This window comes from Macrotis lagotis, chromosome 6 (assembly GCF_037893015.1).
Source record: "Macrotis lagotis isolate mMagLag1 chromosome 6, bilby.v1.9.chrom.fasta, whole genome shotgun sequence".
Lineage (NCBI taxonomy): Eukaryota > Metazoa > Chordata > Mammalia > Peramelemorphia > Peramelidae > Macrotis > Macrotis lagotis.
The window spans coordinates 2843304-2912456 of NC_133663.1; the positions used below are offsets into that span (position 1 = coordinate 2843304).

The 69153-nt window shown below is 52.8% G+C and overlaps 2 protein-coding genes across 8 annotated transcripts; both read left to right on the plus strand.

Moving 5' to 3' along the window:
• The first annotated feature begins 17158 nt into the window (after window positions 1-17158).
• Window positions 17159-26126, plus strand: LSG1 (large 60S subunit nuclear export GTPase 1). Of its 2 annotated transcripts, XM_074190591.1 has the most exons (14): window positions 17159-17291; window positions 17524-17638; window positions 17733-17853; window positions 18229-18315; window positions 18608-18694; window positions 20349-20409; window positions 20808-20984; window positions 21289-21726; window positions 22437-22538; window positions 22618-22761; window positions 23151-23274; window positions 24109-24188; window positions 24744-24914; window positions 25223-26126. In XM_074190591.1, exons 1-14 carry the CDS (start codon window positions 17190-17192, stop codon window positions 25397-25399), a joined length of 1986 nt encoding a protein of 661 aa, XP_074046692.1. In that variant the 5' UTR covers window positions 17159-17189; the 3' UTR covers window positions 25400-26126. The 2 variants fall into 2 exon arrangements, with proteins under 2 accessions (XP_074046692.1, XP_074046691.1); XM_074190590.1 differs by lacking the exons at window positions 24744-24914; window positions 25223-26126 and having other exon boundaries at window positions 22618-22760; window positions 23028-23274.
• A 6528-nt stretch (window positions 26127-32654) lies between these two features.
• TMEM44 (transmembrane protein 44) lies at window positions 32655-57110 on the plus strand. 6 transcript variants are annotated; one of them, XM_074190594.1, is made up of 10 exons: window positions 32655-32739; window positions 36447-36540; window positions 39372-39535; window positions 40053-40139; window positions 43066-43236; window positions 44328-44477; window positions 46740-46844; window positions 48878-49054; window positions 52077-52109; window positions 54529-57109. In XM_074190594.1, exons 2-10 carry the CDS (start codon window positions 36492-36494, stop codon window positions 54640-54642), a joined length of 1050 nt encoding a protein of 349 aa, XP_074046695.1. In that variant the 5' UTR covers window positions 32655-32739; window positions 36447-36491; the 3' UTR covers window positions 54643-57109. The 6 variants fall into 6 exon arrangements, with proteins under 6 accessions (XP_074046695.1, XP_074046697.1, XP_074046696.1 ...); XM_074190596.1 differs by having other exon boundaries at window positions 48882-49054; window positions 54529-54615; XM_074190595.1 differs by lacking the exon at window positions 52077-52109 and having other exon boundaries at window positions 54529-57110.
• The last annotated feature ends 12043 nt before the right edge of the window (window positions 57111-69153 follow it).

The following is a 69153-nucleotide window of genomic DNA, read 5'->3' on the forward strand; positions in this document are numbered from 1 at the left end:
CACGGGCCTGGAGGCTCCAGCGTCCCGAAAGGATGCGGCATGGGGCCGCGGAGATGGGGCGGCCGCGGAGCAGACGCCCGGGGCCGGCCCCCTGCTGCATGGAAGTCTGCCCCTTGCCCAGGTGGCATCAGCTTCCGCTCCGTCCGGCCCCAGGAGAGCGCGGGACCCCCGAAGGGGAGGGGGGCCCCGAGGGGGAGGGGCCCGAGGGGGAGGGCCCCGAGGGGGAGGAGGGCCGCGAAGGGGAGGGGCCCCGAAGGGGAGCGGGCCCCGAGGGGGAGGGGGGCCCGAGGGGGAGGGGGCCCCGAGGGGGAGGGGGCCAGGGCTCCTCTTCGGCCTTCCCAAGGAAGCCCGCCTTCTCCCCTCTACTGCCAACCACCAGCGCCCTCCTAACCTGGTTGTTCCGGAGGGGCTTAGATTGCCCCCCCCAAAGGAAATTCCTCGAGGGCAGGGACCGATTCCTGTCTATCGCCAGGGCCCGGCACCCCAAGGGCCCCTTCGCCGGTGCTTCTGGATGGGTCACTCATTCAAAGGGAAGAGATCAAAACTGAGCTACGTCCGGAAAGCCCCCCGGACGGGGCCGCCGGCCGCGCCTCATGCGCCCCTCCCTCCCCTTGCCCATTTCATTTCTGGGGGGGCCGATTCTCAGCTGGGTCGTCACTGAGCCAAACTGGGGGTTGGACTCTCCCTAGAATTCCAAATCGCTGGTTCCCGTGGGCGCAGAGCCGGGGCCGCTCCTTCCCTGACACCCGAGTCTGCCCCAAACGAGAGACGGAGCAACGGCCCAGGCCTGGGGCAGCCTCTCTTGGCCTCCAGGCCCTCCCTGGGGCGACCTGGTTGCGCACAATGGGACCGAGTGTTTCCCGGGCGAAGGGATCCGGGCTGAGATAACAGCCTGGACTTTGGTAGCCTCCCTCCCCAAGCCAACCGCAGCCCGTTTGCTCTGGAAGGGGCCCATTCACTCTTGCGCACTGTTTACCGCAGGCTCAGCTCCTCGGAGCCTCCCCTGCCGGGCCTGCCCACCCCTCCACCCAGCACCCCGTCTGAGATACAGAACAGGAGGAAGGGGAGGTGGGGGGGGTCATCCTCGTGTCCAGAAAATGGGGTTCGGCCCACTCGAACTCTGGCGAGGCTGCCGGCGGTCCCTCCTCTCCCCACCCCACCTCCACTGTGCCACCTCCTGCTGGGTGCTGCTTTCCCCTCGCTTGTGGACATGACGGGGCGGCCAGGCCGTGAGAGACAAGGTCCCAAACCCAGTCGGTCCGGTGTGGGAGTCCGGAAAGCCTTGCTTTGAATCCCAGCTCTAAGCAGTGCCTGAGTTTCTCTCCACCTCTGTTTTCTGGTGCGAACAGTGGGTTGTCCACCAGAAGCTGTGGGACCTGAGGGGTTATTATCGTGGCCCCTCTTCTCCAGATGGGGCTTGGGCCACTGCCTACTCGGCCTGCAGCAAGTGTGAGAGGCACGGCAGGGCTCCGTGGCATTGCCCTGGGCAAGGTGATGACGCTTGTTCCTAGGGTTACCGAAGTGTGGACCTGGAATGTAAACTCGGTTCTCTTGGGGGGGGGGGGGCAGGTAGCATTGTCATCACTTGACAAATGAAGAAACTGAGACTCAGAACTGTTTGGATCACACAGCCCGGCTGGAGGCTCCGGCCATTCCGCCCTGGGGTCATGACCACACTTGACTAATTTCTTCCTGACTCAAGTTAGAGCGGGGTCACTCTCACTGCCCCCCCCCCGCCCCAGTGCTTTGCGTTCTGGAAAAGCAGGTGGGAGGGGCGGGGGGACAATCCTCATTCCCTGGACCCCAGAGATGAAGGATTTCCAGGGCTCCCTCCAGAAGCCTGGGGAGGGGGACTCGCAGCTGATTTCCAATGAGACTGAAAGTGAAAGTGTATCCCCCAGGGAAGGAATGTGTTTAGAAACTATTTTTTAAATGCAAGAGGCAAGGCACTACCCCTCTCTGCGCCTGTCTTCTCATCTATAAAATGGATCAGAAGAGATGACCTCTAAGGTCCTTCCTTACATTCTGTTCTGTACTAAACCGAGTCCGTCTAGGAGGCAGCCAGTGGAAACCCTGACACTGACTGGCTGAGAGACCTTGAACCAAACCCTAGCTTTTTTACGCAATTACACATTAATTGGAGGGGAACCCAGAGGAGAGGAGGGGACTGGAAGGAGCTGCCATCTTGGTTTCCCAAGGTAGCCGTGAAGAACGCCCTCTTGGCCTCGAGAGATGTACTCTGTGAGTTGAGCATCTAGCCTGGTGTTCCTGTACCCTCATGCTACTACCTGGGGAGCCCCACCCAATCTGTGGGTCACTGGTCTCCCAGCTCATTTTCAGCCTCCCATAGCGTCCAGGCCCATCTCAGAGGGTTCTGTGATGCCTCCTACCTTGCAAAGAAGGCTCCACCATGATTCTGTGATCCTAGCTTCAAGCAGGGAGACCGGGTTTGCCTTGGGTTGGAGATGGAGGGCCATCTCTGCCATTCGGTCCAGCAGAGATGAGGCTGAGGGACCCAAGGGGCACTGTGTTGAACTTGGAAACCCAGGACTCTGGTCTGCAAGGCCACCTCTCTGCAGCAAGGAACAGAGATCCAGGGAAGCAAAGGGGCCAGGCTAGCCTATGTCCCTGCACCATCTACTGGCTTTAACCTGAACTGCTGCCACTTGAACTGAGGCTTCCATCAGAAATGTGGGTGAGGAAGACTATTTCTGGGGGTTTTCCCACATGGCAACCTCCCATCCATGAAGATGGGCTTCCATCCCTTCCTCCATTCTTTCCATAGGGCACCAGGAGCAGATGTCCTAGTCGGAATGGGCCGTGGGAGGGAGCTGAAGCCCAGAGATGGAAAGTAATTTATCCAAAGTCCCACAGCTGATGAGGGAAAGCCCAGGAGCAGGCTGTAAACCTCCTCCTCTCCTGCTCCATTGCCCTCTCCTCCACCCCTGAGATTGAGAAACATGAAGGCCTAACTTCTTGTAGGCACATGTTTTCCCAAGGGTCTGAATGTTTCCTGAAGGAATGAGAAATGAATGAAAAAGTGGTTTATCAAGCAGCTGGACCGTATTGGTCTCTGGGCTCCTATGCCCCCACCAGACATGATGACATTTGCACAAAGTCAGTTATCTAAATTCTCTATTTTCAGAACCCTCCTGGTGTTTCACTTCTCCATAAATGTTCAACTACTTCCTGGTCAGCTGGGGATCCCAAAGGGTCCTTCCTCTTTCCTCAGAGCTCCTTCTGGGCAGACTCTTAAGAGGCCTATACAAGTTAAGGTCCCAGCCCACTGAAGGACTTTCCAGGGGTCTCTACTGGCACAGTGGCTCCATTATTTTGACCTTAAAGCCTAGGGGAGAGAAGTAAGGGTGGAAGGGAGAGGTTTCTGCCTGTTGGTCAGCAAACTCTCTAGGGTCAGCCCAGATGATGGTGGGGAATATGGGTCTCAGGGCTGAGACAAGGATCAAAGTCATAGCTGTCTGTGGCGGATATTGGGGAGTGGACAACTGAAGAGCTTCAAGAAGAATCCTGTCCAGAGAGGAAACAGACCAAACCAGGACTGATTAAGCTCTGGGGGCCAACTCATGTAAAGGAAGATGGGCCTGCTCTTCAGAAGTATGGCATTCAGGACAGGGAGATGATCAGTGTGGTGAAATCACCGTGGGGAAACAGTCTTCCTCAAGATGCCCCTGAAGAGGCAGTGAGGAGACTGGGCCCTGCCCGGCTCCTGGTGGCACTACTGCTATCTCCAAAGAGCCCCACAGTTACCCGTGGTTCCTTCCCGAGCAGCCAAGGAATCCGACAGACGACAGCCAAGCCCTGTCATATGTTGTGATTCTCGTTTGCCCTCCAGACAAAAGAAGACTCAAAGAGGATTGCCAGCCACAGTTGGCATTGACACCCAGCCTCCCGAGACAACGACTTTGGGAGAAGGCACACACCTGGATGTTAGTGTTCTAGCAGGGTTGGGAAAAGCAAGTAACACTGTCTTCAGATGAATGAGTTTAAGATAAGAGCTGGGGAGAGAAAGAGAGGCAAAGGGTGGCCTTGGGAGCTCCTGTGGGGGAGACAGCATGGAAACAACGATGTCTCCACCATATAGAAGTACATTAATTTTACCGATTGCATCAATTATAGTAATATAATAAGAAGTTACAGTATGGACACCTAAAGGGCACAGGGGCTAACTAGAGCAGCAGTCAAAGATGCCACTTCTTGAGTTCAGATCTTGGCACAGATACTGTGAGACCCTAGGCAAGTCATTCAATCCTGTTTGCCTCAGTTTCCCCAGTGGTAAAAGGATCTGGAGAAGGAAATTAAAACCACTTTCAAATGTTTTGCCAAAGAAAAGCCCAAATGGGGTTAGAGACATGACTGAAGAATGACTGAATAACTAGAATCCTATATCAATGTGAGGATTGATCTCAGAGGGAAGGCACCAGTGTGATAGGCTACCAGGAGAAGGGTTTTGTAGAAGTTAAGGACTTGAAGAAAGTCAAAAGGAGCAGGTTTAGACAAGAAAGCAGAGGATTCTAGGTATGGGGGTACAGCTAGGAAAAACGCACCAAGATGGAGGATCTCTTGTGAGAACTGTCAAGGTGAGCACCGCTAAACCACTGGGGAGGGTGGAAGGGAGGAAGGTGGAACAACAATAGAAAGGAGGGCACTCAGGTAGGAAGAGCTTCCGATGTCACTCTGGCTCCTTTGTGGGGACAGAATCCTGATTCTGGGGACCTGAGCTGCTCAAATCCTAGCCATGTGGTCTGGAGGAGTTTTTCCTAAGCCCAACCTCAACTCAACTAGTTAGGTTTTTTTCCCCTATCCTTAAAAGACATCAAAATTTCCTTAAGACCCAATTGGCCCAGACCACCAGAGCTCCAATCCCTGGCATGTTTCCTGGTGCTTCAGCAGCTCTTCCTTCACATTCTGACTGGCAGATCAAGATGGCCAACACCCAGGAGGGAATCGATGCTGTATCTTTGCTAACTATGCTTTCCCTGCTGTGGCACTGCTGGCATGATCTTGTTCACTTGTAGATGGTTTATGAGTGTTGACACCACTCTAGTTCCACCCCTGGAGCACTAACTGGGGCTGAATCAGGTCTGGCCACAGCCAGTCTTTGAATTTGAAAGTCCTAGGGATGAATCACACTTAGCAGCTGGGGGACTCCTTGGGGAGTTCGAGTTTCTCAAAGGGAGGATAATAATATGGTACCTATGGAGCAATGAATGTGCCTACTCTGGACACTGGCAAGGAGAAGCGGCCCAGAGAAATCACAGACACTCCGTTGTAGCCCAGAGACTACTGATGGCTCATTTACCTGGAGAAACCTCGATAAGTTATTCTCTCTGCCCAAGGAAGATACAGCCCCCAGAATTTATAATTCTGGGTAATTGTGTATTCTAGTTTTGAGGCCCCACCAGAAACACTACTCTAGTGAAATGCCAGCATTTTAAATCTCTTGTGTGCTCTCCAACATCCTCTCATGTGGTTCAAATGTACAAATTGTAAGTATTCTTGTTTAGCCATCCTGGGGGCTGTCAGATAAAGCAGAAGCGTAATAAATGTTCCAGAACCAGAGGAAGCCTCGGGAGGGGGAGGGCGACATCAGCTGCAGAGAAGGTGAACTTGTTCTCCTCAGCGAGAGAGGAGAAAAACAGAGCATCCTGAGCTTCTATCTAGAGCCCAAAGGGCTGTCAGCATCCACTAGTCACCTGGCTCCAGGAGCCGGGGCTAGGGATCTTAGCTTCAATTTCTGTGGTCTCTCTTCTCTGCTGCTTTTCCTACGTGTCTAAAAGATGGAAAGGGCTAGTTTATGAGCCCAAGACAACCTCCCTTATCCCAAGGTTAGGACAAAACTCTCCAGAAGTCAAAGAGAAGGAGGAGGAGGGGAAGATGGGGGACATTTTCCCCTGGAACTATCCATCTCCAGCTTCCTGATCTCCTTGGTGACCACTTCCTGGCCAAGATAGCATCACCTGCTTCTCAGGGACATTGTGAGCTTCCAATGAGATAATAAATAGAATTTAGCTTAGCAGTCCAAACAGCCTTGTCAGTGAGATTTCTCTAAAATTATTGAGTTAGGGGGCAGCTAGGTGGCGCAGTGGATAGAGCACTGGCCTTGGAGTCAGGAGTCCCTGAGTTCAAATCCGGTCTCAGACACTTAATAATTACCTAGCTGTGTGGCCTTGGGCAAGCCACTTAATCCCATTTGCCTTGCAAAAAAAAACCCTAAAAAAAATAAAATAAAATTATTGAGTTAGAACAAAATCTGACCATCAAAATCAGGTCTAGAATGAATGGAACTGAATAGAAAGAGTATGGCATTAGATCCAAGTCCCTTCCTCTCACTTAGGTTTCCTCTTCTTTTGACCTTCCCCCAAAGCATTACTACCTTTAATAAATCACACTTTGGCTGCCCATGTTGTGCTGTATGATAGTGATGGACTATTACTGTGCTATAAGAAATGATGCGCTCAGTGAGCTTAGAAAAAACATGGAAAGACTTGCACAAAATAATCAAGAGCGTAAAGAGCAGAACCAAGGGAACACAACACACAGCAAGGACAAGATTGTTTTAAAATGACTTTGAGCACAATTGTACATAGACAACTTAGATGTGATTACTTGCCGCCATGAGGGAGGGAGGAGGAAGGAGAGTAATAGAAAAATCTGAAACTCAAAAGTTTACAAAAAATATGAATGTTGAAAACTAGCTTTGCATGTAATTGGAAAAAAATCACAAAAAATAAGTAATGTTGACTATTACAAAACCCTAAATTAAGTATAAAGGCTATATGAAGAAAGGTGCTATCTGCATCCAGGGGAAGACCTGTAAATGTATAGAATAATTTATTTATTTAGTATTTTATTTGTATAGATTTATATAACATTTATTTATATTTATATAACATTTATATTTATGTATATTTATATAACATTTATTTATTTTTGTACAATGTATAGAATAATACACACACACACATACACACACACATTGTAAGGTTCCAATGAGATAATAAATAGACCCCTATTTGTGTATAAGGGTGGCCAGGGGAGGGGAGGGAAAAAAAGGGAACAAAAAGAAATTTATAGGATATCCTTATTCTATGTTTAAAAGGAAGATCATGTGTGAACATCTTTTTTATTATATTATGTTATAAAAATGCTTGTTTTTTCCATAAATAAAAATAAAATCAATTTTACAAAAGAAGTTCCTCCTCTGACATAATATATAATTCTCAAGTATCTGCAGCAAAAATGGAGATCAGGGACACGACCCAAGGACATCTCTATATTCTTACCCTGCCACCTTCTTTCCTCCTTTCTGTCTCCCTCAGAGCAGCACAGAAGGATACAGATTCCATTGAATCATTCCCCAGCAAAAGTCTGGACACACAGTTGAAGCTGTTACAAGAGGCTGGGGTCTGCAGAGGGAAGCAGCAGGCAATGGCAGCCTAGCCTAGGACAACTCATAATTGGGATGACCAAGCTCCTGGGTCAGTGAAAACTTGTCATAGAGGAGTCATTATGAATAATAATGTTAAGTCTGGAGTTGAAAATGTTACACCTGTGGTCATTAAAATGTGCTCTTCCCTTTTTCTGTCTCTGCTTTCCAACGCAAAATAATAGGAATTAGGGTTGAGAGTTATTTATATTCCAAATCTCTCATTTTAGAGATCAGAAAACTGAAGATCCAGGAGATGAAGGGCTCCTCACACTAGTGAGGAGCAGCACTGGAATTCCATCCTGTCTTCTGATCCCAAGGCCAAGACTTGGTTCTTGCACCTAGCCAGGCCTCATGCCATTGTACCTGGACAGTCTGGGCCTGTATTATAGTGAAGAAATCCTCTAAAATGACATGACATCCCTCAGTCAACGGTCACCAAATTTTCTGCTCATATTTGTATTCTAGGCTTAGGACAGAAGGCCCATGGGAAACAGCTAGTGAATGAATGCTGACTGCAGACTAAGAGTATTTCTGAAGGTTTATGACTTGAATCTTCCAAGGTGACCAAGAGAAGAAGCAAGGTGGATTGTGGGTAGAAGGATGTCCCAAAATATTGAACTCAAATCCTGCCTCATGCCCATACTGGTTGTGTGACTCTGGGGACAGTGAAGCACTGTGAACCTCAGTTTCCTTATCTGTACCTCCCTTAGAGGTTTATTGTGAGGACCAAATGAGAACCACGTAAATATATTGAGAAGGTCTTTCTATGTAAATGGCAGTTACTGTTGTTGTGGTTACCACATTATCATCACCACCCTACCATCCTCACCACTGCCACCAACACCACTACCACACCACTACCACTACTACTACTACAACTACTACCACCACCACTACACTACTACCACTGTTACTACTATTACTACTACTACCACCACCACCACCACCACTCTTCAGATTGTGACTGTGGTCATGGGAGGTCCCCAGCTCTTACTGTGTACATGTTCCAGTCACCCCTTGGGCTCATCAGGACCCTGGCATTTCTGTGCATTTCTGTGCTCACATTGCAGTTGCTCTCAGCTCAATGCCTACCTTGCTCCCAGTGCCGACTTATGAATGAGCAGACTGCTTCCATGTGAGGCTGCCTTGAATTCCCAGGGCTCGGGAAATTTGAGCGTTTGCATTATCTAGATTCTAGCAGATGCTGGCAATTTCCTTTTCCACAGGACTGAGCTGCTTGAGATCAGGAACTGGCCAAAGATTTTGCCTCTCACCACATCCTCAGTGCTTACCCCAGAGCCAGCACAAAGTAGGGGCCAAATAAATCCTGGCTGACTTACTTTGCTGCCGATGGTCACGAAGAAGGGTTAATATCATCACTGCAGAGTGGGTGGCAGATAAAAGCCAGGTAATAAAGAATGGAGGAAGAATTCCATCAGATTCTAATTGGAGAATGAGGATGAACATTGGCACCATCTGGGTAAACTTGCTCATTTTACAAATGAGAAGAAACGGAGGCTCAGGGATGTGACCTATCCAGCTTGCAGGGGCAAGATCCAGGCCTCTACACTGACTCCATAGCCATCACTTGTTTCTGATACATGACACGGCCATTTCAGTTCACAGTGTTGGGTGCTTGGAAACCTTCGTGTGAAATGAGTTCATTGTGTAGCTGATGTCTTTGGAAGGCCTGAACCATGTCAGGGAGCGCATGTGTGTAACTTTCCCATGAAAAGTTTCTACCCATTCTCTAGATGAACCAGTCAAAGACAACAGAAGATTAAAGTGAGACCAGTGAGGCCAGAGCCAAACCCTAGCAGAGGCTGCCAGGGTCCACTGACTTGACTCATTCCAGCAGCTAGAACCAAAAAGGAATCATGTAGTATCCACAATGAAGGCAGACTGGAGGAAAGGGCTTGAATCTAGTGCCCGACTTCAGGAAATATTTGTCCCAAGGCCCTCTGCCTCTTCCAGAAGCCAAAATCACTCTTTTAGCTTAGAACAGCATATTAGGTACTGACAAAGTCTGGCTAGGAGGGAAAAGTGAAGGATTCTATCTTGCCCTTTTCTTAGGAGATGCCAGGGATGAGACAGCTCAGGCTGGCACTCTCCCTGTGGTTTAAGTCTGGGTGTGGATTGCAGAGCTTGTAAGAACGTTTGTTTCTAAGTCAAGGCTTAATGAAGTAATTTGGAGGCAAAAGTGATAAACTCACCGAGGAAGGACATTCCTCAAAAGAATGTTCTGAGAGCTGGATGTTAGGTCTGGATGTTGCTGCGAGGATGGCTGCTACAGCCAGTGGTGATGCAGAAACAGAACCGCCCAGTCGTCATCCGGCAAGAGGGAGGATGATGCCTGTCAGGGCAGGGACAAAGGGATGAAGTGAGCTTAGCTGTTTAGGCTGGGGAAGTCCCAGCAGCAACTGCCACGAGGGAGATACCAGGGTTGCCAGCTCAGGTTGCAGATCAGCTCTGGTATCTCTTGGGAAGGGGTGGTCCCTCCATCCTATTTGGGTCTCTGCTGAACCAGGAGAACACACTGCCTGGCTCTCCTACTATCTCAGGCAAGGCCAGCCGAGGTTGTTCCTTGTGGGAAAGACCTCAAGAGATAAACAGTTGGTAGGCTAGTCAGGCTGCCGGCTCCTTGGCTGTCTGCCAGTTACAGCAGTTACCGTCGGCCTCCCACCTGGTTTCACAGAGTTCCCACTCAGCTAGCTTTGCCCCAGTTCTTCTTGCCCGCCTGCCTTCGGTGAAACTGTTAAGAAGACGTTAGGCCTCAGGGCCATCTACCAGCTTCCTGCCAGTGCCCTTCCTTTTCACCAGGACTCGGGGCTGTAGTCTCAGACTCTCCAACAAAGGAAGAATCAATCCAGGACTGATGGAGCTTTTCTTATGTGGCAGGCTCTACCCTTGAGGGACCAAGAACCAAAAAAAGCAAAAACCAAAAACCAAAAAACCCCACTCTTGAAGGGAGAGTCCTCTAGCTTAGTTCTAACAATTAGTACCAATTCCAGTGAAACCCAGGAAGGGCAAAATATCCCCAAGTCTTTACACTTCAAGCCTATTCCACTGAATGTGGCTACATTCGAATAATCAAGTCACTTGGGCCTCCTGGCACTGCTCCATTCTCGCAAATATTCTTGTGGTGATGGCACTCAATAAGTGACTATAAACGAATAGATATAAAGTGGTTAAAGACTGGCGGGGAGAGATCTGGAAAGCTTGGAGCTTACTGATGCAGACTGAAGCTGTAAGAATTCAACGACATCAGCCCCCCCAGGTCTGGCATAGGAGAGAGTTAGAGACCTCTCCCAGTAGGGATCCTAGCCCCAACACTTGCTGCCTGTTACATGAACCTCACAAGTCATTAGTCACCTTGCTAGACTCCACGTTTTAATGTGTCTTTTAAAAGCATTTTTGTTGTTAGTTAGTTTTTTGCAAGGCAATGGAGTTAGGTGACCTGCCCAAGGCCACACAGCTGGGTCATTATGAAGTGTCTGGGGCTGGATTTGAACCCAGGTCCTCCTGACTCCAGGGCCGGTGCTCTGTCCACTGCGCCACCTAGTTGTCCCCAAAAGCATTTTTTAAAAAAAGTTTAAGCCTAAAAGAGGAGAGTAGAACAATACTGAGTCCTAAAGATTGAGCGTCTCCTGATTGAATTTCCAGCAGTTTTTGTGGTCCTTTCCTACCCCCAGGCCCCCTCATAGTACTAACATTTAGCGTAGTTCAGTGCCTGCCTCTACGTAATTTTTGCTATTGTTTAATTAATTAGTTGTGTCTGAATTTGGGGATTTTCTCAGCAAAGGTCTCGGAGTGGTATACTATTTCCTTCTCTAGCTCATTTTACAGATGAAAGAACTGATCGAGGTGAAGTGATTTGCCCAGAGCCACACAACTAGGAAGTATCTGAGGGTGAATTTGAACTCAGGTCCTCCTGACTCCGGGACTAGCCCTCTGTCCCCCTTCCCCCAGCTGCCTGTGCCCCTGGTTATAGGTCTGGGCATAAGATCAGAGTGGAAAGTTGATCATAGGTTGTGCGCTATACAAAATGAGGCAGTCAAAAGCGGGAAGGCCGCCTTAGACATGTGCTGGCTTCACGATCTTGGGAAGGTCGGATGGTTTAGGTTCAGTTTTCAGCCCCATTAAACAGGAACAATAATAACAGTACTTGCCAGGGTTGTTCTGAGGATCAAGTGAAAGCTTTGTAAAGAAATGCTAGCAAGGGGGTGGCGCAGTGGACAGAGCGCCGGCCCTGGAGTCAGCAGGACCTGGGTTCAAATCCAGCCTCAGACACTTCATAATGACCTAGCCGTGTGGCCTTGGGCAGGCCACTTCACCCCATTGCCTTGCAAAAACCTAAAACAAAAATGCTAGCAAACCTAGTCCATGACACTCCTGTTAGAGATGAAGAAACAAGCTTGAAAAGCTGGGCCTTGCATTCAGGTTTTGTCATCCCAAAGTTGTTGTCTTCTTGCTTGCACTTCACTGCCTCCTTCTGATGTGCTTTTCATTTGGGGATGTAGGGGACTGTGTTCTCTTTATCCCAAGGACTTTGGTATTTTACTAAGGGCCAGAGTTGTTGGTCCCCTTGGGTAGAACCACTAATGGCTGTGACACCAAAAAGACTGAAAAAAATAACTTATTTTGTTAGAATTTTCTATTTGTGCAGTTATGGTTTTAATTTCACATCTGGATTCCAGCAGGCATGTTGTCTACGTCGTTCCCTGAAGCAAATGTTCATTGCGATAATATTGCCGCCCAGGCCCAAATCCAGGATCCTGTGACAATAATCAGCCAGTGAGGCTCTGGGGTAGAGAACACTCCAACACTATCCATCAATGGCAATAGTGAGCCAGGTTTAGCATGGCAAGGTTCAGCATGCTTCCATCACCAGTTGGGTCACATACCAATGAGAGCAGAAAGACAGCATTCCAGGGAGGAAGAAGGCTCTCATTGCACCAGAGGGCAACTGGTAGATGCCCTATGGGGATTGGGGTAGGCCATGGACAGGAATGGCATGGTGGGACTGGTTGTAATCAGCAGTACTCATGTCTATGACATCTCTGGTCAGTCAATCAACCAGTATTTAGTAAGGGCCTAGGATCCAAACATAAAAAATGAAGTAATCCTTATAAGAAACAGATTCTTTTTTTTTTTTTTGAGATTCACAAAATTCTTTAATCAAAATTGGTTAAAGTTTTACACTGACACTTTGGATGAACTACAATAAATCTGATTTTAAAATTAGGAACAAGCTACTAATTTTACTGATATATGTAGAATTCTAACAGTGCAATATATTGGATGATATTCTCATTTGTACCTTTTTTTGTCTCATAAAAATATTTCATCTAAATCTAGTTAACCAGTTTATTCAAGCTTCAAATTGTGAGAATGTCCACAAAAAAAAACCATTTGACATACTTTCTAAAGTAATTGAAAAATCCTGAAATATATACAGTCAAAAGTGTATAACCTAAAATATTGTATCTGCAAGTGAACTAATTTTATGCTTCATATACCAGTAATTTCTCCTAATTCACTCTTATGCAACTTTAAATGCCTTTAATTTTCTTATTTTAGGGGCATATTCATAAGGTAACTAAGTTTATGGTCAAATTTTGTCCTTTCGAAATTATTTACTTAATTCTTGCAACACCTCATGTCAGAGTCCTTTTTAGTAACTTTTTTGAAGGAACTGACAGTCTAATGGCGAGACTTGGCTGTGTGTGTGTGTGTGAAGGAGGAGAATCAAAAGGAACTTCATGTAGAAGCCAGTGTCTAAACTGTGTTTCCAGGAAGGAGAGAGTAGGAGATGAGAGAGAACATTCCAGTCACTGGGGGAGTGGGTGCAAATCTAGAGCAAATCTCTATCAGAGTGGGTCTTTCATAGGCTTTAAAGGGGGATGAGAACTGAATGGGAGAGAATGGGAAAGGAGGGCAACATTCTAGAAACAGGACACAGCCTAGAAAAAGTCACAGACAGATGAGTTGTAAGACTGGAGGGATGTTGACATGCTAGAAGCTTAGATCCACCCCTCTGCCCAAGCATTCTGCCTAAAGAAAGGCTGAATTTCCCCCAAACAATAGATGGGAATCTTGAGAGGGAGGAACAATTAAGAAACCTAAATCCATAGGTGTATTTGTGTCCTGCAAATAGCCTCTGGGTCTATATAAATTTAGAATAACTGCAGCTATTCAACACTGTAAAATTAGATGTAGCATTGTATTCAAAACTTGTGGTCTGCATGGTAGTTCAGAACCACAAGCCCAGGCCCAAAGTCACCTGTGTGAGTATACACACACACACACACACACACACACACACACACACACACACACACACAGAAACACATATATGCACACACATAAAACCAGATTGAGGCATGGCTTGGAGTTTAAGAGCAACTCTTTTCACAAATGAGACCACTTGCCTTGAAGGTTACCTCACATGAAGTCAAAGAGGTGGCCTCTATTATACTTGACATTTCCCAGGGTTCTAGCTGCCTCAGAAATGTCCCCCTGAATGGCCATAGTCTTATTCTTCAGTTTGAATTCCTTCCATTAGAATCTTACTTTTTGACTACCCTAATCAAAAGTAGGAATTCTATTCTAGGTGAAGGGGGTGCAGGGCTATGCTTAAAGAAGTCTTTAAGATCATGAAAAAGAGTAAAAATCCCACATGTGCAAAAATATTCATAGCACCATTCTTACTAAAAACACTAGAGAGCGTAGGAATAAGTGGATTGTTCCTTAGAATAATAAGCAGTATCTATCTGAAACCATCAGCAAGCATTACATCCAATGGGGACAGGCTTGAGGCATTCCCAATAAGACCAGGGGTGAAACAAGGGTGCCCACAATCACCACTACTATTCAATATTGTCCCAGAAATGTTAGCTGGAGCAGTAAGAAAAGAAAAAGAAATTGAAGGAATTAGAATTGGGAAGGAAGAGACAAACCTCTCACTCTTTGCAGATGACATGATGGTATATCTAGAGAATCCTAAAAAAATCATCTAAAAAATTACTAGAAATAATTGGTAACTTTAGCAAAGTTGCAGGATATAAAATAAACCCTCATAAATCCTTAATATTTCTCTCTCTCTCTCTCTCTCTCTCTCTCTCTCTCTCTCTCTCTCTCTCTCCATATATATATATATATGTATTTGACTAGCAAATGCAGCAGAAAGAGCTAGAAAGAGAAATCCCATTCAAAGTAACATCAGACAATATAAAATACCTGGGAGTCTAGGTAGACTCAGAAACTTTTTGAAAACAATTCTCACGCAAATTAAATCAGTTTTAAAAAACTGGGCAAATATCAATGTTCGTGGATTGGTTGAGCTAATATAATCAAAATGACAATTCTGCCTAAGTTAAACTATGGTTTACCGCCCTACCAGTCAAAATTCCAAAAAATTACTTTGATGAGTTGGAAAAAAAAAGGTAAGTAAATTCATATGGAGAAATAACAAGTTGGGAATTTCCCGAGACTTAATGAAAAAAAGTGCAAAAGAAGGTATCTTGGCCCTAAAGATCTCAAATTATATTATAAAGCATCAATCCTCAAATTGTCTGGATTGGTTAAGAAAAAGAGTGGTGGATCAGTGGAACAGACTAGGTGCAATAGCAGGAAATGAATATAGTAATCTGCTGTTTGATAGACCCAAAGAGTCCAGCTATTGGGATAAAAACTCTCTCTTTGATAAAAACTGCTCCGAAAATTGGAAGTTAGTGTGGCAGAAACTTAGATTAGACTAAAAATCTTCACAGCAGCTCTTTCAGAAGTGGAAAAGAATTGGACTTTGAGGGGCTGCCCATCAGTTGTGGAGTGACTGAACAAGTTGTGGTCTGTGGATGTGATGGAACGCTATTGTGCTTTAAGGAAACATGAGGGACAGGATTTCAGAAAAGTCTGAAAGCCTTGCAGGAACTGCTGCTGAGTGAGACGAGCAGAACCAGAACATACACACAGTAACAACATGGGGAGCCGGTCATTCACTCATCGGTTTTAGGGGGCTTGTGATAGTGACTGCTGCCTGTATTCCGAGAAGGACTGTGGAGTCTAAATGTGGACCACAGCTGCTTATCTTCAGTATTTCAAAGGTATCTTCTTATGTCATGTTGTCGTCTCTGATGCGTTCTTTCTTCTTTTGGATCTGATTCATCTCTCACAAGGCGTTCAATTCTAATCTAGGTTTATCATGGTTGCAAGACTAGGTCCGACTGCCTTCTGTAGGGGGGCTGGGGGGGAGAGAAGGGAGGGAGAGAGGAGAATGAGAAAACTCAGAAGCTCGCCAAAACCACCATCGTGTGCCGTTGGGAAAACCAAGAAACCAGTTCTATCGTTTCAGAAATCAATAAGGAGGTCCTCAACCAAGGCCCAATGACTCCTCCTGAGGGAGGCTGCCCGTTGGATGGGTGGGTCCCCCTATCCTGCAGGGGTGGCAGCTCCTTTGTGGAGAGTCTCACAGGCCAGGCTGGCAGCAAACGAGCATCAGTTTGGGAAATAGCAAGCAGCTTGATTCGTGGCCAACTGGTCCAGCAGACATGCCCTGGAGAAACGGGAAACTGAGGCCAAGCAAGGGAGGGGGGCCACAAGGCAGGACCAAAACTGCCCCTCGGCACGGCCGCCGGGCACAGAGGCTGCCAGGCTTGGGGGGTGATGGGCATCGTGGAGCCGGGGCTGAGGTTGGGAATAGAGACCCGAGGAGCAGCGGCCCCCGGCCCCCACCTCTGGGGAGACAGCGGCACCCGGAGGGCGGAATGGACCCCCCAGTGTCCCCCGGGCTCCCCCCCTCGCCGGGATCCCCCATATTTCACCAGCTCTGTCGCTGCTCCCCCACCCTGGGCTGGACCAGGCACGGCTGGGAGGAGGAGGACGAGGAGGAGGAGGAGGAAGAGGAGAGGAGGAGGAGGAGGAGGGGGTGGAGGGGAAGAGGAGGGGAGGGGCAGGAGGAGGAAGGGGGAGGAGGGGAGGGGAGGAGGGGAGGAGAGGGAGGGGGAGGAGGAGGAGGGGGAGGGGGGAGGAGGAGGAGGGGAAGAGGAGGGGAGGGGAGGAGGCCCAGGGGGCTGGGAGACCCCGAGCGCCCCCCCGCCCAGCCCGCACTGGACGCTCCCATGGGGGGCTGCGCTTATTTACAGTGGGGTCCCCGCCGCCCCTGCCAGCCCCCCGCTCCTGGGGGCACCTGGCTGGGGGGCTCCGGGGAGGATTGGGAGGGCGCAGCCCCGCCCCCTCGCCCGCTGGGAAGGCTGGGAGGTCACGTGGCAGAGACGCGCGCCCCTGTCCCGCCCCGTTCGCCTCCTCGAGCCCCGCCTCTTCCTGCTGCCCCGCCCCTTTCGCCTCCTCGAGGCCCGCCCCTTCCGCCCGGCCCCTTTCTGCCCGACGCTCGCGTTTCTCGCCGGACCCTTCCGGCAGCGCACCCCCCCGGGCTGTACCACCGCTCCTCAGACCCCCCCCTCACTCCCGGTGGGTGGAGTGTCCGCAGGGGCGGCGACCCCTCGGAAGCGCTGACCCGCGTGGCCCGGGACGCGTCCGGGAGGGCGCGAGGATGCCGGCGGCTCCGGCTCTGGGCCCCGGCTCTCGGCCCCTTCCGGCGTCTCCCCCCCATCTGCTCTCCACTTGGACTCGCCCCAGCGTGCCCGCTTCCGCGGCGGCCGCGCAGGCGCAGGAGAGCCCCGAGCGGAGCCGCGCGGTCCGCGACCCCTGGCGCCGGTGGGGCCGGTGCGGCCGGGGGGGCGCGATGGGTCGGAGGCGGGGGCCGGGGGGCGGCGGCGGCCTGGGCCGGGCCCTCATCAAGGAGCGGAACCTGCAGAGCCGGGGCCGGCGGCGGCGAGACGCGTGGGTGAGCGCGGGGCGGCGCGGAGACCCCCCGGAGGGGCGGCGGGGAGACCCCCCCGGAGGGAGGCGCGCAGACCCCGGAGGGCGGCGGCGCGGAGACCCCCCCCCGGAGGGCGGCGCGGAGACCCCCCCCGGAGGGAGGCGCGCAGACCCCGGAGGGCGGCGCGGAGACCCCCCGGGGGGCGGCGGGGCCCGGGCCCGAGGGCCGCGGGCGCTGACGTGGGGCCGCCCCGCAGCTGCACACGCAGGAGCCGGAGGAGGCGCGCGCGGACCCGCGCTCCGTGACGGAGCCCACGGCCCTGGAGGACTTCCTGGCCACGGCCCAGCTGGCGGGGACCGAGTTCGTGGCGGGTGCGTGGGGCCGGGGGGCGCCGGCGGGGGGCGGGGGCCGGGGGGCCCGGGGGCGGCGGGGTGACCCGGCCTCGCCCTCCCCGTCCCCGAGCAGAGAAGCTGAACCTGCGCCTGGTGCCCCCCGAGGCCCAGCCCGGCCTGCTGAGCCCCGAGGAGCGGCGGCGGCTGCGGGAGCGCCAGGAGCAGCACCGGGGGGCCCTGCGCGTGCCCCGCAGGTGAGCCCCCGGGGCTGCCCCCCTGTCCCCCCGGGACTGCCCTCCTGCCCGCCCCCCCCCCCGTCCCCCGGGACTGCCCCCCTGCCCTCCTCCCCACCCCCCGGGGCTGCCCCCCCACTGTCCCCCTGCCCAGCCCCTCCTCGGGACTGTCCCCCAGGTATGCCCCCCTGCCCTCCTCCCCACCCCCCGGGGCTGCTCCCGACTGGCCCACTGTCCCCCCCGGGACTGCCCCCCTGCCCTCCTCCCCACCCCCCGGGGCTGCCCCCCCACTGTCCCCCTGCCCAGCCCCTCCTCGGGACTGCCCCCCAGGTATGCCCCCCTGCCCTCCTCCCCACCCGCCCCAGACACCCCCTCCAGCTCCCCCTGCCCCCCCAGGCCCCCGTGGAACAGGGCCACTAGCACGGAGAAGCTCCAGCAGGCCGAGAGGGAGAACTTCCTGGAGTGGAGGCGCGGGCTGGTGCGGTGAGTGGGGCCCCCTTGGGTGCCCGGGAGGGTTTCTGTCCAGCCCAGGGGCCTCCAGGACCCCCCCCCAAAACTCAGCCCTAAAGACCCCTGGGTCCAGCCATCCTGCCAGCCCGGGCCAACCCCACTCAGCTTTCTGTGTCCGGGGTCCTCGGGTTTGGGTCTGGGCTTCTCCCTCCTCCGGGCCCATGGCTGTGGGGGGTGTGGGCCATACAAGGACGGGTTCGGTGGGGGGCTCAGTGTTGGGCCCCCAAGGGACTGCCCGGTGTGCAACCTCTCCTTTTAAAGCCAGGCTGGAAGAGGAACAGAACCTGATTTTGACTCCGTTTGAAAGAAACTTGGACTTTTGGCGCCAGCTCTGGAGAGTCATCGAGAGAAGGTGAGTCGGGTGAGTGGGTCCCGGTCAATCTAGTGCTTTTAAGCCAAGGACGACCCAAAAGATGGCAGGCCAGACGTTGTGGGCCCGACGTCGGACGTGGGATCACAGCCCCCCGGCTCTGGAGGAGAGGGAAGCATGCTGGGTGCGTCCAAGAGGAGTGTCCCCCTCCCGGACGCCAGTGTTTGGCAGCCAGGTGGCAGGGGAAGTGGAGCCCCCTTTTCCAGCTCTGTCCTGGCACAAACCCAGCCTGGGGTCTATCTATGATCACCATGGATGGGAGGCCCCGCCTCCTTCCCTGTGCTCTATGGTCCCACTTTCAGACTTGGTGGTCCTCACAGAGGACGTTCATTTCCCACCTCCACACCTTTGTCCAGAAGGTTCTCCCTTCCCTTGTGCTTTGGGACCTAAAGGGGTCTCCTCCCCTCTGCGCCGACTGTGACTAATAAACCCAATGTGAGGGGGACAGCCCTGCCCTCGCCGAGTCCTGAGAGTTGAAGTCCAGGAGCGAGTTTTGCACCGTGTAGAAGAGCCATGATCGCGGCCCCTTCTTCGAATCTCTGTCCGCAGAAGCCAGACCTGGGCTGGTTGGTCTGGTCCCTCCTTTGGAGGGAAGGCTGGAGTCAACAGCTTTGGGGAGGGAGGAGAGCCCAGTTCTGGCCTGGGGGGACCGTGGCTCCTGGAAGCCAGCGACATCTTTGTGGTCTTTTGTGGTTCCTCCCTTAATCTTGTAGACTCTGTGCTGGGTGGTGCCAGGAAGCCCCAGAGTGAAGCTTTCTTCCCAATTTCTCCTGTTTTCTCATCTCCATTCCCCAGTGGAGTAAAGGACAAAGGGAGGGTGGTACTCCACCCCCACACACACACCCCCTCAGGCTACCCAGCCCCCAAATGATGTCACAGGATCAGCAGTGGTGGGTGGCAGCCACTGGCAGCAGTCAGTGTGGGCCATGGCGTCTTCTGACTCTGCTGAAAGTGGATTTGGGGACTGCTTACTATGCTTTTCTTTCCTTCAGCCTTTTGAGAGGAGATCACCATTTATGGTGCCTTCTTTCTCTGGACTATTTAAAACCCCTGTAATTCTTTTGAGGATTATTTGTCTTCTCTGGGGCCCTCAAGACTGCCAGGCCTGGAGTCAGAAAGACTCTTTCTGAGATTTAAATTCAGCCTCAGACACTTCTTGGAGGTGTGACCCTGGGAAAGTCACTTCACTCTGTTTGCCTCAGTTTCCTCACCTTCAAATGAGTTAGAGAAGCACATGGCAAACCTGCCAAGAAAATTGGGGATATCAGGAATTGGGCACAACAGAAAAAAGACTGACCACCTGGGCCTCTGGCCTGGTAACTGGTGAGGGCCTTCACTGACTGGCCAGCCTTCATTGGGAATGTTTGATACAGAGATACCCCCAAATCCCTTCAGTCACTTCCTTTCTTACCCTCCGTGAGTTGGTCTTAAGGAGGTTCTCTCAAGGGAATCTCACCAGGGCGGACAGCGGCTTGTGATCGTTCAAGTTGAGCTGCCTTCCCTGTTGGTTCTACTAGGCGATGGGCTCTGGTAACCACTCCCTACCATGTGTCCTCAGCAGCCTTTTGTCTCCTGCCCTTTATGGAAGATGGGGTACCCTAGCTCCAGGCCTTACAGTCTTTGTATTTGTTTTCAGTGACATTGTTGTGCAGATAGTGGATGCCCGCAACCCCCTTCTCTTTCGATGCGAGGACTTGGTAAGTGCGGCTAGCACCCAGCCTCCAGAATTCCTAGTGTTAACTAGTGTTCTGGGCCTAAGCCCAAGAGCACTTCCTTGGCCCAGGCTGGGGGCAGTCAAGGTGGGACCCACTGTTCCGACTAAGGTCACTTGGACCTTGTTCTCCTTCCCTGCAAGATGGTCTCTCAACTTGGGTTCCTTGAATGGTCACTGCCCCTGAGCTCCCCAGGCTCCCCCTGGGGAAATGAGGGGGGGGTGATGGTGATGATGATGATTATGATTATACTAGTGGTGGTGATAGTGGTGGTGAGGATAAGGATGATGCTGTTGGGGTTGGCACTCATCTCCATCCCTGGGAGTGCTCAGTGAAGGGACCTCCTGCTCTTTGCTTCCTCCAGATGAGCTTTGTTTTTCTAGGAGCGTTATGTGAAAGAAATCAGCCAAGATAAGGAAAATGTGATTTTGCTCAACAAAGCAGACCTGCTGACCGAGGAGCAGCGAGAAGCCTGGGCCAGATTCTTTGAACAAGAAAACGTGAAAGTGATTTTCTGGTCAGCTCTGGCTGAAGGCCTCCGACTGAGCACGAGATCAAAGGTAGCCGGGGCTCCTCTCTGCTGTCAGGGAAGGATATGGGGGAGGGGGAGGGGTGCTGGTGTCCTCCCAAGGCAAAGGGATGATGCCAGCCACATTCCCTGCACCCCCCAAAAAAAAAAACTGAAAATGATTGCCAGGGTCAATTTAGGACCAAGCGGAGTCTTTTCTTTTCCTGTCTCTCCAGGGACCTTTTTGTCCCCTGGCTTGAGGATTAAGTCAAGATTTTTGGTTTTTTCCATTAATGTGAGAGCTGTTGTCCATGACCCATTTTGTCTTCTGTTTCTTTGGGTTTTTATTTGCCTAGGAACAAGAAGTGGAGGGTTCAGAGGAGGCTGAAGAGTGGGAAGATGAGGCTGAAGATGGACAGAGACGTGTCCCCTGGGGTGGTCAGCTTACCCCGAGTGAAGACGAGGACGAGGATGAGGACGAGGATGGGCACAGCTGGAAGAGTGAAGACAGAGACAGTGAATATGAGGATTGTCTGGAGGATGATGACCACTGGCAGACGTGTTCTGAGGATGATGATGGGGGCCACGAAGCAGAGTCCTCCAGCTGGCACTGTCAAGAAAATGAGACTGGGGGCAGCTTGGAGCAGGAGCAGCAGCAGCAGCAGCAGCAGCAGGGCAGGGGTGCCCATGTGCAGAATGACTGCCACCTGGTGGAGAAGCAGGAGCTGTTGGACATCTTCAGAGAGATGCATTCTGGGAAGAAGGTCAAGGAGGGACAGCTCACTGTGGGGCTGGTGAGTGGCCCCCTGGTTACTTGTGGTGGGCTTCTCAGAAGACCCTCCCCTGATGGTCTGACAGTGTGGGGTTGATGGGAAGGCAGGGTGAGCCTGACTGGGACCTGCTTGGGACCTTAAATAACACCCCAGTGTCCTGAGATGGGCGACAAGCAGAGGGCTAAGGGAGCAGGTGAGGGAGGGGAGATACTGACCCCAAGTTCCCCAGGGAGTAGTCAGAGCCTCCCATTGAGAGTTGCCCCCTCCCCAGGGCAGTGGGGCATACTAACTGTGTGACCCTGGTAAGACACCGGGCATCCCTGTGCCTCAGTTCCCTCGTTTTATCAAACGGGGGGTCAGGCATGAGATCTGGACCCTGGGCTCCTGTAGTCGCCGACTTGTAGTATGAGGGCCTGGCTGGGATTCAGACACAGCATCCTGACTGAGTCCAGCCTGACCTCTGGTCCAGAGAGTCAGGCGGTTAGACCAGTCTTCCCAGACTATTGGAATAAGAGTGGACACCCCCCACCCCCCAAGCTATGCACAGAACAGGAGGAGGGGTGGCAATGCCAGGCCATTGGACAACGTTTTGGTCCCCAGCCCTGTCGATGCAAACCACAAAATCAGTGAGGAGGAGAGGCTGGTGTGTTCTCTGGCAGTGTCCCCTGGTGCCAGGCAGGGCCAAAGGTCTGCTCTGAGCCTTGGGGCATCATCTGTCTCTCATCCTGCAGGTCGGGTACCCCAATGTTGGTAAGAGCTCAACCATCAACACCATCTTTGGGGACAAGAAGGTGTCAGTGTCGGCCACACCTGGACACACCAAACACTTCCAGGTATTCCCAGGGACTTGCACCTGGACCCTCAGCCTTCCTTCCTGGTGGAGAGTCATGTAAACTCAAGTTTGTCTTCCAGACTCTCTATGTGGAGCCCGACCTGTGTCTGTGTGACTGTCCCGGCCTGGTGATGCCCTCCTTTGTCTCCACCAAGGCAGAGATGACCTGCTGCGGGATCCTGCCCATCGACCAGATGAGAGACCATGTTCCCCCAATTTCCCTCATATCCTTTCTTTGTCATGGGATTCAGGGTCACGTGGGTGAGTCCTCTGCTTACTGATGTCTGCCAGAGAGGTCACTTGGGGGCCCTTGAGGCTCCATCCTTCACCTCCTGCAAAGCGTGGGGAAGGACTTGGGGAGCGCTTCTCCAGCCCTTGATCCTGAGCTCAGGTTCAGCCAGGCCTGTGATGGGGGTGGCAGGGGTCTCTTCCCCTCCCCACTTGCCCTGGGGCCTCCCATGGGGATGGGTTTGTTTCCTTTACAAGCTTACATCTGTCAGAACATTCCGAGACACATCCTGGAGGCCACTTATGGGATTCACATCATCCGGCCCCCTCCCCACTTGCCCTGGGGCCTCCCATGGGGATGGGTTTGTTTCCTTTACAAGCTTACATCTGTCAGAACATTCCGAGACACATCCTGGAGGCCACTTATGGGATTCACATCATCCGGCCCCGAGAAGATGAAGACCCCGAACGCCCGCCCTCTGCTGAAGAGCTGCTGACAGCTTATGGGAGTGCGTTCTCATGGGGGGTGCCTGCCTGGGTGCGGGGGTGATGAGTGTATAATTGCATTGTGGTTGGAGAGTGGAGCCTCATCTCCTGGGTATCTGTGTCACCTGGGCCTCCTCCAGGACCCTGGCCTTTGGTCTTTGTTTAAATGCTCAAGATTTCAGGGACCACAGACCTGGACTTGGTAGGCGACCAGGGCCATCTGCAGGGCCCAGAGCTTACAAGTGGCAAGTGGGATTTGAATCTGGGTCCCTGATGTCAGAGCCAATGGTGGCCATCCCTGCCCAGGCCCCTGTGCAACCTCTTGGTACTGTGGACCTGGGTGTGAATTATGGGGCAAGTGGAACCTGATCCTCCTCTTAGTGTCCTGTGGGACCAGGGTGCTGCCTCCCACCCTAGCTGGCCTCAGGGTGCACCACAGGCTTGAGGGAGTGTCCTCAGGCAGGATTAGAACCCAGATCTCCTGGGGGGTGCTTCAGCGTGGTGAGAGGTCAAGGGGGACACTTGGCCATTCTTAAGCCATTTGCACATCTCTCAGTCTTTGACTTCTTTGTGCCTGGGGGTTTTTCTCTGGAAATCAGTTGATGATAGAAAACAAATCAGAATCTGGGAGTGAACCCCTGGCTGGGTCAGGCCCCCCCCCCCCCACTGTCGGCCTTCAGGCTCAGGAGCCCACTGTGGGTAGCAGACTCTTGGGGTCCCAGCCAGGGCCCCCCATTGCATGGCTGAGCCCTTGGACCTGTGGCCTAGGGGGAAGCTCTGCTGCCTGGGTTGGAGGGAGGGGGTCCTGGCCTGGACTCTCACTCTTAACACCCCCCCCCCCCCCCCCGGTCTTTCAGGCATGAGAGGGTTCATGACTGCCCATGGACAGCCTGACCAGCCCCGTGCTGCCCGCTACATCCTGAAGGACTACGTCAAGGTAAGTGAGGTTACCACCTGCCCACCCGTGCACCTTTGCGACCCACCTCACACTCCCCTCGCTAGGTGCCCATCTGACATCCTTCAGGCACCCACAGAGCTGGACACCAGGCCCCCCCCACCCCACTTCTCAGATAGCTGGACCAAGAATCGGGAGCTGTGCTCTGGCCTCCGGGGTCCCTGCAGGTGCCTCCTGAAGCCCCCTTGTGGTTGGTGGCTGGCAGGATGGATGGTCTAGGTTGTGCTTCTCTTGAATTCAGGATCGGCCTTTTCAAGAGGGGCTGCTGTAATGTGCAGATTCTGGAATGCCCCCCAGTCCTGAGTTGGTGAGGAAGGGGAATGTGACCTTCCTCCTTTCCTCAGAGGGAAGGTGGGTCTCAGTCACCTCCACCCATCCGTCCCAGTGTGACCAAGGGCAGCTCTGCCCTCCGGTCTTGGGCCGGGGCTGACTCTCTGATGTTTGTGTAGCTGTCGCCTCACCAAGGGGGCACGGCAGTGCCAGGCTCCTCGGCTGCCAGTCACTGGGGCCCCTGTTCACCTAACACTGTTGTTTCAGGGTAAGCTGCTATACTGCCACCCTCCTCCCAACATTGAGCCAGAGCACTTCCAGCTGCAGCACAAGAAACTGAAGCACGACACAGGGAAGCCAGAAACACAGCTTCCGCGGCAGAGCCACCACAAGGCCAAGCAGATTGAGAACGTGGTCGACCGAGCATTTTTCCACCAAGTAAGATGGCGAGCAGCCCTGGTGGTAGTGTGTGTAAGGTGGGGGAGGTCAGGGGAGGAGTTGTGAGAGGAGCCAAAGTCAGTGGTGATGATGCAACATGCGGCAGTGCCTGATCCAGGCTGGCGCCATGGGTGGGGGGTGTCAGGACACCGTGAAAAGACACCCCTGACTGGACACGTCCACTTCTGCTCACTTGGTCTGCTCGCTGGTCCTCCCCAGGACCACATGTTTACAGGCCCCTGGACTGTGTCCACAAACTCCCTCACCTGGTATCTCGGGTATCTCAGGTGTGGTTTCTTTTTGTCCAGGAGAATGTGAGGGCACTGACCAGGGGCGTGCAGACCACGATGGGCCACAGGCCTGGCGGGAGCCTGGTGCCCCCTGCCCCCGGCTACCTTGGGGGCCCGGGGAAACCCTGGAAGAAGCACGGCAACCGGAACAAGAAGGAGAAGGTGCGCAGGGTCACCAGGCACCTGGACGCATGACCTGGAGCCAAACCCAGTTGCCTGCGGATGTCTCACTGGGCCACCCTGTGCTTGCGGGGCCCAGGGGAGTGAGCTTCAGCCCCTGGGTGGGGGCTGCTGCCCCTAGTGATCAAACAGATGGATGGGAGAGTGGACAGGTGACGGCTGGACGGATGTGACCAGAGGAAATGAGTTGAAAGAACTGGAATGGGTCCATGGTCAGGGGCTACCAAGGCACCATCTGGACCCTGAGATAGGCTGGGCCTTCCTGGAAGAACCAGGGTTGACCTCGGGGCCATCCGATGCTGCTGCCCACCTCCATCCCTCCCTCCCGGGCAGCCTGGTCCCTGACCTCTCCCATAGAGGAAGGCCCACGCTGCCCCAGAAAGGGTCCCGGCTCTTGGCCTTGTCGAGGAGAGGGCTGAGGTCAAGGAAGGACGGTTGAGGGAACCCTGAGGCCAGGTGGCCGGCCCTGAACTCAGTGTCTTCATCTGTAAAGTGATTCTCGGCCTCCCTTGTGGGCGAGACGTCCATCAGTGACCTGAACCCCCTGGCCCGCCCCTCCCCTGACTTCTGCCTCTGCAGACCCCCCTCAGCCTGGAGCTGCTTGCTGCCGGGCTTTGTCCCAAGTCTGGGGTTGACATGCGTCTGCCTCCACCCTGGTGCCTTGCCCCGTGGTGGGCCCCATATCTTCATGTCTCAATAAAATGCCTGCGAGGTTTGACCAAATGTGGAGGGCGTCCTGCCTCTAGTCAGTTCACTTGTCCTTGGAACCAGCAAGACCTGGGTTTGAATCTCACCCCTGAGGGGCTGAGCACCCCTGGGAAAAAACTATCCAGTGAAGTTGCCCCTAAGGTGGTTGGTGCGGTGGGCAGGGTCTGCCAGTGAAGCAGCCTCTCGCCAGTCTCACATTGGGGACCCAGAGACAACCGAAGAGGATGGGGGGGGGCTGCTCCTGAGTTGGAAGAGGAGACAAAGGTCCAGGGTGTATACTGAGGGCAGGGGTGTCAGAGGACCAAAGCTAGACCACCCTTGCCACCCATTTGGGTAGCTTCCACCCCTTGGAATCTGGAGGGGGCAGTCGGACCTGTGTTTGGACATTGGGCAGGATTGTCCCAGAGTCATCCCTGCCCCCTGAGATCATTGAGACAGGGAAGGCATCGCCCACATTCTGCCTCTTAAAAGCTAGATGTGCCCCATTTCTTCAGCTGATGCCCCTGGCCCAAGGCTTCTGGAGCACTTGTGACCCCACTTTGTGAGTTGGGGCCCCCTAGAGCCGGGTGCCACCTGCAGGCATGATCACTCCCCATTCCCTCCTCCAGCACACATGACCCATTCACTTCCGGGGTCTCACTGAATCCCCAAAACGACCCTGTGTGGGTCCCCCCCTCTGGCTCTCTGGTGGTTATTCAGTTTCTCTAAGGCTGGCACCAAGGGCCAGGTGCCCACACTGCTCTGCAGATAAGCTGGCCTGGGATGATTGGAATGGGGAAGCTTGTCCTTTCTAGGCCATGGGCATGTTGCCATGAGGGAGGGCTTTTCCCCTCATAAAGGCTGCCCCAGCTGTGCCCTCGCTTGGAGCGGAGGCACCAGTTAGGAGGGGTGTTCTCCCTTTCAGGGGACTCGGCGTTTTAATTTTTTTGGTGGGGGAAGGGTTGCAAGGTCCCAGCAGGGTAATTTGTCTTAAGTCAAATTTGAACTCGTGACTACAGGGCCAGCGCTCTCTCACTGCAGCACCCAGCCGCCCTGACTCCATGTCTATACACAGCCCACCAGAGGATTCAAAATAAAACCAGGAATTTCCATTTTACAGAGTTTGCTTTTATTGGAGAAACTAACCCCCACGACCCTTTTCAAAGCTAGCCAGCTTTTCTGGGCTTCCTGTTAAGGGCCGTTCTCTGCCCGGCGCTGTTCCTCCCTCCGCCCCACCTTGGGTGGACTGGCACCGTTCTCCTGTTTCTGGGTCTGACTGGCTGCAGGTGCTAACCCTAACCCAGGGCTCCCTCGATGCTGCTGCTGACTCGTCCTGGGTCTGGCATAAAGGCAGCGCATCCCTGGGAGCACAAGGAGGACTCCCTACAGGACGCAGCCTCACCAAAGGAGTCCCTGGAAGGTGGTTCCCAGACCCCCCACCTGTTCCCAAGGGCTGGGGGCTAGAAAGGTGGCCAAGGTTGTGGGCCTGAAAAACATCCTGTCATCAGGGAGTGGCCTGCTGCCCACAGGGATGGTCACGGGTGCGCTCTGGGACTTGCTGGGCAGGCCTGGGCAGTGCCCGGCTGGCTGCTCTGCTTACCTGACCCTTGTCCCCTCCGGGGAAGGAGAAAGTTCCCAGTCGCTAACCTGTGACCCCCTAAAGGAAAGCTCCATCCTGCCTTTGGTCCTCCAGAGAGCCCTGCCGGCCAGGAGAGGACCTCCTGGGGGTCAGGAGCCGGTGCTTTACTGGAAGCAGCTCAGACCTTTGAGTGCCCCCCATAGCCCCCTCCCCCGTTTACATGGGGTCGTAGGAGCCTGTTAGGTGGCTGTGCCTGCCGTGGGTGTGATGGGGGGCACAGACCAGCCCAGGGTGGAGGCTGGGACTGAGGAAAGAGGCTCCACCTGTCCGGCCCCTGCAGGGAGGCCAAGGCCCGGGGAGGAGGCCGGCTTCCTAGTGGGGCTCAGTCAGCTGTGTCCCAGCCCCTGCCCCCAGGAGCCCACAGCCCGGGGGACTGCCTCTCTGCCTCTCTGCCTCTCTGCCTCTGTCTCTGTCTCTGTCTGTCTCTGCCTCTGTCTCTCTGTCTCTCTGCCCCCCTGCTCTGGGGGCTTGATTGACCAAACAATGGTGCCAGGAGAACAGGGCCAGGAAACACGCTTTGGATGGAAGTTTTCTTGCCCTTTTGACGCCAGTTTTTCCCAGGGCGTCTCTGGTTTGCGTCCAGGCCGGGCCGGCCTTCCTGCCGGGCCTTCCCGTGGGGGGAAATGAGCCGGCCCAAAGGCTCCATGGAGAACGAGGCCCTGCCCGGTCACCGGCAATCTGGACAAGGAGGCCCCAGGGAGGAACGCGGGGTCGGGCTGCGGGGCCCTGCACTGGGCCTGTCTTCCTGTTGTGCTTGTCCAGTGCCCCCGGGGCCAGATGAGGTGACCGGGGCAGGGTCACACAGCTAGTAGCTGCATTGGAGCTCATGAGGGAGTCTCTGGAGCTGGGGTTCTGCGTGCTGGGGCACCCCGAGTTGCCCTTGACGTGCAAGGCGCGCTCCTCCACTCTCCTTGCCCCTTCCCCTTCCCTGCCGGCACCCCGATTTGGGCCCTCCCTCTCCGGCCCTGTCCCAGGAGACCCCCCTCTACAGCCAGGAGCACAGGACTCCTTCCCTCACAAAGCTTCCCCGGTCACCGTGCCACGGATGCCCGGCTCCTCCGGCCGGAGCCCGGCGCCCACCGAGATCTCGGCTGGTGCGGGCCCCGGCCCCGGCCCCGGCCCCCGCCCCGACCCGGCCCCGGCCCGGCCCGGCCCCCGCCCCGGCCCCCGCCCCGGCCCCGGCCCCGGCCCGGCCCGGCCCCCGCCCCGCGCTCCGCAGCCTTCCCGACCCCGGCCCCCGCCCCGCGCTCCGCCGCCTTCCCAGCCCGGTCCCGGCCCCGGCCCCCGCCCCGGCCCCCGCCCCGGCCCCCGCCCCGACCCCGGCCCCGGCCCCGGCCCCGGCCCCCGGCCCGCGCTCCGCCGCCTTCCCGGCCCCGGCCCCCGCCCCGGCCCCGGCCCCGGCCCCGCCCCGGCCCCGACCCCGACCCGGCCCCCGGCCCGGCCCCCGCCCCGCGCTCCGCCGCCTTCCCAGCCCGGCCCCGGCCCGGCCCCCGCCCCGGCCCCCTCCCCGGCCCCGGCCCGGCCCCCGCCCCGCGCTCCGCCGCCTTCCCGGCCCGGCCCGGCCCCCGGCCCCGACCCGGCCCCGGCCCCGGCCCCGCCGCCTTCCCGGCCCGGCCCCGGCCCCCGCCCCGCGCTCCGCCCCCTCCCCGGCCCCGGCCCCGGCCCCGGCCCCGCGCTCCGCCGCCTTCCCGACCCCGGCCCCCGCCCCGCGCTCCGCCGCCTTCCCAGCCCGGTCCCGGCCCCGGCCCCCGCCCCGGCCCCCGCCCCGGCCCCCGGCCCCGGCCCCGGCCCCGGCCCCGGCCCCGGCCCCGGCCCCGGCCCCGGCCCCGGCCCCGGCCCCCGCCCCGCGCTCCGCCGCCTTCCCGGCCCGGGCCGGCAGGGGGCGCGCGCCCGGCGCTCGGAACAATAGGGGCGGCGGCGGGTCCGCCAGCGCCCCCGATCGCCCCCGCCGGCCCCGCCATGGCCCCCGGCCCCGCGCCGCCGCCCGGCCCGGGCCCCCCGGACTACCTGGCCGCCTGCCTCGCCCGCCACCGCGTGTGCTTGTCCTTCGGCCTGTGGCTGCTGGCCGCCCTGCTCTGGATCGCCGCACACGTCCTGTAAGGAGCGGGGCGCGGGGGGCGCGGGGCGCGGGGCGCGGGGTCCCAGACGGGCCGGTTCTTCCTGTGACCCCCTCCCCGGCCCAGCTGCGGGAGCCCCTCACCCCGGGGGGAGCCGGGGGAGCCGGGGGGCCCCCTTCCCACCCCCCGAGCCGCCGCAGCCCCGGAGATGGGGGGCAAGGACCCAGCCAAGGCCTCCCCGGGTGTCCCCCGGCGCTGCGGCCCCCAGGTCTCGGGCTGCCGGACAGCCGGCCCAGAAACGGTCCGTGTGCTGGCCCCTTGGTCTCGGGACAAGCCATGGCCACAGAAGGTGGGGACGGAGCTCGGCCAGCCGCCGCCGGGCACCGGGCTGCCAGGGGCTGCGGATCCCCCTTCTGGCCTTCGGGGCAGCGCTGCCCACCAGGAAGCCGAGGCGCTTGCCCACGGAGCCTGGATTCCTCGTGAGCTTTATTCGGATTTTGGACCGGTCTTTCAACTGGACTCTGACGCCCCAGGAGGGGGGAGCAGAGCAGCCGAGGGGCGAGTGGGGGGCGGTGGGACACCTGGGCCCTCTCCCGGCCAGCTCTCAGCCAGCTCGGCCTTGGGCAGCGCCCTTCCTCGGGCCTCAGCCTCCTCATCTCCAACTGGATGAGAACGGAGGGCCCTAGGGAAAGGGGGGCTGCCCAGGACACGGGCACTGCCCTCCCTCTCTGGGTCTGCGGTTCTTCATCGCTAAAACGGACCCAATGACCTCGGGGGGCCTCGGGGGGCCTCGGGGGCCTGTGCGGGTCTAATGCTGTGACTTGTCTGTGACTGAGTCGAGGGCAGATCATTGTCTAAACTGAGAACTGGTGCTTCAGAAGTGGGAGAGAAAGGTGTGCAGGCCTGGCCTGGCCTTCGGCCTCCTCATTACCCAGCCCCCCCACCTAACCCCCCAGGTGCCCAGGGCCCTAAATTCCGTCCGGACCCGGCGGTTCCCTTTAAGGGAGAGATTCACAAATGAGAGGGATGTGGAAACAAGATGGCAAATAGAGAGAGCATCCGAAATCCATTAGCAGGTCAGCGGAGGTGCCCTAAGTGTATTTAACTTGCCATGGGGTGGGGGCGGGGGGCAGCAGGCACCACCAAGCTACACTGCAGATAATTCGGAGATAAACCTCCAAGGGGAAGACAGAAGGATGAAGAGGCATGTTCGCTGGGACTTGGGGGAAGCTGGGGGGCCAGGAAGTGGAGAGGAGGAAGGAGAGCCTGTGGGCCAGGGTGGAGGAGGATCCTGAAAATGCCTGGGCCCTGGGCGGGGAGGGGTGAAATTTCTTGTTTGTTAGCATGAGCCTCTCTCCCCCACCTGCCCTGCCCAGAGCTATAGTTGCTCCCGGTGATTTGCATGCTGACTTCCCATAGCGGGCACATCCCAAATAGGATGGCATTTGATGCTGGCAAAGCCTGGGAGGCAGGTGCTGCTCTTAGTCCCATTTCCTACGGGAGGCGATCAGGGTGAAGTGACTTGCCCAGGGTCTCCCAGCTAGGAAGTGTCTGAGGCCAGATTGGAATGGGGGCACGAGGCCACCTTGTGGGCAGGAACTTTGTGCCTGTCTTCATATCCTCAACATTAGGACAGTAGCTGGCACACAGTAGGCCTTCCAGTTCACTTGAAGACCAGGGTCTTCCAGAGGAGGCCTTGGAGGTCCAGGGAGGACGGTGACTTGCCCCAGTCACAAAGAGAGGACCGGAAAGAGCTCCCATCCCAACTCCGGCCCCTGACTCCCACCTCAATGGTCCTTTGGTTGTATCTGCCACCCAGTCCTTTTCACAGGAATCAAAGCTTTAATTCAGCTGAAAGAAACCTGGTCGGAGGCTGCGGTTTCAGAAAAGGGAGGGGAGATGGGGTCAGAGCCCGTTCCTTAGAGTGATCGATCTTAATTAATAAGCAGTGTGCGGAGTAACCCCCAACTGTCTGTCTCTTAGAAATACAGATGTGAAAACAGAGGCCTTCTTGGGGATCCCAAAAGGCGACCCCGACTAGCGCATGGCAGACCCCAGGCCCAAAGTCAGGACTCCGTCACTTTTCTGATCCTCAACGGTGGGGGGGGGGGCAGGAGAGGAGCTCAGCTTCTGGATAACAGGAGACCTCAAACAGAGTCTGCCAAGGACGTCGAGGCAGGGGTCCCTGATACATCCCAAGAAGCAGTGATTAGTGCCTTCTCTGAGTGAAGCTTCAGCTGAAGGGACAGGAATAAGCTCCACCAACTGGGGAGCAGGAGCAGGATTGACAAATACCCCCTCTAAGTCTCCCCACAACCCTGCCAGAGAGGGGGGATTGTTATTATTCCCAGTTTATAGTTGAAGAAACTGAGGCAGGCAGAGATTGAAGTGACTCAGCCAGTCGCACGGGTAAAGTGTCTGAGACTGGATTGAACTCAGCTCCAGACCCTGCTCCCTGTGGCATCACATGGCTAACCTCGATTCAATTCAATGATGAAGCAGTTCTTGCCCTCAAGAGAGAGGGGGAATGAGAGGCGGGGAGGAAGGGAGAGAGAGAGAGAGAGAGAGAGAGAGAGAGAGAGACAGAGAGAGAGACAGAGACAGAGAGACAGAGAGAGACAGAGACAGGGAGAGACAGAGAGAGAGAGAATGAAAGATTCCAGACATCCTGAGCTGGTGTTCTTGGGGGGCCCCTAGTTTTTGTCCAGAAGTTCTCCAGGTCATGCAGACAGCCCCTTGCCCTCCAAGCCTGGGCCTGGAAACCCACTGTACCCCAGTCGTAAAGGCCTGATGGCCTTGTGGGGGGCTCAGCCATCTGTGGTCATATCTGCCCTTCTCTCTTCAGGTGCTTTTATTTGGGGTGCTGCAAGAAGGCGAGCCGGGACAGGTCCGTGCTGTGTGTGATTTACCGCTTTGTGGGCAGCCTGAGCGATGCCTTGGGGGCCCTGCTCTCCAAGCAGCTCCCCATCCAGGTAGGTGAACCGCTCCAGGTAGGTGAGGCCCGCGGTGGCCACCAGGGGTCAGCTGTGGGCTATCCCAGAAGCATCACCCGCCGTGTCTGCCCAGACCCTGCTCCAGAGAGGCCCTGGGAGGAAGGAGAGATGGAGGGAGCCAGGGAGGAAGAACCGGGGCCCTGGACCCAAGCCGGGCCTGCTCCTGGGCAGGGTTTGCAGAGGAACTGCCCAAGAGAATGAGGGTGGGGGCTCCCTGACTCAGCCCCACGTTAGATCACCCTGGGCCGTGAAGCGCTACTGCTCCAGCTGACTCCATGGCAGGGCTCTTCCCACACCAAGCTGGGCAGCCGTGGGAGGCAGTGGCTAAAGCACCAGCCCGGGACCTAGGGAGGCCTGTGTTCAAATCTCACCTCAGACACCCCGGGAAACGAGTGAATTGTTACCCATCATCTGTAAAATGAATGTGATGATTGCCCCTCCCTCTCAGGGTTCTTCTGAGCATCAAATGAAATATTTGTAAAATACTTTGCAAACATTAATGGGCAGCTAGATGGCCCAATGGGTAGAACACTGACCCCAAAGTCAGGAGGATCCGAGTTCAAATATGGCCTCGGACATGTGACCTTGGGTAAGTCACTTAACACTGATTGCCCCGAATCCAGGATCGTCTCCAGTCATCCTGATTCCTATCTGGCCACTGGACCCAGATGACTCTGGAGGAGAGGGGGAGGCGGGTGACTTGGCAGAACCCCAGCCCAGTTCACACGCTTGTAGTGGCATCACCTCCCTGATGTCTTGGTCATAGAGAACAAAGGACAGAGATCATCACGGTCATCATTGGCATCAAGTGAATGCGAGCTATTGTTAAGGGAAGCTGGTGCTAGCAGAGCTAGAGGGAGGAGAGGCAGAGTTGGGGGCAGGAGCCGTGTCAGGACAAGACCCTGGCGCACAGTCGCTCCCGGTCCCTTTTCCAGTCTTGTTTTCCCTCCCGCTCCCTGGCCCTACCTCCATCGGCCATTTTCCACCAATGGTGCCATCAGTTCAGCTGACCTTCTCGCCTCCCTTCCTTAGACTCAATTTGAAGTGCTGAAAGGAAAATTGTGAGACATTGGATCCCTTGGGTCTGGTCTGTAAAATGGGACTCCGACCCATCTGTCCAGATATGTGCTCTGCTCCAAACCCTCTGACCTAGGTCATTTCCCACCCCCTTACCTTTGTATTCACTTCACCCCTTGCCTCCCACCTAGAAGGAGTCCCTAACCTTCATCTCTGTCATTCAGTCAAGGGTCCCCTCCTCCATGGAGCTGCTCCCCAGCAGCTGCAGCCTCCACTTCACCTGAAAGTGCCTAGGATGTGACTTTCCCAGTAGAGAATGGAATCTTCCCGGGGGCAGGGGCTGCTAGACTGGTCTCTTTCTTCTTGTGTGTCCCCTGCGCACTCCGAGTTCTGTTACACAGACGTGAGTTCAATCTAAAGGAATTGAATTCCAGTGACCTTGCTGCTGCGCCACCCCTTCCCACCTCCCCTGGCAACTCCCTCTCGGGCCTCCCTCCTCCTTTCCAGTCCTTCCCTGGCCCCCAGAGCCTGTCCTGATGCTCACTGACACATCCAAGTCTTTCATATTTAACCAAATATTTTGACTGGACTGGGCCAAGTTCAGCTCCTCCAACCTGGCTGAGATCTTCTCCCCCTCTGGCCACTGGACCCAGATGGCTCTGGAGGAGAAAGGGAGGCTGGGGACTTAGCACAGCCTCCCCCACTCCAATCCAGTTCACCTGTTTGGTATGGTGTGACCTCCCTGAGGTCATGGTCTTCTTTGAGAGTGAAGGACAAGCATCATCATCATCATCATCATCATCATCATCAAGCATCCCTGAAGGCAACCTCCTGGAGAAGCTTCCTCCCTTTCTCAGCTGCACAGCCTGGTTTCTGACCTCAGCCCTCACCCAAACAGTTTTCCTCTAAAGTCACCCATCAACATACCATTGGCCAAGCTTTCTCTGCAGCCTGGGAGGCCCTGGGGTCATGCCTCTCAGTCGTTCTGTCCCAGGATTTTGTGACAAAACTATTTACAAGTGAGACTGTCAAAATAATGATCTAAATGATGTCATGCTTTCTGATGCATCATTCTCGAAGAAGACCATGACACCAGGGAGATGATACCAGGACAAACAGGTGAATTGGATTTGGGGGGGGCTGTGCTAAGTCACCAGTCCCACTTTCTCCTCTAGAGATGGGTCCAGGGCCCAGATATGGATCAGGATGACTAGAGATGGCCCTGGATGCAAGGAAGATGACACAGCAAGTGTCTAAGACTGGATTTGAACTCAGGTACTTCTCATTTTAGGCCCAGCGCTCTGTCCACTGTGCCATTTAACTGTTCCAAACAAACATCCATAAACATATCTGCAGCTGGCATCTCAGGTCCATTTGGACAGATCACCTGGGTGGGACCCGGAGCCAACGCTTTGTCTTAGCTTAGGGTCCGACCTTCCTTGGACCATGCTAAAAGCTTCACCTAAGCGTCTGCCCTGAGATGACATTTTTGTTGATTGAGTTTTCTCCATTTGAACTCAGGTCCTCCTGACTCCAGGGCCGGCGCTCTATCCACTGCGCCACCTAGCTGCCCCTTGACCATGGTGCTTTAACCAACATTGCAAAGGGCTTTAAATCATTTAATTTGAACTTGGGGACCAGGGGTGTCAAATTCAAATAGAAAAGAACCCTGAGGTTCCATATTGGCTTAAAAATCCTTCTTTGGAAAGTCTGGGCTGAGTTTAACACCTCTGCTCTAGACAAACCTGGGAAGCTGTGATCTCCATTTTACAGATGAGTAAACTGAGGGCTCCAGAGATTGTGGTTTTTTCCCAATTTCACACAGCTAGGAAGTATCTCAGGTTGAATTCTCAGGCAAGGGTACTTGAATATCAGACCAGGGCTCTGCCCATAATGGCACTCTATCTCTTGAAAACACCACCCTCTCTGGGCCTTGATTGCCATATCTGTAAAGTAGGGGTGGGGATAGATGATCTCTGAGGTCCCTCTGGCTCTGGCTCTCTGATTCTACATGCATATTGCTTGGGCATGGGCTTAAATACATTTGGGGAGATTTACCCCCAGGTTGGTTATGGGCCACATAAATCCTGAACCTGGTTCCCATGGGAGGAAGGGCCCAGAAGCCCACAGATCCATGAAGCATTATAGGAGAAACCCAAGTAGAGGGATGAGCTTATGATCCAAATATTGGAACAAACCTATGCTGCCCAACCTCCCTTGGAGTGTGTATATGTTTGCATGCATGTGTGTGTGTGTGTGTGTGTGTGTGCATGTATGGGTGTGAGTGTGTGGGGGGTTACATTATGTTTGTTTACATTGGTGTAAGGGACATGGGGATCCCATCCTTGAAGCCTGGTTACTTTGCTTGAGGGGTGGCCACAGAGCTGCATAGTCCAAAGCCTTCGGGGCTATTTGTCAGTAAGTACAGCCAGTCCGAGCCCCACTCCAGAAGCAAATGACGTCTTCCTTCTGGCACCCTTCCAATGATATCTCAGCATCCCAGGATTTGAATTGGCACCTCCCATCAGCGGTCATCACGTCCAACACTCATACGTACATACAGGGTTAGTCTGGGGCCGGCTTATTGACATTACAGTGTTAGGAGTTCTTGAAAGATCTGTAAGCCCTGGAGAGAGAACTGAGAACTGAGAAACCTCTTTGTCTTGCAGGTCTTCACGGGTGTCTACTTAGCAGCCATTGAAGTGGTCAACCTCATGCTACTTCTCTTCCCCGTCTGTGGCTCCAAGATCAAACCCAAGCTGGGTGAGTGTGGTGGGCTGTTACTTCTACAGGTAGAAGGTGGCACCTTGGCCATTCCTGGGTCAGTGGCTGGGTCAGGGAGAGTGGAAGCCTGCCATCATTAGGATGACCTTGAGGTGACCGTGGCTCTGAGTTCCAAGGCCAGGAAGTGTTAGGGCCCTGAGGCTTGGAGGAACAGCTAAGTTTTCATGAAGGACAATTTGTCAGGTGATATGAAGATGCTTCATGGCCATATGGGGGTGATGGAACTGTGATCCCTACGATTTCAGAGGTCACACAGCCCACAGAAAGGACGATTCCCACAGTTTACAAAAGGGTGTGTTCAGAGCACTTCCATGTTGCTATCCCTTCCCCACTTTTTTAGAAAGAAAGTGATGTCATTGAGATATAAAAAGGGACTTAGAAAGTGTTCAAGCGTGAATTGATGCATTTTGGAACATTTGGTCTTTTTAGTAATGCTCCTTTTAACATTCTCTGATCTCGATGGTTACATGCATGCTAGAATGCACACTTTTTAAATTTTTAACAATCACAACTCAAAAAAATTCTCTTAAGCCAAATTTATGCTGCATCCATATTTAGGAGTTCCAAATTCTCTCTGCTCCATGGGACAGGTTATGCATGGGCACTCATGCAAAACATATTTCTGTATTAGTCATTTTGTACAAGAACACTCAAAGAAAAGAAAGAAAGGATGCTTCTGTCTGTATTCCCTGCCTCCCTCCCCCCCAGTTCTATCTCTGAAGGCAGTTAGCCTTCTTCATCACGAGTCCTTGGGGATTGTACTAAATCACTGTATCCCTGAGAAAGTCAAGACATTCCCAGTTTGTTGGACAGTGTTGCTGTGACTGTGTACAATGTCCTTCTGGTTCTGCTTCCTCCACCTTTCGTCAGTTCTGGTAAGTCTCAGGTTTTTCTGAAATCGTTCCGCTTGTCATTCTTCCAGCACAACAGCATGCCATCACAACTTGTTCAGCCGTTCTCCAGTTAATAGGCATCCCACAATTTCCCAATCATCACCACCACAAAAAGGAGCCGCTATGAAATTTTTGTACAGATAGATTCTTTTCCTTTCCTTTGATCTCTTTAGGATACAGATCCAGCAGGGATATTTCTGGGTCATATGTTATGCATAATTATATGGTCCTTTGGGTATAGTTGCAAATTTTTTTCCAGAAAGGTTAGATTATGGGGTGGCTAGGTGGCACAGTGGATTGAGCACTTGCCCTGGACTCAGGAGTACCTGGGTTCAAATCTGGCCTCAGACATTTAATAATTACCTAGCTGTGTGACTTTGAGCAAGTCACTTAACCCCACTGCCTTGCAAAAAAACCCTATAAAACAGAAAGGTTAGATTAATTAACAGGGGAAGTGATTCATGAAGGAGGAAGCTCATAGGTGACTCAATGGATTGGGCACCAGGCCTGGAGTCATGAAGACCTGAGTTCAAATCTGGCCTTAGACACTTACTAATTGGTTGACCCTGGGCAAGCCACCTAACCTTTCTTTGCCTTAATCTACTGGACAATGAAACGACAAACCACTCTAGTATCTTTGCTAAGGAAACTGCATGAACAGTATGGTCCGTGAAGTCAGATTCGGATGTGACTGAATAACAAAACAATAGTAAATCTGTGAAATAGTAAAACAGAGAATGAGGAGGAGGGAAGAAGTCTTGAGAGCAATTGGGAGAAGGGCAGTGGGTAGAGCACTGGCCCTGGGGTCAGAAGGACCGGAGTTCAAATCTGACCTTAGACACTTAAAAAAAGAACTACCTAGCTGTGTGGCCTCTTGCCTTGCAAAAAAAAAAGAAAAGAACAGCTGGGAGAGAGGCAGGGCAGGAAGGATTGGGAGCTTGACCAAAGAGAGATGAAAGCAGGGAAAAGGCCAGAGGGCTGTCCTGAACCATTCTCTTAAGTAAAAATGGCAGACTTGGTGACATCATCTCTCTAGACTCATCCCAGGCCCAATATTGAGAGAGATGGCTCATTGAATAACTTCAGCTTTGCAAAATAAAAGATGTGGTATGGTGCGTGTGTGAAAACTCATTTCCTGCTAGCTGACTGAATCAAAGGACCTTCTCATTCCTGCTAACCAATGCAGAATTGAAGACATCCCTGCTTCCTGGTCACCTTCTTACTGGATCCAAAACAGTTGTTTTTAAAGGAATTTATTATACAAGAGGAAGCTTAGCAAATTATCTGAAAAAAGATGTAGGGGTCTTGGGGGACTGGGAGCCAAGGGACTGAGGCTGATCCCACTGCCTTCTGGCCCTGGCAGGGACCATTGACTATATGTATTCACTTCAGTGCAGGGGCTTGGTGGAAGGATCATTTAGCCTGGAGAAACGAACATGTAGGGGACTGCAGATGCATGAGGTCATAGTGCTGGGGATGGCAGAGATCTCAGAAGACATTGGCACCAGATCTCTCATTTACAGAAGAGGAAACTGAGGCCAATTTCCCTCTGGCTGTGTTGTATCCCTTCTCTGAAGGGTGGTGCTAACAGATGGGAACAGCTTTGTTCTGTGTGACCCTAGGAGACCAAGGGAACTAGGAGCAAGGGGCAAAGTTCCAGAGATTTCGACTAGAGATTTTAAAAGCTTCCTAATGAGGAGAGCTGCCCAGACTGATATTCTTGGTTGCCTTGGGAGGAAGTGAGTTCCCCATCCCTGGAAATTTCCAAGCAGAGACCGATGAGTCCCTTGGCAGAACAGTATAAAGGGGTTGTTATGTTTGGGGATGAGATGGCCGAGGTATTTGTGGCTTGCAGAATGTGACTTCTCAGGGATGTTCTCCTCTAGAAGTAAAATGGGGTTTGGGTGTTTGCTGCAGGTCGGTACTCCCAGGAGAGGACCAGGAGGAAACTTGGGGCCAGCATGTTTGTCCTCATTGTGCCGCTGGGGGTGGGCACTGGCTGGCTCACCCTGGCTGCCCCGGCTCCAGCTTCCCTGGAATTCCATGGACCCCAGAGAAGGCTTCTGGGAAGCGTGCTGCAGGTACCGGGAATGACAAAGGCTCGGCAGGGGGCTGGTGCCCCAACCCTGATCCCCTCTGACTAGCTGCCCTAGAGATTTCCCTAAAACTCTGGTCTCACCATGGCAGCCTCCCCTGAACAAGGACCCAAACTTAGAAGGCCCGCACAGTCTGGCTTCTTGCCACCTGCCTGCTCTTTGCCCTCTTTGCTCTCCTCCACGAGCCCAGGAATGCAGCCGTGTGGGCTTTCTTGGTGCTCTTCAAATAGGACCTCGATCTCCCTGCCTTTGCACTGGCTGTGCCCCTCTTGGAAGTTCTGCTCCTCTCCTTTGCCTGCTGGCTGCCTGGACTTCCCGCAGATTCTACTCAAATCCCACAGTGCCTTCCCCATCCTCATTGTCTTCACTGGTTAGAATTTCTAGACACTTAGTTGTTTGCATGTTGTCTCTCCCCCCATTGTCCCCCAAATGTGAGCTCCTGGTGTGCCCCTCCAAATGCGTTTGCTGAGCTTTTTTCCTTCTTTTTGGGTTTGTTCCCCAGGAAAATACAGAAACCCTTGGCTATCTGCTGGGGGGCATTGGACTGATTGTCTCCTGGACATCCCGAATCCCTTCATTCTCTAAAATAGTAAGTTTGGGCACCTTGGGGGCAGCTCTGAGGGTGGTTCCCACTAGAATGGCACAAAGTAGCGGCATTGCCCCTCTTCAGGCACTCCCAGGCCTTCCTGGGTCTGCAGAGTTGCTACCTCCTGGATCAGCAGACCCCTGGGTCTCTCTGCACGGCTCTACCCTGGAGATACTACAGATGAGGCAGGCAGGCCCTCAGCCTCCTGACTGGCCCAGGAAGTCACCGGTCAGTCCAGACCAGAGCAGAGAGGTCTGCCAAGGAAGCAGGCATCCTCTGGGCACTTCCCTCTCTCTTAGCATGAGCAGAGCAGCCTGGCCCACCTTGCATCTGCTTTTCAGGAACCTGCTCGTCTGGGACCAGTATAGGTTCTTATGATCTGCTATGAGGCCTGGTGGCCCCAGGAGGCTGAGCTGGGCCAGGACCATTGACAGAATGCCTGTGACTTTTTGCCCTACATAGACCAGGGGCAGCATGGGGTCAAGGGGCTGTGTAGTCTTTGGGAGACCCTTCCTCACTTCTAGTTCTCCCTGTCTACTGCCAGGCCCAGAGAAGGGAAGACCCGCGTTTCCAGCATAAGGGAGGGGTCTCTTCAGTCTCTGGACCCTGCCACACTGGTCTCAGCATGAAATGGATGAGCCCTGTAGTCGGCAGGATCCAACAGGGTAGTGGGGCTGGGGAGATGGGAAAAGGCTGGGTCACCCCGGTCAAGTCTCCTCCCTCTCCCCAGTTCAGTTTTCTCCTCTGTAAAATGGAATGTTCACCTTTACATTCTGTACAAAGTGCATTTTGGTCCCTGTGGGTCCCCTGGGGAGCGGGTTGGCTCCCATCCTCCCCTCCTTTCCTCCAGGCTCACTGCATTGTCCATAGCTGGGTCAGCCTTTAGCTGAAGAAGAAAGGGCTGCAGGACCACGGTCAGAGCCTTGGGAGGGCCTCAGACAGTTCAGACATCTGAGAGCTCCAGTTGGGAAGAAACTGAGGCCCTGAGAGGGAAACGATCGACCCAAATCCACAGTGGCAGGGTGCCTTATCAGGGTAGAACTCAGATTATCTGGTTCTAGAATACCCTGTTGCCTTGTACCCCCTTTTTATACATGCCAATATTTTAGGACTCCTACATGAAAGCATCTGTGCCATGAGAAGACATGTGGTCTAGGGGAAAGAGGGGAGGGCTCAGAGGCCAGGAGACTTGGGTTCAGGTCCTGCTTCCAGGCCTTGAGAGCTGTGTGACCATGAGTTTCTACATCACTCAGGGGAAAATGGGACCAGAAACCCATAGAGACTGCCCTCAGAGGTCTGCAGTGAGAAATGGGTGTGAGGTGCCCTCAAAGGGTCATTGAAAGCACAGCTTGAGGCGGTGGCAGCAGCAACAATGGCCTTCATTGACTAAAGATTGGGGCTTTGGAAGTGGGGACCCTTTTAGATCCCACTTGCACCTGAAAATCCTGGCCTACACTCTCAAGTGGGCCACACACCGGCTCCATCTGCAGAGGTGATTTGGGCTCATTGGCAGATTTATGGATAAGCCTTCATGTCCAGAGGAAACCCCAGCTTCCCCCTAGTGGGGAGAGGGGAGGCAGTTGGGCTGCCCCAGGAGGTCACCAAGCAGCCAGGGACTTTCCTTAGTCCCCCTGCTTCCCAGAAGCTGACCCTGCCCAGGCTGATCAGGGGAGACGGGAAATCTTTTCCTATCCTTTTCTCAGAAAGGGCAATGAGGCTGTGAGCCACTGCTCTGGCTGGTGAGATGCCAGGTGAGCTCTCGTTGGCTGCCCATCACCAGCCTCCGCCACACACAGACACCCAGTCTGGTTTGACTCTCCCTCCTCCCTCCTCCTCTTACTCTCTCCTCTCTCTCCTTCGCTTTCTCTGCTTCACCCTCTCCTCTCTCCCTCTCTCTCCCCTTCTTTCTCCTTTTCCTTCTCCCTCTTTACTCTCTTTTTCACTTTCTCTCCTTTCTCTCCTCTTTCTCTCTCCCCTTCTCACTCTCTGCCTCTCTCTTCTTTTCTTTCTCTTCTCCACCTCCCCTTATCTCTCCCCTCAGCCTAGATGGGAAGGGATGGGAACGCCCCCCACCCCACCCCCTGCCCAAGCTGACCACCAGGCCTTCCTGGGGATGCTGTGCTTTGCTGCATCCGTGCCCTCCCGTCCACTGTGGGAGATGCTGGATTGTTAAGCATTTACTGAGGAACCCAGTTTCCTCATCTGTAAAGTACAGGGCTGGGCTAAGGGCTTGGAAGGCCTTCTGGATCTAGACTGATGATAATAGGGAACATTTGTAGAGTCCTAAATGCGATCTCATTTACATATGAGGAAACTGAGGCAAAGAGGCAAAGAGGGTGACGTGGCTTGCTCAGGGTCACTCAACCAGGTCTTCTAGACACTAGGCCCAATTCTCTGTGCTCTGTGGCACCACCTAATGGATGAAACTATGAGTGAGTTCATGAGCCTGGAGACCCCAGGACTGGACTCCCAGAAAAGAAAGGGGACCCTGAGAAAGGTCGGGAGAAAGGGCACTGTGGCTGGTGCCCATGGTTTCCTTGCCCATTGCTGCACCCCAACTTAGGGACACTTTGGAGTGGGTTGGGGGTGGGTGGCTGTTGGGATGTGAAGACAAAGACAAATGGCAGAAACCGAAAGGTGAGAGAGGGAGAGGAAGGAGACCCGGGGGAACTGCAGAAATGCTGGGCCATCTGAGGGTTGGATGGATCGCTTATCGTTTGTTTCTATTATTTCTTACCCCAAAAAAAGAAAAACCCCTGGGGGAGCACAAGGAGGATCAGAAAGATTGCTGTCCCCTCCCTCTCAAGGTTTTTGCTTCCTCACTGATAAATACCCTTGACTGTGGCATTTTGAGAATCCTACTCCCTAAGGATCTGGAGATAAGGTGCCTGCCTGGGCTCTGCTCTTAACCCTCTTCTTGTTCCCCCAGTACCAAGGGAAGGCTTTTCCGTGCCTCCACCTGTGGGCCAGGGGCTTCTCTGCCCTGGCTGGTTTCCTCTACACCTCAGCCATCGTGGTTCATGATCGGCAACCAGAATATTTGATCCATGCTGTTCCCTGGTTCCTCATCTCCCTGGGAGCCTCTACACTTGACCTTGCTGTATCCTTCCTCGAGCTGAAGCCCCCCCCGGCCCACTCCTCTGCCAGGGCCCAGAGAGGGCACAGATCCATGAATCCTGGGACCTGTTTCAAAAAGAAGCAACACAGTGGCCAGGACAGCTCCCTCCCTCCCTTTCATCTCTGCTCTTGGCTGGGCAGCAGGTTGGAGACACCCCAAGGTCATCTTCTGACCTTGCCCGAGGCTGCACCACCCTCCCCAGTTTCACCCCGGGCATCCTGAGAGCTAACGGAAAGGTCATTATCTTCCAGCAGCATCCTCCTGGTGCTGCCCGCTGACTCACTGGACACCTGGGGTCTGGGAGGTGTGCGTCACGACCAAGTGACTCATCCCTTTTCCCGTGGCAGAGACACGTGGATGTGTCTCCCTGTCTCCCCTCTGCTCATCTTTCTCTCCCTTATCTGAGTCCATCTTTTATCTCCCTCCCTTCTTCTCAGCTTTCCCTCACTCTCTCGCTCCTTCTCTCCCCTCTTTTTCTCAGTCTCTTGTTTGTATCTCTCTGTTTCTCTCTTCTCCCTCTGTTTCTCTGTCTCCCTTCTCTCCTACTTTTTCTTTCACTCTTCTTTCCCCTCTCCTTTCTGTCTCTCCTCTCTCTCCTCTTGTTTTTGTCTCTCCTTGATCACTTTCTCCTCTCTCTCTGTCTCTCTCTCTGTCTCTCTCTGTCTCTCTGTCTCTCTGTCTCTCTCTCCTCTCCTGTCTCTCCTCTCCCCTCTCTCTCTGTCTCTCCTTGATCACTTTCTCCTCTCTCTCTGTCTCTCTCTGTCTCTCTCTTTCTGTCTGTCTCTGTCTCCTTTTTCCTTCTCTCCCCTTTTTTTCTTTCTCTTTCTCTTTCCTCTGCCCCCTTCCCTTCCCCATCTCTGTCCTCATTTCACATTTGTCCTAGGAGTCTGGGGACAAGGGTTTCATCCTCCCTATCCCAGTAGGTCCACGATTTAGTCTCTGACCTTGGCTAAACCTTCCAGAAGGAAGTTCTGAAGTTCAATAACTGAATGTGATGGCTGAGAAGTCTTGTCTGCTGAGGTTTTAGGAGCCGCTCTCTTAGGGCTATACGTCCTTAACTTCTGAAATCTCAGCTTATTTTCCTCTCTTGTGTGATGCAAAGCAAAATGAGGCAAGTGCTGGGATTTGCCATCGAGGCCCAGGATACCCCTGATACAGAGGCCCTCCTGTCATTGGATGAAGGGGAGGAAGACGACAGACAGGAAGAGATGGAGAAGGAAAAGGTCTCTCTTCTCTTACAGGCAGGGGAGGGGGGTGTTCTATGCTAGCACCAGGGTTGGTCTTGGGCCTCAGGCTCTGGCTGCGGGGCCAGGGTCAGTCACTGCCCTCTCTTGAGTCATTTAAGCTGCTCACAGAGGTGAGAATACTACTCTCCAGTCACCACTATATGTCACACTTGCCTCGCATTCCAGACTTTGTCTCCTACTGAGAGGTCCAGTTAGGTCCACTTTAGAAACTAGGCAGTGTGGGGTAGTCTGGCTGCTGGCCAAGCTGCAGTCCTCTGCCGCCCCCTGCGATCCATGAGGCATGGCCCGGAGGCCGCCGGCTCTCTCAGGGATCTGGGAGGAGTAGCTTGTGGCTCCCAAGTGAGCCTCCAACTGACCCTTCTCCTGGGTAACAAACACTAGGTGGGCTCTTCCTGTGTCAGTCCCAATACTGAGCGTTAAATGTACAAAGGAGGCCAAACGTTGATCCTGTCCTTGTGGAGTAAGCGTGCCAATGAGGGAGACAGCCCGCTGTGAGCAGCCAGGATGTATAAATGGAAGACCATCTGACACAGTTGGGGGAGGCCTCCTGTGGGGGATTGGAAGCCAGGGAAGCGAAGGGTGGACAGAGGAGAGCCAGGCCTAGCAGGATGGACTTTTGTGTGGGAACCACTGAAGGAAGGCCAGGGAGGCCAGACTGGAGAGGGTGCAGAGGGGAGGAAAGCATGAGAAGCCAGGAAAAGGAGGAGAGGGACCTCAGGTTGGGGGGCACCTTCTAGGGACCAGGCCCTGGACTAAGAGCTTCATCATCATTATGTCATTGGATCCTCATAACAACCCTGGGAGGAAGGTGCTGTTAAAGTCTCATTTTACAGTTGAGGAAACTGAGGCAGATAGGTGTCATCCAGCTAGTATTTCGGATTGGATCGGAACTCAGGTCTTTTCGACTCCAGACCCATTGGCCTCTAGAACCAAAGTGAAGGCTTTCTGTTGGATCCTGGAGGTGACGGGAGCCACAAGACTTGAGGCTGGCAGACCCATTGGTCTGGGAGGTCATTGCAATCATCCAGGGGTGAGTGATGAGTCCCAGAGCCAGGAAGGACATAGTGTGAGTGGGGAAGTTGTGAAGGCGGCGGCGGACTGGCTTGGTGGAGTGAGAAGAGTCCAGACTTGTGAGCTTGTGAGCGGGAAGATGGAGGTACCATGGACAGCAATGGCGAGATAGAAGAGGGGAGGTCTTGGGAAAGGATCCCAAGCGCACTGCGGCTGCCTTGGATTTGCTGCGCCTCCGGACACCCAGTCTAAACATCCAAAAGTCAGTTGGTGATACGGGGAGCTGGGACAGTTCAGGGGGCGTGAGGGTAGGGGCCAGTGGTGAATCATGAGCCAGAAAAGAAAAGGCCCCCGGGATTTGGATTGGGAGAGACACTGACAGCTCGGTGAGTGAGACCTTCTGAGGGGAGAGATCCCTGAGAAATGAGGGGAGGAGGGGCGGCTAGGTGGCACAGTGGATAGAGCACCAGCCCCGGAGTCAGGAGGCCCTGAGTTCAAATCCAGCCTCGGACACTTCATAATGACCTGGCTGTGTGGCCTTGGCCAAGCCACTTAACCCCATTGCCTTGCAAAAACTAAAAAAAAGAAGAAGAAATGGGGGGAGAGGAGCATCCAGAAGTGACCACAGGGAGCAGGAAGAGACTGGCACCCCCCACCCACATAGCCAGTGAGTCAGGGTCATGAGAGGTTACTATGTACCCGGAGAAGCAGGGCCCGCGAGAGTCGGAAGACGGCAGAGATGGGGAAGGGAACGGCACCAGCTGAAAACAGAGGGAAGCGGGGCTGGGGGGACAGCTCTGGGTGGGACTTGGTTAGGGAGGGAGCAGGGCTGCCCAACCTGAGGACAGAAGAACAAGGGCTAGGGTGGAAGAAGTCTTTTTTAATGCCCCATTTTAGCATTTTGTAGAAAGAAATGAGGGCCACTAGGTGGTGCCACAATGTACAAAGAGCAGGCACTGCAGGCAGAAGATTCATCTTCCTGGGTTCAAATCTGTGCCACCCTGGCAAGTCACGTCACCTTGTTGGCCTCAGTCTCCTCATTTGTAAGATGAACTGGAGGATGAGATGGCAGACCACTGCATCCGACTTGGGGACACAACTGAAAAAGCAACGGAAGCACTAGGAGAAGTCAAGGGAAAATGTGGCTGGTTTGAGAAGAGTGTTCAGCGGACTCTGCAGACCATTTCACTCCGCGTCCTTCCCTTTCCCCTTCTCTCCCCTCTCAAGAACTCCAACTGGGTCCCACTCCACATGCTCCCCCACACCAAGTATCTGCAGAAGATGGCGGCCATCGGCCGGTACATGGAGCTGACCATCGAGCATGTACAGGAGGTAAGAGAAGGGGGTGGAGGGACTGCGGCTGCTGCTGCCGAAACATGGACCAGCATCGGGGCTAGGAGCTGGGACACAAAAGGGAGGAGGAAGGGAGCTCCAGGTCTGGAGCCCAGAGATGGAGAACCAGCCTAAGGCTGAGGTCCCTGAATTGAGGGGATATATTGGGCTGTAAGGAAAGGAGGAAGGGGTCGGGTTGGAGGGACTTCAGAGGACACTTTTTCCTGGCAGAGTTAGGGAAGCACGGATGGTTGGACAGCTGAGTGGAGGACGGCCTGGAGGAAGGGGAGATTGGAAACAGGCAGACCCCCCCCCCCCAGCAGCAGCATCCGCATTGGTTCAGGCAGGAGGTGATGAGGGCATGGATAAGAGAGTGGCAGGATCAGAGGAGAGATAGGGAACCGTTGGGGTGTGGGGTGGAGTGAGGCAAAGAGTAAAGGGTCAAGGAGGACCCTTGGGGTGAGAGCCTAGCTGACTGGGAGCACGGTGCTGCTGGGGACATGAACAGGGAAGTCAGGGAGAGGAGACGATATTAAGAAAATACTATGGAGTCTGGACCTGGCGATGTTGAAGATGTCTACAGGACGTCTGTGTGAGGTGTCCAGAAGGCACCCCAAAGAGTTGGAGATGCCAGATTGTCTATAAGAGGGAGTGGGCCAAGCAGAGCTAGGAATTCTCATCACAGATGAATCTGGTAGGTGGGAGCAGCCATGATCACCAGGTAAAGGTGTGGAGAGGCAGGGAAGAACAGGACATCTGAACGGTGGCAAGGGAGGGGAGCCACCCGCTGACCCCAGGCATCCTGAGGCATGACCTAGCAGAAACCACACATGGGTGGAAGTTGGCCCAAGGAGGTTGCAGAGGCAGCCAGAGCTTCTGGGTCAGTCAGGGGCTGATCACGTGCAAGGGGGTGGGCACGAGGTGCCTCACGGCATCTGGAGCAGAACGTGGCCTGCCCTCTGCTAGTGCTGCCTCTGATGACTAATTCTGCTGATCTGAGAGTTTTCCAGTGATGGATCAACATTGGTACTGGAAGGACTTGGCCCCAGGGCCCAGGATCGTTCTGGAAGGCTGGAGGAGGGAGCTCAGATGGGCCAAGGTACCTGCAGACAGGGCCAAGGCTCAGAAGCAAGGGTAAAAGGAGGCCTCTTGGAGGCCTCTGCACCAACCCCTTAGTTACCAATGTGAAAACAAGGCCCCCAGAGCTAAAGAGACTTGTTCATGGTCACAGCACCCCAGGGAGGATTTCTAGAGCATCATGGCAGAGACAGGCTTCATTTTACAGAGATGGAAACTGAGGAAGCCCAGAGATAGGGATGGTCCTCAAAGCCCAGATTTTGAATGTCAGAGGCAGGATTTATGGATGATGAGTCAGAGATGAGCCTGAGGGGGCCTTCGGGGTCCCCTAAGCCCACCCCCTCACTTTCCAGAGGAAGAACATATCCTGACTGAAAGCTGCCCAGCTGGTCTTGGGAGGAGGAGGTCTAGCTCCCAGCACAGCAGGGGGACCCTTGGCAGGCCCAGGGGGGAGGGCAGCGGCCCAGGGGCCGCCTTGGAGCACACAGGGCTGGTGTGGATGGCTGCCAGGACTGGAGCTGGTCACTGGGCTGTTTCTGGGCTCTTAAGCGCCCACGAAGCCGCTGAGTCACGGGCACCCGGCCTCCCTCCCTGCAGTGCCCGGTTTAGGTTTCCAAGTCAGCATTGTGCCCTGGGGCTGGCCCGGCTCGGCTTTCAGGTGCCTCGTGCTCTCTTGGAGAGCTGGCTTGGCACGGGCTCCTTCCTGCTGCCCTCAGCTGCCTTGTCATATGAGCTGCCCGGGGTCAAAGGGAGGAAGAGGGGGAGGAGGGGGAAGAGGAGGGAAAATGGGCGGGGGGGCACAGGACTGGGGGTCACACAAGCTGCGTTCAGATCCTGGCCTTACTACCTTCCAACGGTGGAATCCTGGACCTCGGTTTCCTCCTTTGTACAAGGAGGAGGTTGCGGTCCTTCCAACTCTTGTGGACCCCAGGCCTCTCCATACTTTCCATGTCCAGGTAGGCTGCAGCAGCACGAAGTCCCCGGGGGATGGCCGGACGAGTGCCAGAGACCCGTTCCTCCAAGCCCCCCACTCCCTGCTGGAGCCCCCTACCTACCCCCCCATCCAGGTCATCCACGCCAAAGTGTCTTCAACCAGCTCCTCAGAGGTATCTTCCATCAGCTCCGAGCTGGAGGTAGGCAGGTGCTCAAAGTGTGGGGGGGATGCTTTGGCTCTTGTCCTTGGTCACTGGTCTCGGGGTCCAGGGTGCCCTTCCTGAAGGCTCATCCAGAGTCTCCCCTCCCATCTGGCTTTGTTCTGAAATACCTGGAGAACCCTCTCAGTTTTGGGCGACGGTACAGACTGCTCTCTCAGACCTTCTTGGGGATGGGGTGGAGAACAAAGGGGCTGGAAGTCCAGCAGAGGAAACTGGCCCATCCAGGGTCCAGGCCCCACCAGTGAGACCAGGAACCAATGGGATGGTCCAACTGAGTCAGGAGGGAGGATGAGAGCTGGGGGCATGGGGGACCCCAATGTCTGCTTTAGGCAGTTAGGTCCACAAGTGAGCAGGGAGGGACAACAGAGGACGAGTGGCCCCTTTCTGACTTTCCTGAAGGGAGCCATGAGAAAGGGGCAGAAAGGTTCTGGGTAGGACCAAGCGACCCCAGGCTTGATCCCAAGCCCTCTTGCTGGGTCATCACCACTCCAAGGACCCAGGAGCGTGAGATGGCCGGGAGATTAGAAACAGAACTGAGAAGGGTCCATCAGATACACTGCCTGCTGGCGTCTGGCCACAGGAGCTCTGCTCTCCCTTTCATCCATTACTGGACTGGTCCGTCCTACCAGCCTGCTGGCAAGACCAGCGTCTGGGCACAGGCCCTGCTGGTCTCTGGGAGCAGGTCCCGAGGGAATGTGGCCTTCCAGTAGATGAGGACTCTTGTCCTCCTGTCCTTGAGGTCCCCTAACAAAGAGCACAGGTCCTGGGGGAGGGGGCAAGACTGATACTGGCTCTCCTGCCTCAGCGATGCTGGAGGGAAGCCAGGCCTGGGGGCCTCTGGGGTTCCCTCTGGGTCCTGAGAATCTTTTATCGGCCGCATTTCCCCTGGAGAAGGTAACGGTGTGGTTGGATCCCATGGTGCAGCTTGGGCAGTGGGCAGTTGCCCCCCGGGGAGTGTGGAGGTGGCCATCCCATCCAGACTTAGGTGTCATGGATGGGCTCACAGGAGAGCCTGTGCCAAGACCATGGACAAAATTAACTCCAAAGCTTTGCTCCAGAGTGAGCCTCCTTGGCTCCTAGGACCTTCCAGGCCTCAGACAGCAGGTGCCGCCGGCCTCACCATAGCTAAGGCCCATGACCTTGGCTCTGCCCTTCCTACATTCACCTGGCCCGGTCCCCGAGGACCTCGGCAGCTAGAACTGTCGACTGGAACAGGATGGAGCTGGCACTGGAACCCCAAGGACCAGCACCAACTTCAGTCCTTGCCCTGCAGGAATTATACCCTAGGAAACGATTCCTGAGTTTGGGAGATGGCCAGTTAAGGGCTAGAGGGGGTCATCAGTAGGGGGTGTCACCCCTTTGGGTGTGCTGGGCAAACTCCAGGAGCCTGTGGCCCCAGTGCTTGGGGGAATCCATCAGAGGGCCTAGAATGACAAGGACCCAGGAGGGCTGGCTCTTTTCCCCTGCCTCACTTCACAGAGTGACATGCCCCCAGCCCAAGGGGCGCAGGGACCTCCACCTTCCTTCTTCTTCTGAATACAGTGCCCCCCTCCACCTCTACCGCAGAGCCTTGCTTTTAGCCTTTGGGTCAAAGTTGGCCCAGCCTGGCCCTCACTCCAAGGAGTGGGTCAATCATTGAGCCAACTTCAGGCTTAAGTGAGAATGTAGCCTTAGTCTTCTCCATCTTCTTGGGGACCAGGGCCTGACAGGGGGCAGAACTGGGAATCCCTGGTGGGCCAGAGATGGCAGGGACTTCCAGGGGCCCTTCCTTCCCCGAGGCAGTCCTGCTGATTCTTAGGAGGCTTCTTGTGAGAGAAGGGGGTGAGGGAGGGCTGGGGGGAAGCTGTCTTCCCACAGTCTCTTCGGGCTACAAAATAGGGACAGCAACATTCAGACGGCTTTCCACATGGGGTTGGAGGTGGGGAGGTCCATCAGTAAGCACTTACCTTTTGCATACCAGACCCTGAGATAGGGGCTGGAGATATGAGAACAAAGCGACCCCCCTCAGAAGGCGCCAGTGTTCTAAAGGTGAACGTGATTATTCATCCTGATTTTGCCACCAACCAGCTGGGTGGCTTTAGACAAATGATTGAGCCTCTCTGGGCCCAGAGGGGCTGGAGGACCCCTGAGATCTGGTTCTTGGAAGCACCCACTAGGATGGCCTTCACCCACTAGTGGGCAGCCTGCCCCCACAGTGGGGCATTGTCCTGACCCTCCAAGCCCTTGCTGGCAGAGATGCCAGTACCCTGGCCCTGAGCAGATGCTGCCCCTGAGGCTTTCCTGGGTGAGTTCCCCACAACTCCTGGTTGTACCTTCTTTCTTGGGGCAGTTCTTTAGTGTTTACAATTCCCTTCATCCTTCCCAGGGTTCTAGCCTTTAGAGATGGTTCAGAGAGGCCTGGACCCACAGCTCCATCTCGATGCCAGGGGTCCTGGACTCAACCTCAAGGACTCGGTTTGGGGCCTGACTTTTCCATGTGCTTCTGGGTAACCCCCCTCTGGGTCCCCCATCCAACCCCTTGAGGGCAGGGGCTGGTTTTCATTGACTCTTGGCACCTGGCACCTGCCACGGTAGGCACTTCCTTGTTCCTCTGATCTGGCTTAGCTTTGAATGCCAATCTGGGGGCCACCAGCTGGGCCCATTTCTCAGACAAGTGGAGAAAAAGGATCTGGACACAGGCACCACTTTGTCTTTGCTGCCCTCAGACCCTGGCACAGATATTTGGAGGCCTGGCCTAGGGCCTCCTTTGTGACCCTTTCCAGGTGGGATTTTGGTCTTTTGGTTTTGCCAGCTCTGCCTTGGAACTGGGAAACTTGAATGGGTTCTGCTCCATCCCCCAGTGAATAACCAGGGAGCTAATGAGCATTGTTCCAGATTTTGATGGCTCCTGCTCTGACCACAGGCTGGCCACAGGTCACCATTTCCTGTGCTGCCAGCCTTGGGCCTCTCCCCTCCTCTGCCTGGTCCAATTCTCTTCTCCGTCTCTTTCTTCCTTCCACAGCAGAAGTATTGGGAAGCCCTGAACTCGGAACAGGTATGGAGACCCCTCCCTTCCCTCCTCCACCTCCTGGGGGCTGTTCCCAGAGGAGCGCAGTCCCTGGGGAGGAAGGCCACCTCCAACTCCCTGAGCAGAGATCAGGGGAGACGTTCTCCTGGAGGGGTTTGACCCTTGTAGTAATATCTTTGGGTAGGATGAAGTAGTTCACGAACTGTGCTACAGACTTGTGATGCCAGGGGTCCTGGACTCCTGGGGTCCTCTGGGGACCCTTGTGAGTCATCTGGTCCAGGGTAATGGAGGAAATGTCCTAGTGAGGCTATTCCCTCCACCATCTGGTCCCTGAGCTAAGCGAAATCACTTGTCCGAGTCATCCAGCTAGGGAGACTCCGAGGTAAGACTAGAACTCACATCTTCCTGACCCTGGGTCCAATGCCCTGTCTGCTCTGCCCTGAGGCTTGGGGCCAACTCCTCTACCATAATAACTATTTTTCAAATATTGGAAGCCAGCTCTTGGGTCTACTCAAATCTCTTTTGAGTGGAGGCCTGGGCAGATTCTCAGCCTGGCACTCCAAGCACCCCGGAATCCCAGACTCGATAGGACCCTGGGCACCATTGAATCTGTAATAACTATCCTGGGTAAAGGGCCTTAAAATGACAAGGTGGCTTCCAGCTCTGGCTATCTGCCTCCCCACCACTGCCTTCTGCAGCCACCCTCCTTTCAGGCCCAGGAAGCCCTGAGGTCCCCATGTGCTGTGCTCCCTGGGTCCACGGCTTGACCAGGGTCCACATAGGGCCCGAGTAGGGCAGAGCTTCAGACTGATTGCTGAAGGTCAGAAGGAGGAGATGTGTAGGGAGGGGTCCTGGGCTTCCGGGGAGCTTGCTGCCCACCAAGAAAACAGTGAGAGGCTTGTCAGGCTGGTCAGAGGAGTCCACGAGCCTTGAAGGTGAGGAGGCAGCCCAGTTTGGGGCAGAGCACTGGCCTTACTGTTCCCGAGCTTCCTTGGACTCTTCTGGGGCCATAGTCCCCTCTGTGGGATGGATGGGCAGTTGAATACATCTTTGCAGTTCCTGTCACTCCTAGGGGAGAAAAGGTCAAAGCAGCCTGGCATCGGGCAGCTAGTTGGTGCAGTGGGTAGAGTACTGGCCCTGGAGTCAGGAGGACCTGGGTTCTACTAGCTGTGTGACCTTGGGCTGGTCACTTAATCCTAATGCCTCATAAAAAGCAAAAGAAAAAAGAAAAGCTCAAAGCAGCCTGGTTCAGATCCTGCCTCATGCCCTTCCCATATCTGGGAGCCTGAGGGAGCCCCAGAAGCTTTGCAAGCCTCAGTTTCCTCCTCTGAAATGGAGCTAATCTGTCCTAGCACTGCCTGGGACCCTCCTAGTCTGGGCAGAAACCTCTGATGCTTTTGGAGCACCAGGAGTGATTCTGTGTAGGGAGGTTCCCTCCAGCCCTAGAAACGAGCCCATGTGAAGCAGGGAGGGCCTGGCAGGCTCCCAAGAGGAGAGCTCCACCCTGGCAGCAGGGGCCAGGCCTGTGCCACATGCTGGGGACCCTGAGAAAGGTAGAGCTGGACCTTCCTCAGAGGAGCTCACAGCATGGGGGAAGGTGGCTGGACCTCCGAGGGCCTTCCAAGCGGGGCAGCAGAGGAAGATGGGAGTCATCAGACTGAGACACAGAAGAGAGGGCTCTCCGGGCCGGGGTAGCTGCCCTGGGTAAATGTGTGGAGGTGGGACAGAGGCATAGCGATGGAAGTAGGAGATTTGGAAAGAAGAGGAAGATGGGTGATATCCTTCATTCAGACCCGTTTCCACACCAAGGTTCACCCTTGTAGCTAGGAAGGTCTGGGTTCAAGTCCTGCTTCTGAAATGACCTATATGACCCTGCACAGCCACTGAACCTTGAGCAGATCTCTCCTGCAGAAGGCCGGCTGACTGGCATTTGTGGAGAGAGTTCTCTATAGCAGTAACTGAAGGCCGCATCCTGATTCTGGTCAGTCAGCGTCATCCTTTAACTTTGGATTTTTCTGACTGGCGAATAAGGGAATAGGGTGAAAAAGCAGAATGAAGTTCTACCCCGAATCGGGAGTCTGGGGGCCAAGCCCTGCCTTCTTTACTTTCTGAATGACTGAATGAGTCAGTTCCACTCCCTGTGCCTCAGTTTCCTTCCCTGTAAAATGGGATGATTGCTCAGATCCCTTCTAGCCCTCGATCCATGAGTCTTGGATGCCTTGCTGGTGACTCTGGAGAGCTCAGCCTCTTGGCTTGAGCTTCAAACTGGAGGTGACAGTGAGAGCTCACGTGTGTTTTGTGTTTGGGTGAGCGGCTCTGGGTCTGTTCTATCTGCCTTGGCTTTGGGGTGGGCTTTGTACAGAGCCCCCTGGATGGGTGGTGCCTGTGGGAAAGCAAAGGAGGGGGAGGGAGGAGATGCCTGATGGCCATGTGTCTTCTGTCACAGTGGGACTCTGAAGAGGTGAAGCTTCTGTGGAACAAAGGCAGCCTGGAGACGCCCAAGACTGTAGTCCAGAAGGGTCCGGGTCGCCAAACCCACCCAATGGCAGACACACAGTGAAACCTTGGGGTCACCTGCCTGCTGGGAAGTACCTCGAGGAAGTCCCACATTGGGCCCTTTGTGGGGGCTCCACACACATTGGCTGGGGATGACCTTCATCAGCCTCACCATGCCTGGATTATAGCCTAATCCTTCCCTGTCAGTCTGCCAGGTTTAAGAAGCCAGAAGGCAGGGATAACTGAGGTCAAGACTCCTGAGCAAGAATACTTTGATTGTGCACCCATAGAGAGGACTGAACTATGCCGGGATATCTGGGGAGCCGGACACAGAGCGGAACCAAGCATGGGCTGTGGAGAGGTTACTCCAAGGTGTCCTCTCTTTGCAAAGACAGTGACCACTGAGGCTGGTGTCCTGAAGGAGCCAGCCCCTTCTCAGGTTGTATTTTTTATCCTTCTTTCCTTCATTCCAAATGACTACCCTTAATTCCTTAGCCTGAGTGAAGAATGAGCTAAGAGGGAGTCTAGATCGCATCGGCCAAGGTGAGGACCTTCCATCTTGGTACACTACCCCTTCATTTCCATGACCATCCTTGGCTGGCCCAGATCGCCACCCTCTTGATCTTTGCTCTCCCATTCATTCATTCAGAAACATGTGTTAGATGCCTACCAGAGCCAACCTCCAGTCCCAGACGAGGAGCTGGGGGACTGGGAAAAGGAGACAGAAAGAAGCTTCCACACTCAAGAAGGGAGGCTCCAATTCAGTGGGGGAAACAGAGCTCCAGCCTCTGTTTGGTCTGGACAAGGTCATTTCATCATTCTGGTTGCAGGGAGTTTGTAAGCATGTCTCCTAGAAAGGGTCCGAGGCTGTCCTCTGTGCCCCCCCCACCAGAGTGAGGCAATCTTTGGATGTTCCTGAAGTTACCAGCCAAACCATCAAACCATTCTCTGCAACCTGGGTAGCAGCAGGCCTTCTTCCACCATGCGGCTGCCAGACTGAGAAGGGCAGCACACCAGGACAGGAGAGGGGACTTCCTTATTTCTTACCTGATGTAATTTTAAGCATGTTTGAAATGCAGGTTAGGGGCAGGGACTGATTTCCAGAGGGTTCCTTTAAGTAAGCCCAAGAAGCGGGCCTTCCTGGTTTCCTCTTGGAGCCCAGTGGAAGACAGTCAAGTCTCATGGTGGTTTGGCATTTCAGCAGAGCTGTGGTCTATCCATCCTGAACTGAAACGGAGGGGCTCAAGGGATAAATGGCAATAAAGGGAGTCCCCTGGTTAGCTCTGCTTGGGCGTGCTAATGGCCCTGTGGACAAGAGCATTCTTCATCTGAGAGGCGTTGAAATCTGGCCGAGTGAAGGAAGAGGGAAGGAAGGGAGTCTGGGTCTGGTCTTGACTGCCTCTAAGACAGTGGTTTGCAAAGTAGGGGCTGTGTGATCACCCTCCTGCTTGGACCTGACTCCGGCACAACCATGCCCTGATGGTGCAGTACTCCCTACCAGTGGCCCCGGGTGCATCTAGGTGGTTATAGCCTAATCCTTCTCAGAGCAGCTGTGCTCTGCACTGCAATCTACAGTGAAATTTCCCCACTTTCTGCTCCCAACTCCCCATATGTGTTGGTGGGAAAGAGTGAGTTGGCAAGGATAAGATGTATTGCAGATCTCATGACATTCTCTTCTCCCCAAGCCCACCCCTCTTCTGGACTTCTCCATTTTATTCAGCTAAAACTGCCCTCAAAATCACCAATGGATCCCTTAATAGCCAAATGTTGACCATTTTTCATTCTCCATCTTCATCATTCCTAGATCCTCCATAGCCATTGACACTTCATCGTGTTCCTGCTTTTCTGGGTTATTCCAGATGACCTTTGTGCACAGAGGCGGCCAGCTTGGTGACAGGAAAAGAGCTAGCTTCTTAGAGTGGAGGAGACCTGGGCTCATGTCCTTCCACTGATTAGATACCTCCTCACTCACCAAGGAGACACTGACCTGAGTTGGCCATGAGAATTTCCTCCTCCAAGAGTTACTTTTCCAACCTAATTTTCTAATCTATTTTCAACTGTTCCAAAGGGTTTTGAACTCATTTAGAAAATCCCTTTTCTATGTAAAAATATAAAGATGCAATGCCTTCCAAGGAGCTTGCAAGAACAAATTGAGGGAACCTTGAGGTGCTTACTAAGTTTCTAGAAAGACCTACCTGTGCATGGTCGGTGGCTAGGATTGAGAAATGGGTGTCACTCAGCCAGGGGGAGGAGGCTTCTCTGAAGGGGTTTAGGACTGCTCTTCCTGGACTCTGGCAGTCTCTGAAGCCAAGGACTCCCAAATGACCCCCAACTTAGACTGTCACTGCTCTCAGCAGGACTAGATGGAGGTGTCAAAAAAATGTTGACATGCCTCTGTTACCCAAAATGCCATAACTGATCATTTTGGTGAGAGCAAAAAGGCTTTTGTATTGTGAATAAATGAAATTTTCCCACAATATTACTTCATCTTTCTTGCCTGTTTTAAATTTCTTTTCTGTGTAGGTTTTCAATTGCACAGGATTATTAGTGCTGAAGTTGGCATGCGTAATTTATAAATAAACAGAGATGCTCACTTTGTGTGGGCAAGCTGGAAAAGGTTTTCCTTGGGGAGAGGGGGGAGGTGGGTTTGTAATTAAAAATCTCTGGAGACCTTGATGACTTCTCAGGAGCCTTCCATCTATCTGTTCAAGGACCATACCAGATTCTTGACCATCAAGGACCAAGCCAGATTGCAGACCATGGCCATGGGTATTCTCTAAACCCCAAGGTGACTGCAGAGCCACACCAGCCCCACCCTCCCAGCTCCTTCATTCTGACAACCCCCCATCCCTCACCTTCCTCTTCCTCCCAGTTGCTTCTTATGAAACCTCCAGTTTCCATATCTTACCTCTCTTCCCCAGGGAGATCTTTCCAATCTGCCTTTGGCAAAGTCTACAGGATGAGTTGTTACTTCCCCTTTCAGAAGACCTGGGTCTAGTCTGTGGTGATCTCAGCTAAGCTACACTTAGCTCACATTAGAATGCTACTCCCTCGAGGGCAGAAACAGGCAGGGCTTAACACAAAGTAGGCACTTCATGTGTGTTGACTGAATGATCTTAGACAAGTCCCTCCCCTCCTCTGGTAATCTCAGAGGTCTCTTCCAGCTCTATGCTGAGTCTGTGGCTCAGGTACAGATGACCCTTGTCAGAGGCTAGAGTTCTAGGGACAGATTCAACATTGCAGGGAGTGGAGGGGGCTCTAACATTTATCCAGCTTAAAAATGACCTCACCTGGGGTGGCTAGATGGTGCAGTGGATAGAGAACCGGCCCCAGAGTCAGGAGTCCCTGAGTTCAAATCTGGCCTCAGACACATAATAATGACCTAGCTGTGTGGCCTTGGGCAAGCCACTTAACCCCATTTACCTTGCAAAAACTTTAAAAAAGTGACCTCACCAGCCCCAGTTTCCTCTTCTCTCTTGTCACTAACCCTAATGCATGGTGTGCCAGATGCTGGACCTGGAGTCAAGAAGACCTGAATTCCAACTGACCTCAGAGTAGACTGTGTCTCAGTTTCCTCATCTATGAAATGGGGATAATAGCAACAGCTTTTTATGAGGGCAGCTAGGTGACACAGTGATAGGGCACTGACCTTGGAGTCAGGAGGACAGGAGTTCAAATCCAGCCCCAGACACCTGACACTAGCTGTGTGACCTTGGGCAAGTCACAACCCTGATTGCCTTGCTCCCAGGGCCATCTCCAGTGATCCTGATTCATATCTGACCAGTGGGCCCAAATGACCCTGGAGAAGAAAATGAGGCTGGAGACTCACCACAGAATCCTTTCACTCCAAGCCAAATCATGTGTGCTTGTCAAGGTATCACTTCAATGAGGTCATGGACTTCTTTGATATCAAAGGTCAAACCATCTTATTATGAGGACCCGTGGATAAAACATTGGCAAATCTCTAAGAATTCTCTCTAGATGAACTGGCAGGGGAGGGAGCTTGTAATGGACCCTTGGGTTCCAGCTCTGAATCTGGGTTCTGCTAAGGAATCAACCTCATCATGCTTCTACCTCGGCCCTTTCCCCTCTGCCCCAGTGAGGACTCAGCACCATGGACAGGGACAAGATCTGGGCAGCTGCCTGGGGCGAGTGGGGGAAGGCTCTTCTGGATGACCTTGTCCTACTGATCTAAGGATAAAGGAAGACCCTAGGCTCGCCCCAATGCAACCATCCCTGTCCGGCAAAGTGCACCATCAGGGCACCCCAGGAGGCCGGGACCAGGATCCAAAGCCCAACGAGGAAGCTGATGAGGCTCAGGTAGAGACTCCTTATTGTCATTTCATGGTTGAGGAAACCGAGAGAAGCCACCAAGTTGGAAACTCATCATCCATCATTGAGGTCAGCTCAATCCCCAGGGAATTCCCTGCTACAACACTTCCTCCTTCCTCACCAGGGGTGAAGTGGCTTGGCTGTAGGGACAGCTGCATCCCCACTGGGCAGGCCTGTGGTGGTCTGGGTAGGAAAGCCTTGAGACCTCCTTGAGGGCAGGGTCTGTGTATCCCAGAGCTGGCATTTGGTGAATGCTTAGACTGAAGAGAGGTTATCAGAGGCCTAACCTCCCCATGTGGGTCACTGCTAGGGACATGGTTCCAGGAAGGTGGGGGATTGGGCTGAGAACTCAGGGTCCTGTGGATCCCTGCTCCAGGAGCCTGAGACAGTCATCTGGAGTCAGTGCTGCTTGAGCCACTGAGGGTCGTGGCCTCTCTGGCAGCCAGAGGCTTCTGAGTGAGCTTGAAATGCCCCTCTCCATCCCTCCTCCATTTTATGCTGATGCCCACCTTGGGACCTTCAATCTTTTTAACTTTCCAAACTCACTGGTCCCACACCTTCAGTGGTTCCCTAGAGCTGGTTTCTTATTCAGGCTTAGGGACAAGAAAAGGAGAGGGAGCTGCATTCCTCCTTCGAGAGACAATTGATCCCTCCTCTTGGGAGCCAGGAGACTAAAACCCTGAGCCATTAAAAGAGTACCCGGAGCAAAACATGGCACCATTTTGTTCACTGACTGTATCTGAAGGAAGCTCCACCTGCCCGGAGGTAGGGGCAAGCAGTTGGTTGAAAAGTCTTAAAGGAGGATTGATCGGTAGCTCAGCCTGCCAGCATCTAATCACCAGCTGCTGCCACGCTTCTCCACTCTAGCCTTTAGAGAGACTATGGCAGTGAGAACAGGGCTGGCTGGCTGGGACCTTTGTGCCCACCTGAGCCAACTTCTCATGGTGCAGGTGAGGAAACCGAGGACTGAGCAGCTGAGACTGCCTCCCAATCCTCTCTCCAGAGACTTGTGGTCTGGCACTCCCTCCACGCCTCCTAAAGACCATGAAAATGATTTCCCAAAGGAAGCATTAAGAGGTCCAATGGCTGAGTCACTCATGACGGATGGAGCCAAAGCACCTGGAAATGGGGACTCCAGGACAATGGGGGCCAAGGGGACGGAGGGTGACCTCATCGATCCTTTCTTTCTGTGGTGACCGGACACTCCCTCCCTTGGCCCACCCCTGCCAGCATACCAGACAGATGACCACATGAGCACTGGAGATGATAGCAAGGGTTTGCCCTCCCCCCTTCTTTTGGGGCCGAGAGGCAGAGCATAGGGAGTTAAAGAATGGGCCCTAGGGAGGTCTCCAGGATCCCATCCCCCCCTCTTTTGATAGCTCCAGGAGCCAGGGAATGTGGGACCACTCATTCCTCCTCCAACCCTCTTTCTCAGCAGGGCTGCTGACGTCAGCCAGGAGGCCTCCCTCTCCAGGCTTTCTTCTGGGAAAGGTAATACGACACTCCCTAGTCCTAGAGGTTGGGGGAAAGCCAGCTGCCTGTGCTGGAGGGCCAAGGTGCCTCAGCCCTTGGTGACGTCTCTCACTGGCCAGGTTTGTAGGCCGATGACAAGGAGCTCAGTGTCCTACACGTCAGCCCCTGCTAGAGATCAGGGCTTCTGGAACAAGGCAGCCAAGAGCCAGGCCTTTCCCACATTCTCATGCCCTCTGACCTCTGCCAGGACCCAAGGTTTGGCTGAATACTAGAAAACTTAGACAATAGCTTGGGGAGGCCGCAGGAGCCCCTTTGGAACCAGTCTTGAGATCCTGTGTTTGCCTCCACCCAGGTCAAACCAATCTGTCAAAGGCCATTTTCCTTTGTCTGCCCCGAGACCCTCTGCCTCCTCAGCTGATAAGATAGGGTCCCGAGTACAATGACCCTTTCCGGAGATACAATTTGGATGCTTCTGAGAAAAAGAACAGCCTTCCAAGGAGCCTCATGTCAGAATTTCTGAGCCTTCAGAAATGGAGAGGGTCTTGTCCTACTCAGGAAAGAGTGGCAAGGGTGACTACACATGGGAGGCTACGTGTCTGTCCACACACAGTGACCATGCTCTTCATTTTACATGAAGGGCCTGGCACAGTCAGGGGACACACGGAGGCAGTACCTGCCCTCATGGAGTGGACATTCTCCTAGGGGAGACAACTGATCAGAAAGCATTTAGGAAGGTCCTGTGGAAGTCAGGTGATGGAGATGCTAAGGCAAAGACCCAGAAAGTTCTGTCAGAGGGGCTGAGACAAAGGAGAACTCTGCTTAGGGCAGGACAATCTCCTAGACGTGGGCTTTGAACCATTTGAGTGTTACATGTACATCACCTTGGACAAGCCCTTTCACTCTCTAGATCCACTGTCATTTCCTCTGTGAAAAAAGTGGGAAGGAAGAGAGCTGAGATGAGGAAAGGTCCCTTCTTGCATCTCTGACACTGTGAGGGTGAGAATCCTGAGGTACTGGTCTGAACCCTCAAACCTGTAAGTGAAGGGTGCCCCCAAAGCAATGTCTAAGCAGATTGTCACATTGCCCACCCTGAGTGGCCAAGTCCTTTGGGTGAACTTCTGTTTGGGGAGTTGTATTTACATAATTCAGTCTTTCCATTAAAGGAGCCAGGACTGGTGGGACTGGTCTGGAATCCTTGCTCTCTGGGAAGCAGAGATTGGTGGATCCCTGGAGCTCAGGAGTTCTATGAGCTGCAGGAGGGGGACAGTTGGGTGCCAACCCCAGGGAGAGGGGGGTGTCACCCAGATGCCCAGGGGAAGCAAACTGTCCCAGAGCAGCAATAGGATCAGACCCATGTGGGGCTGGGTCAGATAGGGAGACCCAATCTTTAAAAAAAAAGTTGTTGGGGCAGCTAGGTAGCACAGTGGATAAAGCACAGGCCTTGGAGTCAGGAATATCTGGGTTCAAATCCAGTCTCAGACACTTAATAATTACCTAGCTGTGTGGCCTTGGGCAAGCCACTTAACCCCAGTTGCCTTGCCAAAAAAAAAAAAAGTTGTATTAAGAACCTATTGGGTGCCAAGCTCCACCACTGGCAGATCCAACATGTAGAGGACACGATCCTTATGTGCATGGGAGAGTCAACATAGACACAGATACCACCAGCAAAATTCACACATGACCTCTAACCCCTACTGGAGCCCCAAGACCCAGGTATTTCCCTGTTTTCCTTCACTCAAAGAGGCCAGGGCACCCTGGGCTTGCAGAGGTGACTTCAAGCAGGACTTCCCAATTCATGCATAAGAGACAGGAAGGAAAAAGGAACAGAGCAGAGGGTTGGGAGGGCCCTGGGAACACACCAAGGGGGCTGGATTCCTCTCAAAATGAAGTTGTTAATTTGTCAATGTGAGCAGGTCTGAGAGTCTGGATCCCAGTTTGAGTTCCACAAGAAAAGGGATCAAATTCTTCACCCCCTCTGACCCAGGGATCCATCTCTGGAAAGTCCAAGACTAACAGAACAGTCTCTTAGAGTTCTTGGGACACTTGTGTAAAGACTAGAAATTCCACAGGCTTTCATTGATTGGAGATGCTCCAGCAAGTCATGATATGAGAAGGGAAGGGAAAAGTCAGGAACGTAGTAGGCTAAGCGCTTTACAAATATCATTTTATTTGCCCCCACCTGCCCTCCAAGAGCCCTGGGTCATAAGTACCATGATGACCCTCATCTTTCAATTGAGGAAATTGAGGCCAACAAAAGGGAAGTGATTGGTCCAAAGTCATTCTGCTAGGAAGTATCTGAGATTAATTTGAACTCAGGCCTTCCAGATTCCAGGTCCAGAGTTCTATCTTCTGCTCCCTTTAGCTGCGTATGAATACAATGGAGTGTGACTGAATGAAATAACCTGACTGGGGATACTGAGTGATGCAGCAGGATTCCAATGAGGAGATGCAGAGATAAAAAAGCAGAAGTGATGAAAGAAGGAAGCTAAACTCTGAGTGAATGGAAAACCCATAATGATCCTGGGGAAGAGATAAGGGAAACAGGGCTCTTCTTTATGAGAGAGGGGGGCAGGGGAGAGAGGCAAGGTGGGGGTGGGGAGGAATACCAGAGCAGGATGGTACATAAAGTGTTTGATGTAGATGCTGTGCCTGTAGTCTTCCTTTGCTACAAAAGATGGTTTAGTTTCTGGGTGGAGATGGTGGGGATGTTGATACAGAAATGACTTCCATAAAAAAACATATGGCAGCAATTAAGCTTATTCTAAACATGAAAGGAAGGAAGGAAGGAAGGAAGGAAGGAAGGAAGGAAGGAAGGAAAAGAAGGAAGGAGGGAGGGAGGAAGGAAGGAATAGAAAAAAAGAAACAAAAAAACAAAGAAGGAAACAAAGAAAGAAAGAAAAAAGAAACAAAGGAAAAAGGAAAGACACAAAGAGGAACCAACAAAAGAAAGTTGCCTACCTTTCACCCACTTGAGAGTCTGTTGAGCAGCTCCTGCTCTGTATTCTCTGCAGCAGGGTCTGGTCGGTGGGAAATCTGTCCTATAATACAGTGACTCAAGGCCTCAGTGAATATATAAAAGTCCAAGATGTCCCACAGAATCCTAGGGAAAGAAGCATCTCAGTCCCTCCCTGGAGGCTTCTCTTCTCTCCTCTTTTCTTCCTTCCCCTCCTCTCAAATTCTCTCCTCTCTTTTCCTCTGCTCTTTCTCTCTTTGATCTCATCAGTCACTGGACTCAGTTAGTTCTACCTTGGGATCTCTCATCTGGAGCCCCTCCCCAGTCCCTCTCACAGAGTACAGAATATCTGCTAGGCGTCTCCTTCTCCTCACACCCGATCAGTGGCCAAGACAGTCAACGACTTGCCCAAGGTCTGTTCAGATCTGTGTTCAGATCTTCCTGGCTCTGAGTCTCGCCTTCTCTCCATTGAGCAACGACATGAACTATTCTAATCAAAAGCCTTCACCAGTTCTCCACTGTGTGCAAGATAATCATCTTCTGGTCCTGGCATTCAAGGCTCTTCCTTTCCAACTCTCACAGTTACACTCCAACTTGTTTATTTAGCATATAGTGCCCTTTAAAAAAAAAAAACAATTTTATTACTACTTAATGGTCCCAAGAACTCCTCAATGGTCCCTCCTTTGGAGCAAGCAAAGCAGACCCATTCACTGGCTCCATCTGGCTACAGGTAATGGGTTCTACCTGCCCAGACACCATCACCACTTTTCTGCTCAGAGGGACAGAGGGAGACCCCTTGACCTTCACTGCCTATCACCAAAGTCACCATCAGTCGCTGTATCATCTCATCAGAGTGCTTGGGTCTTTCAGCTTTCTCTCTCCCTCTTATGTTTTACCTTATTTTGCTATCTCTAACATTTTCTTTCTTCCTTAAGGATATGTTTTTCCTCTCAACACATTCCATTTTCGTCTGTGCATAGCATGGAAACAAATGTAAAGATGATCAGATTGCCTTCTGTGGGGGGGGGGAGTGAGGGGGAAATTATTAAATTCAAAACCTTGCAAAAAATCAGTGGTAGAAACTACTATTGTATATAATTGGAAAACAGATAAAACATTTAGATATAATAAAAGAAAACAACATATTACATTCCACTAAATTCCTACAGTTTGCTCAGCAATCTTTCATTTCATGGGGACCCACTTTGTTTCATACCAAAAAATGTAATGTTTTAAATCTAAGTATAAGTCTCTACTACTATCTTGGACCTGGGAGATATGTGCATGTATTTATGTATGTATGTATGTTTATATATATATATATATGTATATATATATATATATACATATATATGTGTGTGTGTATGTGTGCACACATACAGGGAGAGAGAGAGACAGAGAGATAAAGAGAGAGACAGACAGACACAGAGACAGAAACAGAGACACAGAGACAGACAGAGACAGAGAGATGAGAGAGACAGAGAGAGAGACAGAGACAGAGACAGAGAGAGAGCCAAAAAGGTTATCACTGAGTCCAAGTACAAACTACAAATTCTTTACAAAATGATTGAACCAATTCACAGTTCCACCAACAATGCATTAATGAACCTACCTTCACATTATCCCATCAATAATTGTTATCTTTCTGTAGGTATAGGACTTTTAATTTGAAGTTCCTTTACTATTCGTGATTTGGGACATTCTTTCATTTTCATTTCTTCTTTTGAAAATAGCCTATTCATATCCTTTGACCCCTTGTCTGCTGGGGGATGGGTCTTGAGAGCTCACACATGTGTTTCAGTTCCCTATATAACTTGGGTATCAGACTCCTAGCTGAGATATTTGCTGGGAAGTTTGTTTTCTTCCCCCCACTCTACAACTTGTCCTATTTTTTTAGGGGCATTGATTTTGTTTGTACAAAAGTCTGTTGATTTTCAGAAATTAAAAATCTCTTTTCTCATTGATGATCATCTCTGTCTCTGTGTAAGAAAATTCCTTTCACCCTAAATACCTTTTTCTAATCTCTAATTCTCTATTTTAGGCTACATGTTCATTTGGAGCTTATTGTGGAACATGGTAGTACCGATTTAAACTGAATTTCTGCCAAGCTGCTTTCCACGATTCCCAGCAGCTCTCCTTGAATCAGCAAGTCCCAGCCCCAGTAGTTCCTTTTCTTGAGCTCATTGAAAACTAGGCCTTGGATGATTTCCTCTAGTCCCCGCTCACCTCATTTGCATACTGTGCCTTGTCACCCAAATGAACTCTGCATGAGCTGTTCTCATCGGGTCCTTTCCCACCTCACTGCCTTTACCACACCATCCTTCATGTCTGAAGATCTCCCTACACTTCACCACCTCCATTTGTTGGTAAAGTCCTCACCTTCCTTCAGATGCTACCTGTTCTGACCTCCCTCCAACCTCCAAATGATAGGGATATTGCCTACACAGTCCTCGGAGCACTCTGCTCAGATCTCTCTTTTGCAATGATTTCATTCTCCCTGGAGCCATGGGGGTCCGAGTAAATTCCCTTTTCCTCAATTAGAGTGGGATCTCTTGAGATCAGGATAAAAGTCCCACAACTTCACAGAACCTCAGAGTTGGCAAGGACCTCAGTGACCACCTCCTATCTCACTGTCAGTTTATTGTAAAAGAAACCTTCTTAACAATCAGCACTTGGGGCAGCTGGGTGGTACAGTGAATAGGGCACTGGGCCTGGAGTCAGGAGGACCTGAGTTCAAATCCAGCCTCAAACACTTAATATTTCCTAGCTATGTGACCTTGGGCAAGTCACTCAACCCCACTGCCTTTCAAAAAAAAAGCCAATCAGAACTGCTCAAGAGGGCAAGGGATTGAGCTCTTCCTCAATGGAAGCCTTCAAAGAATGGCTCAATGATTATTTCAAATGTATGTTCAGTTGTGGGAAAAAATTATGTCTAAAATTATCTTCCAGCCCTGAGACCTGCTACCTGATGAATGAGTGTCTGGCCAGGATTATCATTTCTTGAGGACCTCTTTATGCCCAACTGAATCTACACTCTGGTCTGCTCTACCTCCTCACCAACTTCTCTCTCCCCTTTTTTAGCTTTTTTTTTTTTTTTGGTGTTTGGCCTTCCTCTTTAGGCTGCAAACTCCTTGAGAGAAGGGACTGTCTCATTTTCTTGGTTTCTCATCCTTAGTGCACAGCACAATAATTTCTATCCAGTCATCTATCTATCTATCTATCTATCTATCTATCTATCTATCTGTCTATCTATCTTTCTATCTATATTTAGTTATTTAATCTGATTATTTGACCTGCTTCCCATTTCCTTTACTATTTTATATCTTATAAGCTGACCATTGTCTAACTCAATATACAAAGTTTTTTTGGGTTGGAAACAAGAAAGGATCCATTTGATCTGTTTTTGCTGTAGAAAAAAGAATATTTCTTTGTTTTTTTATTTAAGGCAATGGGGTTAAGTGACTTGCCCAAGGTCACACAGCTAGGCCGTTATTAAGTGTCTGAAGCCCGATTTGAACTCAGATCTTCCTAACTTCAGGGCCAGTGTTCTATCCACTACACCACCTAGCCATCCCATCTCTTTGTTTTTATGGTGGTTTTTAATCAACCTTGAATTCCTCTAGATGAGGTCTTTCAAGAAACGGGACCCTTTCCCTAAACATGGATATCCTTTAAGGTTCTTATCTTGAGTGAACCACTGTATTGTATGATTTCATTCCAAACCCCCACTCCCCTTCTCAGTTTTCCAGGATTATGAACTCCAGTAAGATCACTAAATGTATCACCCTGATTCAGTTCTCATTAAGCCCCACCTACCACCCTTCCCCCATTGATGATAGAGTGTTGGCTTTCAGCATTGTATAAATATAACTATGAGTGATCGCTGTTACCTTTGGATTCTCCCTGAATTCCCAATGGCTCAGCTTTGAATGACTCGCCTGTTAATCACAGGATGATCTTGTTTGTGTCATGACAGATGAGATCATCTTCACAATCCCTCCCAACCCAGATTTGCATGGCAAGAAGCTGGACTTTGACAATTAACTACTCTGTGGCAGCAAACAGCCTGCTTCAGGGTTAGAGAAAAGTAGGCACTAAGTGAGCTGAGGCAATAGTTGTCAATGTGCATCCTTGGGTTTTTGGTTGTCTTTACCTATGACTGGCTGAGAAGAGAGATTGTGGAGTTTATCTTTGTTTTCTATCGCCACTCGGGAAGAACAAGAACAATGAAAAGAACAAGAGGAACCTAGCTCTTTGTAGTCCACTGCTGCTGAGGAGAGGGCATGATGGAAGATAGTTCTCTGACTTGCATGTTACTGAAAGATGGAGAAGATGAAGAAGAATTGTGTCAAAGGAGCCAAGTTGGACAGGTTTTTGCTGATTGAAGGATAAATGCCATTGCCTTTTCCCAAAAGACTATGATACCATTTTACCTGAAGACATCATCAAAGCCTGAAGTAGAAAGTAATGGATGCTGTGGTTGCTGCCAAGAAGCAAGCTCAACTGAGCCAAGAAATAGCTTGTAAGATGCATCAGATGCACCTTGGATAAGAAGGGAAGTTGTTGATCTTTGTTTCAAATTTCTCAAATAAGGTTTAAAATTCAAGATTTATACAAAAGTCACTCCTCAATAGAGAAGTGGTCAAAAGATACAAACTGTTCTTAAAAGAATTGTAGGAGCAGTTAGGTGATGCAGTGGATGGAGCATCGGCCTTGGCATCAGGGGGCCCTGAGTTCAAATCTGCCCTCAGATACTTTATAATTATCTAGCTGTGTGATCTTGGGCAAGTCACCTAACCCTATTGCCTTGCAAAAAAAAGCAAAGGAAAAAAAAGAATTGTAAATTATTAACAACCACATGAAAAGATGCTGCAAAAGACTAATAGGAAGAGAAAGGCAAAGCAAAACAATTCTAAGACGTTATCTTTATAGCCTATAAATTGCCAAAGATGACAAAACTGATAATCTTCAAGGTTGGAAGGATTTTAGAAAGATAGATATACTAGTATATCACAAGCACAGAGCTCTTCATTTCATGATATAACTTTAGCCCTCACATGTGGAACTCAGATGTGGAACTCACATCTCAGAAATACTCTCTGGCCCTAGTCCCTTCTCTCTGATTGGAGGGTGATGGACTCTTCCCAAAACTTCCACTGAAGGAGGGTGTCCCCCAGCCATCCCCCCATTTCCCACCAGGCTGCACTCCTGCAAACTTCCCCATCATACTCCCAAATTCCCAATTTTCTCTTCTCATTTCCCTTTTGGTTTCCTTTGGTGCTTTCTGTTCCCCCTTGGAATGTAAGCTCCTTGAGGGCAGGGACTATCTTTTTGCTTATGTTCGTATTTCAACACTTCACACAATGATTGGAACATAGAAAGGACTAAGTTCTTGTGGACTGTTGATTAAATTAACACAACTCTTTTAAAAACAATTTGGAATTATGAAAAGGAAAAAAATGTCCGTACTCATTAATACAAAGATTCCATGAATAGGCTTCACCCACAACGAAATAAGCTCCCGTGTTCTCCAGAATGTTTATAGCAGCCACTTTTGTGGCAGGAAAGAACTGGAAGCAAAACAGATGCCCACCCAATGGAGAATGACTGGAGAAATTGTATACAAGTGCAAAAACATTACTGGACTATATAAGGGAGAATGAATATGAAGAATAGAGTAGAAGAACAGTTGGATGTGCTCTGATGAAAAGTGCAGCCATCAGAACCAAGGAAACAACGTACACGATGACCACAATAATCCAAATGGAAAGAACAATCACAAAATAAAGTTATACAAATAATATAAAATTACAAAGA

Coding starts and splice junctions, on each gene's coding strand:
- LSG1 (XM_074190591.1), top strand. CDS start 17,190: ATGGGTCGGAGGCGGGGGCCGGGGGGCGGCGGCGGCCTGGGCCGGGCC. Junction 18,695..20,348: donor TGGAGAGTCATCGAGAGAAG/GTGAGTCGGGTG, acceptor ATTTGTTTTCAG/TGACATTGTTGTGCAGATAG. Junction 21,727..22,436: donor GACAGCTCACTGTGGGGCTG/GTGAGTGGCCCC, acceptor CTCATCCTGCAG/GTCGGGTACCCCAATGTTGG.
- TMEM44 (XM_074190592.1), top strand. CDS start 36,492: ATGCTACTTCTCTTCCCCGTCTGTGGCTCCAAGATCAAACCCAAGCTG. Junction 44,478..46,739: donor AAGAGATGGAGAAGGAAAAG/GTCTCTCTTCTC, acceptor TCCCCTCTCAAG/AACTCCAACTGGGTCCCACT. Junction 49,055..52,076: donor CCATCAGCTCCGAGCTGGAG/GTAGGCAGGTGC, acceptor TTCCTTCCACAG/CAGAAGTATTGGGAAGCCCT.